The 57,478-nt window shown below is 45.7% G+C and overlaps 2 protein-coding genes across 4 annotated transcripts; both read right to left on the minus strand.

The window, feature by feature from the left end:
- Positions 1-15,904: 15,904 nt before the first annotated feature.
- LOC149869262 (epidermal retinol dehydrogenase 2-like) lies at positions 15,905-26,188 on the minus strand. Of its 2 annotated transcripts, none has more exons than XM_090040012.1 (6): positions 25,979-26,188; positions 24,680-24,835; positions 22,974-23,105; positions 18,392-18,540; positions 17,947-18,072; positions 15,905-17,197 (listed from the first exon to the last, which is right to left on the minus strand). In XM_090040012.1, the coding sequence occupies exons 3-6, from the start codon at positions 23,001-23,003 to the stop codon at positions 17,104-17,106; spliced, it is 399 nt and encodes a 132-aa protein (XP_089896138.1). In that variant the 5' UTR covers positions 23,004-23,105; positions 24,680-24,835; positions 25,979-26,188; the 3' UTR covers positions 15,905-17,103. The 2 variants fall into 2 exon arrangements, with proteins under 2 accessions (XP_089896138.1, XP_089896137.1); XM_090040011.1 differs by having other exon boundaries at positions 24,680-24,838.
- Positions 26,189-36,310: 10,122 nt separating this feature from the next.
- LOC149869263 (epidermal retinol dehydrogenase 2-like) lies at positions 36,311-51,266 on the minus strand. Of its 2 annotated transcripts, none has more exons than XM_090040009.1 (7): positions 51,146-51,266; positions 47,258-47,604; positions 44,577-44,708; positions 43,174-43,273; positions 40,474-40,618; positions 38,308-38,433; positions 36,311-36,921 (listed from the first exon to the last, which is right to left on the minus strand). In XM_090040009.1, exons 2-7 carry the CDS (start codon positions 47,576-47,578, stop codon positions 36,828-36,830), a joined length of 918 nt encoding a protein of 305 aa, XP_089896135.1. In that variant the 5' UTR covers positions 47,579-47,604; positions 51,146-51,266; the 3' UTR covers positions 36,311-36,827. The 2 variants fall into 2 exon arrangements, with proteins under 2 accessions (XP_089896135.1, XP_089896136.1); XM_090040010.1 differs by having other exon boundaries at positions 47,258-47,492; positions 51,146-51,251.
- Positions 51,267-57,478: the final 6,212 nt, after the last annotated feature.

Here is a 57,478-nt window from a genome sequence, read left to right on the forward strand (position 1 = left end):
ACATCCTGGAATTTGCTAGAGAAGCATCTATGGATGCAAGCCAGAGTTTTGCTCGCTTTACCAGCTGCAACATCGCATTGGTGGCTCATATTCATCTTCTGTTCAATCATGACCCCCAAGTCCCTTTCAGCCATGATACTAGCAAGCGTAGCACTGCCAAGCCTATACGCATGCTGCGGGGTGTTTTTCCCCAAGGTGGAGTACCTTGCATTTTTCAGTGTTGAACTCCATCAGGTTTTTGTCTGCCCATTTTCTAAGCTTATCTAGGTCGGCCTTGATGACCATCCTCTCCTCAGGTGTGGACGTTTTACCCCAAAGTTTGGTGTTATCAGCAAACTTGGCCAGTCCGCTTCTGATACCAATGTCCACATCATTGATAAAGAAGTTAAAGAGTATAGGCCCAAGGATGGAGCCTTGGGGGACCCCACTGGTCATGGCACACTATGATGATTTACGTCCTTCAACTACCAGTCTCTGGGTCTGACCTTGGAGCCAATTTTCCAGCCATCAGACTGTAATGTAGCCAAGGCCACAGTTGGCCAATTTTTCCATGAGATGATCATGGGACACCAGATTGAAGGCTTTTTAAAAATCAAGATATATGATGTCAATCTCTTCTCCCTTATCCAGGTGATATGTCACCTGGTCATCGAAGGAGATGAGATTGGTTAGGCAAGACCTGCCCACAACAAACCCATACTGGCTATCCCTCAGGATCATCCATCAGCCAGTTTGTCAAGGATGGTCTCTTTGATAATTTGTTCCAAGATCTTCCCCAGGATAGAGGTCAGGCTGATAGTCCTGTAGTTCCCCAGATCTACTTTCCTCCCTTTCTTGAAGATCAGCACCACATTGGCCTTCTTCCATCTTTGGGAATTTCATCTGAGTGCCACGAGTTCTCAAAGATCTGTGCCAGTGGCTGAGCTATGGTTTCTGCCAGCTCCTTAAGTACGCTAGGGTGTAAACTGTTTTGCCAGCTGACTTGTAGGCATCCAGCCTCTCAAGGTGCTCCTTCAGACGGTCTACATTGATGAACGGTAACAATTCTCCCTCACCCTGGCTGTCCTGTACCATATTAAGCAAGGCCGTCTCTTGGGACTGGTGAAAAACTGACGCAAAATACCCATTAAACAGGTTGGTTTTTTCCTGGGCATTGGTTGTCAGTTTTCCCATATGGTTTAGCAGGGGTCCAATGTTACCCTTGCTTTTCCTCTGGCTCCCCACATATCTAAAAAAGGACTTTTTATTGTCTTTGATAAGTGTAGCCAGTTAGAGTTCAGTTGCAGCCTTGGCTTTCCTGGTTCACTCCCTACAGGTCCAGACCAGTGCAGAATACTCTTCCTTTGAGGTGGATCCTGTCTTCCATCCTTTATAGGTCTTTCTTTTTAGACACAGGAGGTCCATAAGTTCCCTGCAGAGCCAAAGGGGCTGCTGTGCTCTTTTTCTGCCTTTCCTACGAGATGGGACAGACATTGCTTGTGCTTTCAGGATCGCTCCCTTGAGGAGGAACCACTGATTCTGAACTCCCCTCTCCTGTGGGTCGTGGTCCCTTAGGGCCTCACCAAAAAGCCTTCTGAGCTTGTCAAAAAAATCAGCTTTCCTGAAGTTGAGGACTTCTGCATTGCTGACTGTCTTGCCAGCTTTATGGTGGATAGTGAAGTTGATCACACTTTAGTTAAAGGAACCCAGCTGCCATTTTAAGGCACAGGACACTGAATACACATGACACTGCAAGCACTTTAATTAGAATGGCTCTCAGAGCCGCTCTAATTGTAGAACCCCCCACCTCAGACCACATATATAGATGCCCAAAATGAGCCAGTGCAGACTCCTAAGCACTATCAGAAAGTGGACCGCCACATTCTTTATTAGCTGCAGCTTCAGGATGGTCCTTAAGGGCAGACCTATGTAGAGTGCATTGCAGTAGTCTAGCTTTAAAGTTACAAAAACATGAATGATGGTGCTCAGATCCAAATCTGAAAGAAGGGGTTGCAGCCTTCTCACAACATAGAGTTGTGAACCTGAATGATAAGGGGAGGATGAACCCCATCAATGATAGGTGTTCCTATCCCCAAAACTGTATGGCCTGGGTCAAATGAAAGAGAGAGAGAGAAAGAGAGCAGGACATTATCTGTATGCTGATGTCATGTCATTCCAAATCTCCACACGATCTTGCCGAGTGGTCTCAGATACACATTGAATGACAAGAAGGAAGCTTGGGGGACCCTACAGGAATGGTTACCCCAAGGGGATGATGACCCCATGACCACCCTCTGGGAACTTCCAGCTAGGAAAGAGTAGAACCAATTACGAACAGTCCCATGAATACTCACCAGGTTACATAAAGATATTATCAACACCTCCCTGTCAGTTGTATGAAGAACTGCTAAAAGATCTACTGTGAACAAGGTAGAATTTCCCCTGTTGCTCACGAGGTGACAACTGTCAGCCATGATCACAAGCATTTTCTCTGTACTGTACCTAGGACAAAAGCCAGACGGCCAGGAGTTCAGAAGTCTGATGTCACCTGCACCTGCAGGTGAGCATCTAGTCAATGATCTTATGCAAAAAGGGGATGTTAGAAACAGGGCAATACCACAGAGTTGTTGTTTTTTTGAGTAGGGGGAGAAGATAGCAGACTTAAGAACATCTAGCATCTCAAATCTCTTTCGACCCACCGTCAGTAATGGCTCCACTCTCCCCGGTTGACTTTTACTACTAGGATTGGCACAAGTCCAGTTCACAGGTGATTGCCTACATCTCATCAAGCACACAGGACCAGAGGAAAGGAGGGCTGGAAGGGACCTCACAGGGACTTCTAAACTCAGCTTCCTGCTTAAAGAAGGCTCATCCTTGACTAAAGCAAGGTCTAGCTAACGTCCAAGTGTCTAACTAACCAGCTTTTGAAAGTTTCCAAGCATGGAGATTCTACAACTTCTCTAGTTAGCCTGTTTCAATGCTTGACTACCCTTATAGTCAGAAAGTTCTTCCTAACTTCCAGCTTAAATTTCCTCTGCTGCAGCTTGAGGCTGTTGCTCCTAGCCCTGTTCCCTATTGCCATGGAGAAAAGCCCATCTCCATTCTTTCTATAATCATCCTTCAGGTATTTGAAGACTATTACCAAATCCCCCCTCAATCTTTTCTTCTCTAGACTAAATAAATGTAGCTCTTTCAGCTTTTCCTTGTAAGTCTTGCTTTCTGGACCCCTAATCATTTTTGTTGGCTTGTGCTAGACTCTTTCTAATTTGTCCGTATTGTTCTTTAAGCGTGGGGCCCAAAACTGGACACAGTCCAGGTGAGGCCTCCGCAGTGCTGAATAGAACAGAAGACTCACTTTCCTTGATTTGCAGATGATCCTTCTGTTAATAAAACCCAAGATGCTGTTGGCTTTTTTTGCAACAAGAGCACACTGCTGGCTCATGTTCAATTTATGATCCGTATCCTTTGCATCAATGGGCAACAACTGAAACTGATCCATATACACTGACCAAGCTTCTTCAACTCTGAGATCCGACTCTACAACTAAACTGGTAGTCCCCAAGCTCTGCTAGATATAGCAATTTTGTCAGCAAAATAAGTGGTAAGCTCATCACAGCAGGCTGCAGATAACTTGGTTTCTGGGCAGAGACAACCCAGATTAACTAGGTCACTGACCACCCAGACCTGTTCCACCAGATAGTAGTTTGTAGATGTAAGGCAGTGGAGAAGCAAAACTTCTTTGCTGCACCATTGTATAGTCTTTGACAAAGGATTTTTGTCACAACCAGGCCTTAATACAGGTCAAGAGCCATTTGCTCTCGAACCACCTAACATCCTGCTTCAGCTGTCTTAGATCTCCTGAGGCAAACTGGTCTCCTGAATGCTTCATCTGATTGTATTTTCATTTATAAAGGTTAAAGCATGCCTTTTAATAGGAATATTTTTATTACAGCTGTAAAAGCTAGGTTTCCTCAGAAATGCGGATATGGACTGTGAACCCACAAGCATTAGTTTACCTTACTAACTTTACACAAGTAAGTAAGTCTCAAAAAATTCAATGCGAGCACTCATTCAGAAAAATACTTCGCTGTATTGCATCGGCACAAACACTGTAGAAGTGTCTGTGCTGATGCAAAGTTGTACGTCACTTAGGTAAAAATGTCAAGATTAATATCTGAATAAGAATTTTATGGTACAAGTTCCCCTTTTTCTATTCCAGTTTGTATTCTGTCAACTGCAGTTACATTCAAGTACAAAGCCCTAATATATAATGAGCCTTGAACATGCACTCAACTTGTAAAGAAGTTTTTCCGTTTGTCCAGTCTGAAGTGATCTTCAATCCATTTGTGTCCATTATTTCTTGTCCTCCCCTGGGGGACCTTACTGAACAGATGCTCCCCCAAGCCCTGAAGTATGCCCCTGATATAGGCTACCACCAATTCCTCTTGAGGCTTCTCTTCTGAACAGTCCCAAGTCCTTCAACCAATGTTCCCTCTAAGGAGCAGCAGTCCATGAGCGCACCACCTTGGTTCGGTGTGGGACACTTCCAGAAGAGAGCTGGGGGCTGGGGGCTGGAGCCGAGAGGCTGGGGGCCGGAGGCTGGGACCAGGGTCTGGAGCCAGGGGTTGGGGGGGTGGAGCCAGGGGCCAGGGGGTGGGGGCTGGAGCTGGGGCCAAGGGATGCAGCCCTGGGCCAGGGGCTGGAGCTGGGATGCGGGGCCCAGGGGCTGGAGCTGGGGGCTGGCGGAGGCTCTGGGGAGCTGCTCCACTCCCCTGCATCAGGGCCAGGGAGTGGAGCACTTTCCTGGAGCCGGCAGAGCCCGTGCCAGCCCCCAACCCCAGCCTCCATCTCTGCCTTGCCCTCACCTCAGGGAGGAGCTGCTGCCTGCCCCAGTGAGGCTCTGCCGGCTTCAGGACACTGCTCTGCTCCCCGGCCCTGATACCACGTGCCTCCTTGCTCTCCAAGGCGATGCAGGGGAGCAGAGCAGTGTCCCAGAGCCAGTGGAACCTCACTGTGGCAGGCAGTGGCTTCTCCCTGAGGTGAGGCAAGTCAGGGATGGAGGCTGGGGCAGGGGCAGGGGGCTGATGTGGGTTCTGCTGGCTCCAGGGAAGTGCTCCACTCCCTGGCCCTGATGCTCCCACCCACCTTGCCTCGGAGCTGAACTTCAGCCCCTCTCCTGGTATGTGGCCTTGAAAAGGCTGTGTGCAGCCATGTTTTAAGTTGTGTGCGGTTGCGCATGCGCGCACCTTAGAGGGAAACTTGCCTTCAACCTCTTTTCATAACACTTGGTCTCCAGGCCCCTAATTATGCGTATGGCCCTCCTTTGGACTTTCTCAAGCTTTTCACATCCTCCTTGAAATGTGGTGCCCAGAACTGGATGCAGTACTCCAGTTGGAATCTCACCAAGATGGAGTAGAGTGGGAGGATGACATGCTTTGCCTTGCTCAAGATGCCCTGGTGGGTGCATGCCAGTGTTTGATTAGCTCTGCCAGCTACTTCATTGTGTTGGTGACTTTGTATGCAGTGTTAAGGCAATATCAAGAATTTGCATTCTCTACACTATATGGAAAAAGTAGCAAGGAAAGCAAAAGGGCATTTTAAACATAGGCACCAACTTTGGTTTTTGCTGGTGGGTGCTTGCAGATGTAAAAAAAAATTAAACCAACCAGCACTTTAAACATTGCGTGTACCTGCGTTGAGCCCCGCACGTGCCCAAAAGAGGTAGCATATTACCTCAACCTAGCTCTGCAGTGTCTATAAAGCTCGGGCATCTTAGTGGGGCTTTTTGAGCACTTTTATCTAATAGCCAATTGAATCAGCTCTAGTTAAAAGTGCCAAAAAGCCCTGCTGAAGTGCCCAATCTTCACAGATGCTGCAGAGTCGGATTGAAGTAACATGCTGTTTTTTGTTTTATGTCTGCAAGCAGCCAGAGATCTAACATGTAAAACCAAAATGGCTATGGCTTGTGGGTGCTGAGCACCCACTAATTTTTTTTTGGTGGGTGCTTGAGCCCTAGAACATCCATGGAGTTGGCTCCTATGATTTTAAATCAAAGTTCGTATTAGATCATAGCATAATATCCCTCCTAAAAATATTTCCTATTCATGTTTCAAACTTCCAGCTAATTTCCAGTTTGCTGGACTGTTCCTGGATTGTGTTGGATTATTCCAGTTTGCTGGGTTAGAATCTAATGGTTGTATGCAATGAAATGTCATGGGTAGGGACCCACCCAATTCGTGGGGGCTGCCCCCTGATTTCATGGACAGAATGCAGGCCTGAGCAGCCATTTTGTAGACAAAGCATGGTGCCCCCACAAACCTCTGATTGGCCGAGGGGCCCCCTGGCTCTTCCCTTTGCCAGTGATTCATTGCAGGAGCTGCCTGCCATGTGGCCCTGTCCCTTGCCACTGATGGGCTATTAGGGCTGTTCATCATGAAGCCCTGCCCCTCACTGACAATTGGTGGAGAGGGGCAGGGCCATGTGACAGGCAGCCCTCACAGCCAATCAGTAGTGGGGGGAGGGGAAGAATGTCAATCTTGCCAGCAGCTGTTCAAGCAGGCAGCACCCCCACCCTAGCAAGCTCCCACAGGACTCAGTGGTTTTTTTTCTCCATGGATTCATGCATTTTCCAGGCATGGCCTGGATTTTGTGGGCAATGCTGGATGTCACAGAATTCATGAAATCACAAATTTGGTAGGTCCCTAGTCATGGGCCTTCCTCTTATGGAAATCACTGTGCCAGCCCACCTCTCCCTCGCTATTTTGAGGGTTTTCAACACAAGGCAAAAATCTAAAAGGATTTGAGTATGAAGAAATGGGACAGCAATACAAAAAGAGGTAAGTCTGGAAAAATAGAGTGAAGCAGGGAAGGGAGGGATGAGGGAGTAAAAGGGATGCTAGGGACAGGTGCAGGGCCAGGGCCAGGGCCAGGCTTCATGGAGCTTGTCCCAACTTTTCTACTCAAGGACAGAAGTTAGCCATAGAAACTTATCAGCATATGATGGACCTCACTGGTTTTAGGCTTATCACTTTGTTAGGTCGTTCATGTTAAGAAGAGTTCAACTCCCTCTGTGGAAGGAAGAGGTAGGCAGCAAGAGGAAGCCAAGGTTACAATGTGTTCAATGAACAATTATTGGCGAGACTGAATTTCCAAAAAAACTGGTTTTCTGTAGCTGGCAAGATTGATGTGTTTGCTAGATAAATGACTGAATTCTACAGCTGCCGAGTTCAGAAGGGTTTGCTAAAATCCCTGATCCATATGGAATACATAGATTTTTACATGTGTAGTAATGAAAAAAACACAATCCTTTCTTGAATCTTACATACTCAAATCTTCTAAGCCTTGCCCAAAATAGACAAACTAAACAGGATTTTGCTTACTACACGGAAGTCTAAATTTTACGTAACAAAAACAATTATTTATTGGGTCGTATAAATTGGAGAGGGTGTTAGTTTCCATTTTGCCCAGCAGCTCTCTACAAAACATCTCCACCTGTGCTAGAGCCCTTTGTCTCTGGCAGAAATAGCATTCTGAAATCTGTTTGTTCCATTTGTCCAGCTGAAGATAAGGGAGCCTGGAGAAAATGGGAGAACTCAGCCACATGTTGCATTATAGTGAGAACCTGACAAAGGATAAACATCTGGATGCTATGAAGAAAAACAAGGAAATCATATTTTGGGAGCTCTGCAGTCTACTCAAGATCAGAAAACTAACTTCTGTCTTTGCTAACTGATCTAAAAAAAGGTCTACTATTGACACAGATAATTTCTAATTGATGTGACTGAAGCTCTGATGCCTTAAACAGACCATCTTTTTCACTCTCCAAGTCTGCACAGAATCAGCAGATAAGTACCACCTATCCAGCTGTATATCTTCAGCAACAGTAACACCAACTATCCCAGCAACATTATGTAGAGTTGCTAAGAATTGCTCAGTTCAGGAAGACCTATCTGTGACAAAAGTACAAGACTTTTGAAGTTGGAAAAGGTATAGCTGGGTCTACCTATACTATAATTTATAAGACCTCAGTCCTTCAGGCTGCTAAACACTCTTGTCGTAATCCGGCAAAATACTTAAGATTGTTTCATGAAACATCCCTGCAATCCAGTGCTGCCACGCCTGCACACGGCTCTTCATGGGCCAACTGCACCACATGCCCCAACTTGCTATGTGATGGGCATCCCACTGTGCTGGTGCTTCCATGCTGCATGACGTTCCCAAGTCCCCTGGCTTTAGGTCCCTCAGCTGCACTGTGCTCTGTGGCTGCCTCCCACCCCCGGTGCAATCTAGAGTGGGGGATGGGGAAGCAGCCCAGCTAGGCTACCTCCCACCCTGGGCACAATCTAGCATGGGGGATGGGGAAGCAGCTCCCATCCCCAGCAAAACTTTGAAACAGCCTTTCTGTTTTGACGAAACAGAACAGCTATTTCAACTCAAAATGAAATTTGATATGAAACACTGTTCTGTTGAACCGTTGAAACTCAAGGCAAAACGGAATGGTGCCGTTTCGCACAGCCCTACTGTATAGGTGTGAGCAGGAAGCCAAAGGTGTGGAGAAAAGAGGGAGAGGCTGGAGAGTCCAGCAGCACCTGTAGCTAGAGAACTGGAGAGAGCCGAGGGGCTGTAGCATAACCCCTTGGAGATCATGTGCAGTCTGCACGCCACCAGTTGGATAGCCCTATTGATAAGGGCAACTAGCATCCAGGCTCTTTCTGCTTCTGTAGGTGCGCTCGATATTTAGTATTCCACTTCCATTCTGATCTTGACATTGTTCTCAACAAGTTATATGAATAGAAGTTTATGTAGTGGTTTATTGGTAGTCTCAGGCTTACATAAGTATCACTGACATCCCTCTAATTATAATTATATCTTTTCTTCCTTTCTACATCTAGACTTTATTTAGTTTAGAAAGCCCATCTATGGTTCCTTATTGATAGCTTCCAGCATTCTGTAAAAATCACTCATCACGATATCTTAGAGCTGTACTTATGTTGTTTTGTTTCCATCTGAGTGTCACTTTACAGATACTTTTTGTTAAAACAGTTGCCTCTGGTAGGTACAACCTCTTTTCCTTTATACATTGATTGAATGGGGGGGGAACTCACATTTTAAAAGCATTCTTAAAAAGTTATGAAAAGATAGAAGCCAATTCATGTCCTTTTCTCTATGCAAACACAAAATAGAGGCTTACTGATGTTCTACAACCGGGGATCCATTTAAAAATCAAAACTTAATGATCATGGGACAGCTATCGAATTTCCAGAAGGATAGAAAGGGGCCTGACCACAAAGGGATTGTTCAGTCTTGTGACTCAACTAGTCCGCTCTCCTGTGTCTGACAGTAGCTACTGCCAGATGCTTCAGAAAATACAAGAAACAGTGCATGAAGTACATGGTGGAAACTTGCTTCCATGCTCTTGAATTTACCCAAAGTTGCCCTATAGAGGTGGAAATGTGCTCTTATTGTGTAAAAGCTAACAGCATACTGGGCTGCATTAGTAGCAATATTTCCAGCAGATCGAGGGCAGTGATTGTTCCCCCTGGTCAGCACTGGTGAGGCCATATCTGTAATACTATGTCTAGTTTTGGGCCTCCCACTACAGAAGGAATGTAGACAAATTGGAGAGTCTGGCAGAGGGCAACAAAAATGTTTAGGGTGGTGGGGCATATGACTTCTCAAGAGAGACTGAGGGAACTTGGCTTATTTAGTCTGCAAAAGAGAAGAGTGAGGGGGGATTTAATAGCAGCCTTCAACTACATGAAAGAGGGTGGAGCTGAACTGTTCTCAGTGGTGGCAGATGACAGAGCAAAGAGCAATGGCCTGAAGTTGCAGCAAGAGAAGTTTAGGTTAGAAATTGGGAAAAAACTTTCTCAGGAAGGTAGTAAAATGCTGGAACAGGTCATCCAGAGAGGTTTGGGAATCTCCATTCTTGGAGGTTTTTAAGAGCCAGGTAGACAAAGTCTTGGCTGGGATGATCTAGTTGGGGATGGTCCTGCTTTGAGAAGGGGGTTGGACTAGATAATCTCTTGTGGGCTCTTCCAACCCCAATTTTCTATGATTCTAAGTAAGGGAAGCTGTCTTTGATCCTACAGAGCTAGGACCAGATCATCTCTTGGCCTTAGGAGCCACCATAATTTTATAGGAAACCAATCTTTCCAATACACTCTCTCCACATGATCTCACTGTTGTTCACAAGTCCTTTGAAGGTTTAGAACTTGGAAAACAAAACAAAACAACCCCCCACCTCCCGCACAATACTGCACCATACCCATTAAAACCAAGAAGTCCCAGCACTTGTCAAGGCTTTGCCTTCTACCAAGCTTCTCCACCTTCTATCATAAACAGGAGACAGTGTTTCCTCTTCTGTACTGATCCAGCCTTCTCATCCTAGTCGTCAGCTGGGAGGACAACTTGAAGAGACCATTAGGCTAGTTACATGGGAGGGAGGAAGATCTGTCCCTTACTCCAGTTCTTCTGCAGCCAGGTGTATGACCTGCCCATCAGGCCCCCCACATTCAGCACCCAGGCTTAGTGGCATCTAGGGACTTAGTGCAAAATTCCATACAGTTTCATACCTAGCACTGATTTCTGAGGAAAGTCCTCTGAAAAATCCTACCAACCATAAAGGATAGCTTTCTACGCACACATGTGCATGTATGACATGGAGAGCTTTTTATATCAGTTTCTTATTGTGACTCACAGGGCGTGTCTACAGCTCTGCGGTAAAATGTTACTGTCTACATGTGTGGTACTATTAGGATGGAGTAAATGAATTAACTGTGTCGTATGATAGTATTGCCAGACACAAACACTGTCCTATGGTGGAGTTATTTACTCTGCTGCAACAGATGTGTATAGACACTGACAGGACTGGCTGGGGCATGAGGATGCTTTAGTGCGGGGGCTGCCTGCTAGCTGGAATGATACGTGGAAAGACACTGAAATATTAAATTCTCAGTCTCCCCCTAGCAAGTGGAGTTCTTTGAAATGTGTAGTCTATATTTACAGCTCTCATCTTACAGTTTATTTCCACTGCCTTTGAGTGTTATACAGTTTGTAATCCATGGTCAAGAGGAACCTGGGTATGGTTGGCAGGCTCTGACATTTATTTTCTAGGTGCAAAGCAGAAACTCTCCCAAAGTACCAAGCATGCATGCACTGCATGGCTAGTGTCAGCCAATCCAAGGGGCATGTAACCGCACAAGTGGAATGTAGAAAAAAGATCACACATTGGAAAAAAAGATGTCCTGTTTCTATAAAGTCAGTCTTCCCTTGTTGCCCTATAAAGCTGACACTTGTTTAATGCAAACCATGGTTACTCTGGTTTACGATTTTTTGGGGATCATTTAGCAAAATGAAATGTAATACAAATGAGCAAGATTGGGACCTGCTTTTCTACCTGATAGAAGACTCAGCAAATGCTGGACAGCTATAGAAGTCTATCCCACTTTTTTCTTCTTCCTTTCAAAACTAGCTTCTGCAGCATACTCCAACTCATACATTTTATAAGGTTCACATTAAAATAGACTCTACTCAATACCAAAATATCAATATCAGACACCAAAGCTAACCTATTTAAGGAATTTTTGCCTCCATTTTCCTGAGCAGGGACCAGATCAGCCCCCCACTGGACAGCCCTCAGGCCCTAGGGGAGGTGCACCTAGGCCAAGGGTCAGGGAGGATCTAGTCAGGAAACTTCTGGAGGGACTGGATGTATTTAAATCAGCTGGTCCTGATGATCTCCACCCCAGAGTGCTGCGGGAATTAGCTGAGGTCATTGCAGGACCCCTGGCATGGCTTTACGAGCACTCGTGGTGCTCTGGTGCGGTGCCAGAGGACTAGAAGAGGGCCACTGTCATTCCCATCTTCAAAAAGGGGAGGAGGGAGGATGCAGGAAACTAGGCCAGTTAGTCTTACTTCGATCCTGGGTAAGCTTTTTGAGAGAATTATCCTGGTGCATGTCCACGAGGGGACAGCAGGGGAGATTATGCTTTGGGGCAACCAACACGGGTTCGTTAGTGGCAGGTCCTGTCAGACCAACCTGGTGGCCTTTTATGACGAGGTCACCAAATCCTTAGACGCAAGTGTAGCAGTGGACGTAGTTTTTCTGGACTTTAGGAAGGCCTTCAGCACTGTCTCTCACCCCATTCTTAATAAAAAACTAGGGGACTGTGGTGTTGACACCTATACAGTCAAATGAGTAGCTAAATGGCTGGAGGGTTGCACCCAGAGAGTGGTAGTAGATGGGTCATTTTTGACCTGGAGGGATGTGGGCAGTGGGGGTCCCTCCAGGGCTCAGTCCTCAGGTGCACACTATTCAACATCTTCATCAATGACTTGGATAAAGGGGTAAATAGCACCCTGTTCAAATTTGCTGATGACACTAAGATGTGGGGGGATGTAGGCATGCTGGAAGGGAGGAATAGGCTACAATCAGACGTAGACAGGTTACAGGGGTGGGCAGATGAGAACAGGATGGGATTCAACACTGACAAGTGCAAGGTGCTGCACTTGGGGAGGAAGAACCAGCAGCATACCTACAGGCTGGGGAACTCCCTTCTCGTCAGTGCAGAGGCAGAAAAAGAACTTGGAATCACTATCGATGCCAAGATGAACATAGGCCGGCAGTGTGGAGACACGATCAGGAAGGCCAACCATACCTTGTGATGCATCCACAGATGCATCATGAGCAGTCCAAGGAGGTGATACTCCCCCTCTATGTGACACTGGTCAGGCCGCAGCTGGAGTATTGCATCCACTTCTGGGCACTGCACTTCAGGGGGGATGTGGACAACGTGGAGAAGGTCCAGAAGAGGGCCACTTGCATGATCAGGGGACAGCATGACAGGCCGTACAAGGAGAGGCTATGGGACCTGAACCTGTTCAGCCTCCACAAGAGAAGACTGAGGGGGGATCTAGTGGCCTGTTACAAAGTAGTCGGAGAGGACCAGCAGGCATTAGGGGAGCCCCTGTTCCCCGGAGCACTACCAGGAGTGACTAGAAATAACGGTCACAAGCTGGCAGAGAGTCACAAGCTGGCAGATGACAGGCTGAGAGCCATGGGGCTCTTTAGCCTGGAAAAGCACAGGCTTAGGGGTGATCTGATGGCCACCTATAAGTTTATCAGGGGTAACAATCAGTATCTGGGGGAACGTTTATTCACCAGAGCGCCCCAAGGGATGACAAGGTTGAACAGTCATAAACTACTACAAGACCGTTTCAGGCTGGACATAAGGAAGAATTTCTTTACTGTCCGAGCCCCCGAGGTCTGGAACAGCCTGCCATCGGAGGTGGTTCAAGCACCTACACTGAACACCTCCAAGAGTAAATTGTATACTCATCTTGCTGGGATCATAGTTTCTAGGGTCGGAAGGGACCTGAGTAGATCATCTAGTCTGACCCCCCACCATGGCAGGAAAGATTACTGGGGTCAAACAACCCCAGCAAGGTGTTCATCTAACTTCCTCCTAAAGACCCCCAGGGTAGGAGCCAGCACCACTTCTCTTGGAAGTTGGTCCCAGACCCTAGCCGCCCTGACAGTGAAGTAGCACCTCCTGATATTTAGCCTAAATCTACCCTCTGCCAGCTTGTGACCGTGACAGCTGGCGGTGCTCGGGGAAACGGTGACTCCCCTAATGCCTGCTGATCCCCCCTGACTAGTTTGTAACAGGCCACTAGATCCCCCCTCAGCCTTCTCTTGTGGAGGCTGAACAGGTTCAGGTCCTGTAGCCTCTCCTCATAGGGCCTGCCCTGTTGTCCCCGATCATATGAGTGGCCCTCCTCTGGACCCTCTCCATGCTGTTGACATCCCTCTTGAAGTGCAGTGCCCAGATGCAGTACTCCAGCTGTGGCCTGACCAGTGCTGTGTAGAGGGGGAGGATCACCTCCCTGGACCTGCTCGAGATGCATCTCTGGATGCATGACAAGCTGTGGTTAGCCTTCCTTACTGCCTCCCCACACTGCCGGCCCATGTTCATCTTGGAGTCAATGATGGCTCCAAGTTCCTTTTTTGCCTCTGTACTAACAAGAAGGGAGTTCCCCAACCTGTAGGTATGGTGCCAGTTGTTCCTCTCCAGGTGCATCACTTGTCAGTGTTGAATCCCATCCTATTCTTATCCACCCACCCCTGTAACCTGTCTAGGTCCGATTGTAGCCTATAGCTCCCTTCTAGTGTGTCCACATTCCCCCACATCTTAGTGTCATCAACAAATTTGAACAGGGTGCTTTTTACCCCCTTGTCCAAGTAACTGAGGAAGATGTTGAACAGCGCAGGCCCGAGGACAGAGCCCTGCGGAACCCCACTGCCCACATCCCTCCAGGTTGAAAATGACCTGTCCAACACCACCCTCTGGGTGAGGCCCTCCAGCCAGTTGGCGACCCAATTGACTGTGTGGGTGTCGACACCACAGTCTCCCAGTTGCTTAATGAGAACAGGGTGAGAGACAGTGTTGAAGGCCTTCCGAAAGTCCAGGAAAACTATGTCTACTGCTACCCCTGCATCTAATGATTTGGTGATCTGATCATAGAAGGCCACCAGGTTGGTCTGACAGGACCTGCCACTAATGGACCCGTGTTGGTTGCCCCTAAGCAACCAACTGCTGGCCCCTTGTAGATGTGTGCCAGAATAATTTTCTCGAACAGCTTGCCTAGGATCCAAGTAAGACTAACTGGCCTATAGTTTCCTGGGTCCTCCTTCTTACCTTTTTTGAAGATGGGAACCACGCTGGCCCTCTTCCAATCCTCTGGCACCACACCAGAGCACCATGAGTGTTTGTAAAGCTGTGCCAGGGGTCCTGGCAATTGACCTCAGCCAATTCCTTTAGTGCTCCAAGGTGGGGATCGTCTGGACCGGCTGACTTGAATACATCCAATCGCTCCAGAAACTCCCTAACTAGTTCCTCACTAACCCTTGGCCTAGGTGCGCCTCCCCTGGGGCATGAAGGGGGCCCAGTGGGGGCACGGCTGTTCTGGTCTCTGCTTAGGAAGATGGAGGCAAAGAAATCGTTAAACATGTTGGCTTTGTCTTGTGTGACGACCAAAATTTACTAACGTGTTCTGCAGCGGCCCCACATTACCTGGAACCTTCTTTTTACCCCCTACGTATTTAAAGAAGGACTTCTTATTGTCCTTAATCCAGGAAGCTAGTCCCAGTTCCATCTCTGCTTGGCCTTCCTGACTGCCCCCCTACACCCCCTAGCAACTGCAGTATAGTCATCCCTGGTGATGTCCCCTCCTTTCCATTGGGTATATGCCTCTCTTTTAGCTAGGAGACATTCCTGGATGCTTTTGGTGAGCCATGGGGGCTTGCGTGCCCTCCTGCTCCCTTTGATCATCATTGGGATTACCTCCCTTTGGGCTTGGAGGATTGTCTCTTTAAGGAGCGACCACTCTCCTTGGACACCAGGCTCCCCTCCCCTCTGGGACCTCAGTGCTTCCCTGACTATTCTCCTTAGCCCATTGAAGTCCGCCCTCCTGAAATCTAGGGCTGCTCCTATGACCCCAAGTGACTTCCTGCCCTTTGGGCAGGGGGCTGGACTCGATGATCTTCTGAGGTCCCTTCCAGCCCTAATGTCTATGAAAGATTAAGACTAGACATTAGGAGGCGCTACTTCATGGTCAGGGTGGCTAGGATCTGGAACCAACTTCCAAGCAAAGTGGTGCTGGCTCCTACCCTGAGGGTCTTTAAGACAAGGCTAGATGAACACCTTGCTGGGGTCGTTTGACCCCAGTACTTTTTCCTGCCATGGCAGGAGGTCGGACTTGATGATCTGCTCAGGTCCCTTCTGACCCTACCTACTAGGAAACTATAAAAGAGGTCTGATACTTTTGTTTCCTTTCTCCTCATTCTTCCATAATCAATGTTGCTAAAAGGTTGCATAGAGCTGTGTTAACTCCTACTAACCATATAAAGTCAAAGTACAGAATCTGATTTTACACAGCAAAATTATATTGTGTTTATTCATAGTCCCCATATGTTATAGCTTCCAACCAAGCACAGTAACATGCAATGAGATTACTAAAACATGTTATAAATAGCACATGTTAAAGCTGTAATATTCTTTTTTTATTTATCTAATGGGTCAATCATTTTTGGAACAAAGTTTTCAATTCTTTCTCTAGAAGGGCACTGCTACACATTTTAAAGGAGGCCATCCTTCATTTTGATACTTTTATATAATTAAAGAAAAATGGTAAAGACTCCTTATAATGTAATTAGTATAAAAAGAAGTAAGTCAGAAGAGCAAGAGAGTCTGGTTGACCATAATGAATTAAGATTCCCACATACTGGAAGATTTATCAATTAATTCCACCATAATTAAATTCTCTATTACCACCCCTTTTTGAGTTATATTTTTAAAAGAAAAGCTCAAGACTGGAGGTAACTCCATACTGTCACTCTTATTCAGTATGAGTCTATACACAACTTATTTTAAGAGCAATAAGAAATACAGCCTTTTACATGCAACTAAAACTTTAAATTATGTTCATAATGCTTCAGTCCTAGTAAAACGGTGGAACTTTTACATAAAAATTAAAACATTTATAAATCACACAAGGAAGTGTACACACATTTGTTCTCAGTGTACTTCTGTAAAAGTTACCACATTCAGAGTACATTACCATCATTCATATTCATAAATACTTTGATGCTTAGAGTGTAAAAAGATGCCAGCCAGTCCAGGAAACTAACCACCTTAGTTACTCACTGATCAGGCAAAGCAATGATGAAGCAAGTTTCCTCACATGGCACCTCTACAAGATAGATCTATACAGAAGAGGGTCTGTTCAGCTCCCAGCTCCATTATACCACAGGTTTCCCAGTTAGGTCTACCCACAAGATTCTAGGTATGATTTGTTCATGATGAACAATTAAATTTCTTAATGTATAGCTTTTAAGACAGATATTGAAAGAACACCTGATTGGGTTAAAGAAAACCTTTACAGGCATTGTGCCGTTCTTAGTGGAGAACCAGCTTAGGCTGAAAGCTGTCAATCAGAATGGATACAAACAGGAAGCACAAGGCACCTTAAGTTCTTGGCTGCTGAAGCAGCCAACCATTTGTCTCTCTAAAACTGGTCCACATTAGCTTATTGCTGCTCGTGTCTGACATCGTCATTTGGTCCTCAGTCCTTTTTCAGCCGACCGTGGAAGTAATCCATGGACTGATAGGCTCCAAAGTAGTCTTGCAAGAGAAATACTGTTTTTTTAGGCAGAATCCTGAGGGAAATTAAAGGAAAAAGCAAACAGCAAGGTATTTGTATAAAGTCTTACAACTCACAAGGACCACTCACCTGACTAACCCCATGAGAAGTAAAAGTGCCTCATGGTTTTAAGAATTCTGGAAAAATAAGAGTCTGAACAGTATCTGCATGAGGTAACACGTATTTCCAATTTACCAAAGTACTGGAGACAGAGAAGGTGGTCTCTGGTACTATAAAAGCTAGTCTGTCAGACCCAGGTTTGCACTTTGGGAACCCCAGTCTCCAGTGGGTCACATTCCTTGACATACTCAGACTCTACCTGGTAACTTACTACCCATTAAAGCTTATGTTGCTTCACCTGACATATCCTGTCATAGTTCTCTCAGCTCTTCGAAAGCCTTGCCTGAAAATCTGAGACAGAATCCTGAATTTCATGCTCCAAATCCATGCTTGTGCACCCAACCCATTCACCAGTTCCCAAAGACCTGCCTGAGTACACAGTAGTATTACTAAGGCAGTCTTCTGTAAAATCAAAATAGAAGGTCCTATACAATTTGCTCAGCTTAAAGAGTTTCTCCTTAAAAGGATTTAGATACCCAGGGAATACCTTTCTATTACTGAGTGCTTTGTACAAGTTACCCAGGATTATCCTGTTCAATAACCTTTCTGTAGTAACAGTTTGCCAAGGAAAGAAGTGGCCTAAAACCTCCAGGAATTAGTACATAGCTTGATTTAGAAAGAGACATGGGAAATTCTAACCCTTACTTTGTCAGAGCTGTTATAACATACAGACTTCGGGGAATCACTAAATATAGTTGTTCCTGTAGAATAGTTTGGACAATAGTTTCTGCAGTATACTCTGGGTCTAGGATAGGAAGTATACGTGGAGACCTGCAGGGGGGGGAGGGGGCAGAGGGAGAAAAAAAAGAACCCCAACATATGACAACCACCACAAAAAACCAAAACAGGTTAAGAGACAAAAAACACTTTCCCTCTGTACCTTGTTCTAAATTCCAAGATACTCAATTGTAGCAACTTCTTTTTATGTTGCTTCAAGTTCAAAGTTTTTTTCCTTGCTTTTTACTATTTTTTCTTCATTTTCAAGTTAAAGAAGAAATATACGGATAAAAATACAAATAAGACAGAGACCAGTTTGTGTGCACATGCAAATAGAAATTATACCAGAAAAGTCCCCCTAAACTTTACTCACTTGGTTTTAATGCCATCAAACATGCCTGTATTGATGAAATATGGACACACAATGGTTGTTTTAATGCCAGGTTTCTTCAGGCCACGCATCTCTACATCAATGGATTCTGCAAAGCCCACTGCCCACAGGAAATTTACTTGCAGCATAATCTGGGAAGCAAATGAAGAGAGACACCACAATTATTGTTTAGACATTTTCTTTGGAAAAGGAATATTTGGTACCAACATAATTAGGTGGTACTATCCTTTCCCACTATCTTACTACTGAACATACAAAACAAAAACTTGTCAGACTTCCTTCCTTTTGACAGAGAATCTGATGCTCTAATAGGAGTGATTCACATACAGAAAGCCTTAAATGTAGCCTGCAGCAGCAGCAAGAGGATAAGAAATTCAGATAATTCCAAGATACCTACTTCCAGCAGTAACAAACAGTTCACCACAGCACAGGAACTATTAGACAGCCCAGGTAAAGCCATCTTTGGCACCCTTCATTTCTCCCTCCCATTTGGAATTTCCCAGTTACACCCTCCATTTTCCTATCAACTTCACTGAGTGTATCACTGCCTCCACCTCAATTGGTAGATCTTCATCTTCAACTCTCTGGTGCCCCCTCTTCTTCCCTCTGCATTCCAAGACTTCATTACAGTCACTGGTAGTCAAAATGCATTTCTGACCCCTTTGTTCATGCTCACACATATAGCTGTGCCTCCCAGGACTTGCTTCTTCTCTGATACAGCACTCCCAGATTTGGGAGAGAATTCCTCCCAATTCATCTCCTCCCATTCCTTTCTCCAGCACTGGCAATCCACTACCTTTCCATAACCATTGCCAGCTTCTCTCCTCTCCTACTGCTTCCTGTCACCAACATCAATCCTCTGTCTGCTAGCCTCAATGCCTTCTTGATCTCATCACTTCTACACCTCTTCGCTATGCCTGTAGTAGCTTTAAATACTTTCTTTTCAGCTCCACACTGCTCTTCCTTTGACTCAATCCACTTACTGCTTTCTAATTTTCCTGCAAACTTCAATGTCTATTCAATTTTAAGACTGCATATAGTATGGTTTCACACTGTTAATTTTCCTACTTACACCTCTCCTACATCTGCCAGTCTTTACAATTTGTAGGCAATTTATGTAGTCTAGTTTCACTGTTTAGCTTCCTGTGAAAAATCCCTCAATCTGCTTGGTTAGCATCAGGTATTTCTAGAAATCTCCATACCATTCTTATGCCCTCATATCTCAAGCTACTGTGCACTCCTGAAATACAAGACCAGAACCAAGCAATAAGTGTTATTCTGAAACATTTTTGATACTACAAAAATCTCTGTATAACAGAAAAGCCAGTAGCTTGTTGAAGATTTTGTTCTTTGATTCCATGAAGTATTTACTAGACATGGTTGTGGCACTGAGTGTGTTCACCAAGTCTCAATCCCTGGGAAATTTCTGCAGTCAAGTTTGCCCTAGCTATCAGAACTTTCAGTATAAAAGACGCCACATTAAATTTCAATTCCTTTAGGCATTTATACGAATGACCTAATTTTCAGCAATACCAGAGACAAAGGATGAGGGTTATGAGGCATTCATGGGTTTTTGGAGTCAGACACTTATTTTAGACACCTAAAATAAACAATTTTGGAGCCACCACATAGGTCAGTTGGCAAGAAAACTGGAAGGTATAGACTGGAAGGACCTGGGATCAATCCTAGGATAGAGGGGTGGGTTTTCACTTCCAGCACAGCCTCAAGGCTTATCCACTGAGTACCAGGAGCTACATGGGGGCTAAATGTGGCCAGAGGTATGGCCATCTAACTTTGGCACAAGGAGGTGAAATTGGACACTGGAGACCCACCTCTGCTGCCCCAATGAACCTCAATAACTTAATTTTAAAAAGGGCTAAATACTCTTTTTTTTGAAAATCTTGGCCTAAGAGCTATAGGATGAAGATTGTTTTTGGTTAAACAGTTACCTTTATTTCCATGAAACACTTCTTTAAAAACATACTAACCTGCTAGCCCACTGGTGCCATGTAGTCCTGTTGAATTTGCAATACTAACCAAGTGACCATGGTTAGAAGCAATCATAGCTGGAAGGAAGGCTTTGTAAGTCTACGAAACATGGGGAAACCCTCCCCCCCATGATTAGTCACTGACCATCTCCTAAAAATATTCCACAGTGCCATTTATTAGTTTAAATGAGAGCGTGTGTGCCATGTTGGAAGGAATCCTGCCAGGAATATTCTGCTTACAACAGACCACAGTCATGCACTTGGCCTCATTCCAGAGAAAAGTATTCCTGCTTTGTTGAGCAACTGCAGGTTCCAAAGGGGAGGTCATCAGTATTCTTGCTTCTTTATGTTATCAGTTACTGGGAAGGTAGGAACTAGTTTGCTGCCAGCCAGGCAGCAGTTTATGAAGCAAGAATATTCTGTGAAGCTGCAGGTTCTCTGTGCTTAAATGCTCAGCACAGCAACATTTTTCCAAGTGGGTTGCCAACGTGAAATGAAACCATCGCCATTTTCTGATCTTAAAATAGCAGTCAGGAATAGGAAACCTGAACTTCTAACCCTTCCCTCCACTGCTTGTGGACTGTGCCACTTCCATGCTTTTCCAGCAAACTGAAAAAGAGCAGCATATTTTAATAAGCCCTCTTCAGCCCATTGTATACAATACTGAGTCATGAGACCAAATGTTGCATACTTTGTCACAGTTGAGCATGCCAACATACACTGGTTGGACATTTAGGACATGAGATAACATTCTATTACCTGGGTCCACATGCACTGAGGGGTTTAGGTGGTAACACCCTATGTAGTTATCTAACATCCCATTTATTTTAATGGGAATGTATGAAAAGCTACCTCTCGTTTCTGACTGGAGCTTCTTCAGTTAATCCGAGCAGGACTACTTCTCTCTTTCACAGCAGCCAACAGCACTTTTCTGATAAATTAATCCACCAGTTTTTGTCCTACCCATCTTCCCCTCCAAGACTTGGGAAACAAAGCTGGTAAGAGCTATTCCAGCAGTGTTTCTGAATACCAAGACACCTACCCTGGAAGACTGCATATATTCCTTCTTTAAGCAAAGCTTCATGTATGTGCTAGGGGCTGGTGCCATTCTTTTAGTCTCCATACAGAATCATAGAAAATGAAGTTTGGAAGGGACCTCAGGAGGTCATCTAGTTCAGCCCCCTGCTCAGATCAAGACAATCCCCAACTAGATCACCCTAACCAAAGTTTTGTCTAGCTGGGTCTTAAAAACCTCCGAGGATGGAGATTCCACAACCTCTCTGGGTAACCTTTTCCTTCTAGTGAGAAAATTCTTCCTAATGTCTAACCTAAACTTCCCTTGCTTCAACTTGAGATCATTGCTCCTTGTGCTGTCATCAGCCACTGAATACAGTCTAGCTCCATCCTCTTTGGATACCCCCTTTAGTTAAATGCTTCTATTAAATCCACTCTTAGTCTTCTCTTCTCCAGACTAAATAAGCCCAGGTACCTCAGCCTCTCCTCATAAGATTCACATGCCCCAGCCCTTAAACCATTTTTGTTGCCTTCTGATGGACTCTATCCAATATATGCCATTTTCCCCACCCTCTTCTACATCAGTGGCTCACAGGTTTGCCACCAATATGAGTATATGTGGCCTGAGAACTGCAGCAAATCATTATCAAAATCCCATAAGTTTCAGTAAAGAGAAGTGCAAAATCCTGTACATAGCACAGAACAATCCCATGCACCGCTACAGGCTGGAGACTGATTGGCTAAGCAGCAGCTTTGCAGAAAAAGACCTGGAGGTTACAGTGGACAGTAAGCTGAACAGAAGCCAACAGTGTGTCTTTGTTGCAAAGAAGGCTAATGGCACACACTGGGCTGCATTAGTAGGAGCATTGCCAGCTGACTGAGAGAAGTGATTCTTCCCTTCTATTTTGCACTGGTGACACCACATCTGGAGTATTGTATCCAGTTTTGGACGTCCCACTACAGAAAGGATGTGGACAAATTGAAGAGAGTCCAGCAGAAGGCAATGAAAATGGTTAGAGGGCTGGGGCTCATATCTTCTGAGGAGAGGCTGAGGGAACTGGGCTCATTTGGTCTGGAGAAGAGAAAACTAAGGCAGGATTAAATAGCAGCCTTCAACTACCTGAAGGGAGGTTCCAAAGTGGATGGAGTGAGACTGTTCTCAGTGGTGACAGATCAAGGAGTAACGATCTGAAGTTGCAGATAGGGAAGTTTAGGTTAGATATTAGGAAAACCTCGCATGAGGAGGGTAGTAAAGCACTGGAACAGGTTACCAAGAGATGTTGTGGATTTTTCATCCTTGGAGGTTAAGACCCAGCTAGACAAAACCTTGACTGGGATTATCTAATTGGGAATGGTCCGGTTTTAAAGCAGGGGGCACTAGATGACCTCCTGAGGTCCTTTCCAGCCCCAATTTTCTATGATTCTATACCATTCCTGAATGAGAAATTATAGCCCAAATCAACAACACAAAAATGACCCTTACTCCCCCCACACACAAATCACTGCAGACACTAGTACCCAAGGGAGTATGTCAGATGATCCATAAAAGAAAAAAAAATTACCCAGAAGTGTGCCATAGTGTTCACCTCCATGCTTTTCTCCACAAGGGAATCTGGACAATCAAGAAACTTATTTCCAGTTACAATACCAGCATTATTGATTAGGATGCTAACATCTCCTACTTCTTTTTTCACCTGGAAGATGACAAAAAAGGTCAAGCTGATGCACAGTAGTCAAAATAATAAAAAGTACATTTGGACACTCATTTTAGTTTTCAGCACTGATTTTCTTTTTCTGGGAACCCATTAGCAGCCATGCAGTCAGATATTCTGCTGCAGTGCAGGGCAACCTTTCTAAAATAACACCACTTTAGTGCCCTTAGGTTCAAGTGGAAAAAAACACAAAGCTTACACGCATTGGCAGGATTATTTGCTCTTTACTCCAATAACCTAGCACTGTGGCTTTTAACAGTTGCCTTTTTTAAGAGTCAAGGCACCCCTCAGAAAATGCCAGTTCTTAGTTTTCTACTGCCCTTTAGGCATTTAAATGGCAATTTTTTAGCTTCATGCCCAGGTGATTTTGGTCCTGCCTCTCTGCTATGCATGCACTAGTGTGCACATAGATTGAGCATGCACAGTAGGGCTACACACTGGCCAGGTATATGCATAGCTCAACATATGACCAGGAAAAACAGGAAGAGTTGAAAAGAACAAAAATCCTGTTAAGTTTTAGCTTCAATTGCCAAGTTGTTAAGGAACGCTCAGGAAGCTTGAGACCCAGAATCTGGGCCCGCTGCACTCACAGTGACAAACTACATCTCTGACTTCCTGCCATCGTTCTCTAACCACCACATTACAATCAAGAATTACCCAAATCTTCCCCAAATGCTTCTTTGGGAAGCTGAAATCACTGGTCCTTATATTTAATAGTCAATGGAGAAAAAGGAGTGATGGTAACTTTGTTTCACTGGGAGCAAGGTTCCAATCTAATGACTAAATGTTGGCTCTTGTCTAAGGAAAAAGGCATCTCACTGGGTTACATACACTCTGGGTGCGTCTACATGTCACCCTACAGCAACGTACTGTATGGCATGCTACAGCAACATTGCAATCACGCAAGTCTATACGTAATCGCCAGCTACGCTGCCATAGTAGCAAAGTCTAACTGCGCGTTGTGCACATGGCGCAGTAACTGCCCATACTTTGCCATGTTTTAGTACTTCCAAAATAAAGTACTAAAGCATGGTGCCATAGTAATGTAGTCATACGGTGACATATAGATGTGCCCTCTATGTTGTTCTCCGTCTCTTGACCTCACATCTTTCAATCTTTTGGCTGCTTAGGGGCAGCCAAAACAGGAGCATTGTAGAAGGGCTGAATACTATTCATCTGTGGCATGGTGCTTAGATCACTGTGCTGTGCAGTCAGAAGCTGGAAACAGCTGTTGTCTCTAAGCTGCCATAAAAGTCTTTATGGTGGCACAAAGTCCAAGCAGACTTCCATGTCCCTTGTCATGCCATAAATGCCCCAAATTTGTGGCCACAATATACATATACATTTATAGTTGATGTCTGTTTGCTTTATGGTAGGAAAGTGCAGGTAGCCCAGAGTTGCCAGTGCTCCTGGGGCTGATTCTGCATGCTCTGGGAATTCCTATTCCTGGGGCACGCATGGCAGGGGTCCCTATGCTTTAGAAGCACCTGCCTGGGTTCCCCAGGGAATTCTTTGGGCGTGCATACTGCACTGCCATGCCCCAATTCAGAACTTACTTCAACAGAGAGGAAAACCCAGGGTTTCCCCTGGGTTCCAGAGACATATCCCAAGTCAGATTCTTGAGGCACAGGTCTCTGAAAACAGTTCTCTTCCTTGCAGAGGCACAATGAGGAAATCCAAGTTGCAGTACATTTCTACAAGTAGGGGAACTGCTGCTAATGGAGGGTAAACAAGGGTTAGAGCAAAACAGAAATTTTAACAGTTTACAACTGGAAAAAGTCAACTTCCATGGCAAATAAACAGACAAGTAGACCACAACTTTTTGTATCTGCATTAGTACTGCGATTGCTCCCCACACATATGAATATACAGAGCACTATCTGCTACCAGGAAGTAACAAGAACAAACATGCAGGCACTCACAACTGTCCTGTTTGCTCAATCCCTCCCAAGCGTACTTTTGTATGGATCACCATGCTATTTTGCTTATGGAAGACATCTGAGAGGATATTTATCTATAGTTACATTTGTGCTATCATATGGGAGGGGGGGTTTCCTCTCCTTTCTTAAAAGGACAGAAGATCAGCATTCTTGGGATTTAGAGCAATTCTAAATTGCAACTCTGCAGCTCATAGATCAGAACATCTTCTCTTTCCTCTACCCCCCCTCAAAAATGAAATTAAGTTGACACAAAACAGTTCCTTGAAGGTGAGACTTCTGTATTGAATAGGTTTCTCCTTTTTAAATCAAGAAGCGCATCCAGGTTAAAAAGTGTGAATTTGCTTTGGTCTTTGTGAACACTGTTGTGAAGATATAACTGCGCTTAAACCACCAAAACTGCAGATGCAGGGAAATACTGATCATCTCTTTACCTGCCGAGAGGTAGCACACAGTCATGAGAAGCATGCACCTTTACACTTTATCCCCAAGCCATTTCCTTACAGTGACCTAAATCCCTTTCTTCATTAGGATACTAGCACTAGCTTCTGACTTGGGGTCCAGTTTCACAGAGGTTGACCACGGCACGGTGGTCACTGCAGCCAGCATGCAGTGAGGCACATCTCTGCCTCTTCAGACCTGCGGTCCTGTTTCTCCCAGACCTGACTTGACACAGCTGAAGTTTGAAGCCTTCTCTGTAACGTAACACTATTTCCTCTTCAGCTGAGGATCAGGGCTCAACTTCTTCAAACTTTGAGACTCAAAGTTTTTGAGCTGGACATACCCATGGGCACATCCCGGCTTTCCCCAAGGGGGTGGGAAACACCCCCTCCCACTGCGGGGGGCCACGGGGTGAGCCCTCAGGCCGGTCGGCAGGCGCGCGGGTCCCGCCAGGGCAAGCCGCGTCCCGGCACTCACCTCCTCGCTCGGCTCCCGCGGCGGCTCCGGCCCGAACAGGCTTGCGAGCACGTCCCACAGCACCCTCGCTGCAGGCGGCGGCTCCCGGAGGCTAAAAGCGAGGGGAGGCGGCGCCCGCAGCGGGACCAGCGCCAGGGTCGGGGGCGTTGCCCCGCTCTGCTGCTGCCCCAGTTCCGCTTCCCGCGCAGCTCCCGGGCTCAGCCCCGGGGCCTGCTCCCGTCCCCGCTAGTCCCGCCCGCCCTGGTGCTGCCAGCGCCTCTCGTCTCCCGGCGCCCCCAAAACACCTTGTGGTCGGCTTGAGTCCAGGTGCAGAAATGACGGGCAGGGAAGCACGGGGGGCCCGGCCAGGACACGCAAGGGGCTCGGTTTTGTTTGATGAGGTGTGCCCATGCTCCTGCTGGGAGCAAAGCTAGAGGTCCCTGGCATGGGGGGGTCTTGCCCCTCCACTCTGTGGCAGACTGACTGCCAAATTTGGGGTCAGGAAGGAATTTTTTTTATCCTACCATGGTCAGATTGGTATGGACTGCTTATTCTGCCTGCTCCAGGGCCAACTGAGGGGAGTCAGCAGCGGCATCCTTCCCAAAGCTACTCCACAGCTCAGGCAGAGCGAGCCTTGCCCTGCCGCCTCTCCTCAACATTTATCTCTGCCCTGCCCCATCGTGGGCCTGACCTGATGATGAGTAGGACTAGGGGGAAGTCGGGTGGCTGATGGACACATCCGGGATTCTGAATACACAAGAAATTAAGTTCTTTTGTTTTTAATTGTCATGGAGGTTTGTAATTGTTAAAAGTTCTTTTATTGTTGGGAAAATGTCACCTTTGCTGTGGGTCCAAAAGAACAATTCCCCCCCACCCCCAAGCATTGTGGACAATGACAGTATATCAGAGTTTATTAATTGGGAGAACACTACAAAATACCTCAACTATTCAACATCTCCAAAATACCGAATGACACTACAAGCCACAGAAGAAAATCCCCAAGTAAGAAAGTATTTTAAACAGTAGACTCTCAGTCTTTGGATAGCTAGCCTCTCCTTGAGAACTTTCCTCACCCAGGAGTTTGCCATCCAGGCCAGGAAGAAGTGGGGAAGGAGAGTCTATGCTCAGTACCATGGGTAAGACATCGACCTGTTGACCTCTGCTTGGGATTGTTGCCAGAACATGCTGTAGCAGGCTCAGGGTGCCCCTCCTCATGCTGCCCCTTGGCTCACTGCCTCTCTTGCATCTCTGGGGACTGCCACAGCACACTGCCTGCCACAGCTTTACTACTTCTCGCTGTCAGGTTCAGCCTGCTGCTCTGGCAGCACTGCTGGGGTCAGCTTAGATGTGCTGCTTGCTGCAGGGGGTCACTGCTGAGGCCGCCCCTCCATTTGGAGGTTTTGCTAATGAGACTACTTGCCTTGGCTCTCACCAGTGAGGGCCCCATGGCCACTGCAGGAATGCCCTCAAAGAGGGACTCCACTCTGGGGTCCCTTGGACTCTCCATTCACAGCCCTGAAGCTTTTCTTCCTTGGCCACTCAGGGGATCCTCACTCCTCCCAACTGGCATGGGACCATCTCCCCATAAGGACGGGCATCTCTGCAGTGGAACACAGCTCTAGTACCAGACCATGTGATCACAGTCTTTTCTATAAAAGTAGGGTTATGTGTGACTGAAGTGCAAGTATGAGAGATGAGTGTGAGGAGAAGAGGACTGAATGTGGAAGAGCCTCTGGACTGATGTTTTCACTCAGCTGACTCGACTCAACTCAACTTATACTTGCAAGGGCAGCCATTAGCAGCATTCAGGGTACAGGGCAAGATTGAAGGTATACTAACAGAGGCTGATCTTGCAGACATAGCAAAAGGTATTTTTCATGGTCTTTCATTCCCTTAACTTAGCTTGATTTGTTCTGGAGCAACTTGCTCATTTTCTGACTGCTTATATTTAGGATGATGATGATCCTGGATTCTCAAGAATGGTGAATATTCACCACTTCCTGTTTAGCTTTGTTAAAAGTCAGTCTTGAGTATCTCACTCAGACACCTAGACACTTAGCCATTAAACTTTCAATATGTCTGTGCTTACTCCCAACTGTAGAAATGGTACTGATCCTATTTCTCACCTTGGTGGGGTATTATGAAAATAAATGTATTAAATGTCAAAGAAGCAATGATGAATGAGGCAATAATGCTTAGAACGTACTGAGAGAACTCAGCATCTATGCCAAATGGTTTTGTGATGAACATAAAGGACTTGAATACTGTTTCTGGCTCTACCAAAGATTTCACTCAGGAAACGAGGTTAAATGACTCTCAGTTTCCTAAAACTGGGCTAAATGCCTCACTATTTGCCTCACTGTACAAATGTCAGGTGAAAGTTATTCCATAAGAATAAATGCTGTAGTTACAATAGATGGTTCATTTTAAGCCAGATAAAAAGCAGGTGTTATTTTAGTTTCAATTACAAGCCTTGTCATACATGCATTAATACCTTGTCTCTCAAATCACATGCATATTAGAGCCATGCCTTGTAGATAATAAACCTGGCCGAGCCTTCTCACTGAACCAGGTCTGTGATTGCTCTTTCAGACAAGATTGGTGATGGAATTTCTTTGCTTCAGCTTTTTGCTGGCACTGCAGTCCCCAAGACTTCAACACTGACAACACATCAATAACACCCAATGAGTACAGTGATGCCAAAGATAAAGGCAAAAACTCAGTGACCAGGGTAAGAGCTCCAGCAGGGCATGCAAGGTCTCTACACCTGTTAACCCAAGGATGGGCAAAATACATCCCATGGGATGGATCTAGCTTGCCAAGTGATTTTATCTGGCCCATGGCAGGTCCCTCAGGCCCACCCAGCACAGTTGTGGGGGGCATCCCTGGCTGTGGTGCACACAGCCAGTCCTGCTACCGTTACATGTTGAGGTACCACCTGGCACAGAGCACAGTTCTCTCTCCCTGTGTACAGCTCTTGGCCATGCCAGATGCTGTAGTTTGTAGGGCAGGGGTGGGGTGGCATTCAGGACTGGGGAAGCAGTCAGGAAGGCCAACTGTACCTTGTCATGTATCTACAGATGCATCTCGAGCAGGTCCAAGGAGGTGATCCTCCCCCTCTATGCGGCACTGGTCAGGCCGCAGCTGGAGTACTGTGTCCAGTTCTGGGTGCTGCACTTCAAGAGGGCAACATGGAGAGGGTCCAGGCCACTTGTATGATCAGAGGGCAGCAGGGCAGGCCTTATGAGGAGAGGCTACAGGACCTGAACCTGTTCAGCCTCCACAAGAGAAGGCTGAGGGGGGATCTAGTGGCCTGTTACAAACTAGTCAGGGGGGATCAGCAGGCATTAGGGGAGTCACTGTTCCCCCGAGCACTGCCAGGAATAATGGTCACAGGTAGATTTAGGTTAGATATCAGGAGGCTAGGGTCTGGAACCAACTTTCAAGAGAAGAGGTGCTGGCCCCTACCCTGGGGGTCTTTAAGAGGAGGTTAGATGAACATCTTGCTGGGGTCGTTTGACCCCAGTACTCTTTCCTGCCATGGCAGGGGGTCGGACTAGATGATCTACTCAGGTCCCTTCCAACCCTAGAAACTATGAAACAGCCCCTTTGGCTGTGGTTCCTTCTGGCTGCTGCTGCCAGCATCTCTGCTGCTGCTGAATCTGGCACCCATGCCCATCCACCATGCACCCATTGCCAGGGTTGCCAGATAGAGCGGGCAGGGCTTCCACAGAAACTAGCCAGGCAGTGCCATGCCAGGCCTGGGCCACAGCTGCAATCTGTTTTCTGCACATCCCTACAACAGGCACTGGTTGTGCTGCCATCAGCAGCAATCCTAGCCTTAAATCTGTCTTAAAACCTGAGTAAAAGGTTTGCATGCGTAGAGAAGTGGGGAGCTTGACTTGCAATCAATCGTGCTTAGCTGTAAAGTGAAGATATAGTCCAAGTAACAAAATGGGAGGAAAAGGGCCAGTGGTGCCACTGAATGCCAGAGGAAATTAAACACCTCACTGTCTTTGGAGCCTTTGAAAGTATCTTCCCTTTAATAAACAGCAATAAAAAAAATTCTGCCCAACTGCCAGAAAAGTTAGAAATGCAGCAGGGAAGTTGGGGATAGGAGCAGAGCAGTGGAGCCTAGAGAAAAAAACTGGAAAAGGGGCCAGTTAAACAAGAAAAAAGTTAGCTAGGTTTCAGTTAATTGAATACATATATCCAACATGCCTGCTGACCCACTGGTTTTGTGTGTGTGTGTGTGTGTGTGTGTGTGTGTGTAAAACTAGTGGGTCAGCAGGCATGTAGGAACAAGGATGAGGGAGGATGAAATACAGTTCAGAAGGAAACATGAGATGGAAACAGCAGGGAAAACAAAACAAAGAATTAAGTAAGAGGTACCTGAGATCCAGAGTAAAAAAACCCCTCCAAAACCCCAAAAACCCAGAAAATCACTGCTAAAAAAGTGACGTGGCACGCATGGCAGCAGTGTGTGCCACCAGGCTCCGAGCAGCTGGCTCAGCACCATTGCTGCCCAAGGAGTCCCCGAGAACCCCAGGTAAGGCTGCTTATTTTACCCAGGTCCCTTTGCTGTGCACCAGAGTGCATGTGCAAGGGTATGCCTGGGGACTAGTAGCAGCGGCACAAATGTGCCACTGCTATTTTGTCCTGCTGGAAATGTGCACCTCTGCATGCATGCACTTGTGGGGACATGTCTTCCTTCACTATTTTCCTAAATGATCAGAAGAAATCCTTCCTGTCTTAGGTCCACACATGCACCTGCATATCCATACATAAAAGCATGATCTCCACAAGCAGTGCACTTTTGCTGAGGATTCTGCTTTTTCCAGCTGGTTAGAATTCTGTTATAAAAGCCAGTTTCTTTATTGACATGTGGCTAAGTTAACAAGTTTAACTGAGAAAGGTCCACAATGGAATGCAGATACCCACATGCCAAAATAGCCAATATTCTCATTATTAGGGCACTCACCTGGGAAACAGGAGACCTGAGTTCAAATCATACATGTTTTACCCAATGTGGAGCACAGACTTGAATTTCACTCTCCCATTGCAGATGAGTGTCTATAGAGTCAAATTCCTTCAACCCCACAAGCAATTATGCTACTTATGCAACATTTGAATAGCAGATCCTGAGAACAAGGCAGAGGTATGTTCACAGCAACATGCACTGTTTCTATAGCCTGGTGGTTCTGGCACATACTTGGGATGTAGTTGCAAGGCCCTGATCTAAACCAGGCAGAATGGAGATGAGCTAAACTCCTATATCACAGGGGAGTGCCCTAACCATCAACTGCCTGTTGGCTATCCTGCCTTGTGTGCACACATTTTAGATATTTCACTGAAAAACTGAGAAAGGTCTCAGGTTCATCCTGATGCAAAATAGGAAAACATCTGAAATCTTGGGGTTCTGAGAGACGGAAAACTATTCTGAATCAGTTCAACTTTGCTCGGATCCTATTCTCTACCAAACAGCGAGTAGTCCTGCAGGGAGCAAACCAGGAAAGCCAAGGCTGTAACTGAACTCCAACTAGCTTCAAGCATCAAGGACAACATAAAGTCCTTTTTCAGATATGTGGGGAGCCGGGGGAAAAGCAAGGGCAGCGTTGGACCCCTGCTAAACCAGATGGGGCAACTGACAACTGACGCCCAGGAAAAAGCCAACCTATTAAATAGGTACTTTGCGTCAGTCTTTCATCAGTCCCATGGGACGCCCATGCCTGCTATGGGACAGGGAGATCCGGGTGATGGGGATCCCCTACCATCCATAAATGCTGACCTCGTGAAGGAACACCTTGAGAAGCTGGATACCTTCAAGTCAGCTGGCCCTGACAATCTGCACCCCAGGGTACTCAAGGAGCTGATGAGCGTCATAGCCCAGCCCCTGGCACGGATCTTTGAAAACTCCTGGCGCTTTGGTGTAGTGCCCGAAGACTGGAAGAAGGCCAATGTGGTGCTGATCTTCAAGAAAGGGAGGAGAGTGGATCCGGCTAACTACAGGCCATTAGCCTGACTTCTATCCTGGGGAAGATCTTAGAAAAGTTTATTAAGGAGGCCATCCTTGATGGACTGGCCCAGGCTAACATCCTAAGGGACAGCCAGCACGGGTTTGTTGCGGGTAGGTCTTGTTTGACTAATCTCATTTCCTTCTATGACCAGGTGACCTATCACCTGGACCAGGGAGAAGAGATTGATGTCATATATCTTGACTTCAAAAAAAGCTTTTGATCTGCTATCCCATGATCACCTCTTGGCCATACTGGCCAGTTGTGGCCTTGGCTCCACCACAATCTGCTGGCTGGGAAATTGGCTCCGTGGTTGGACCCAGAGGGTTGTAATTGATGGCAGTCACTCATCGTGGTGCCCTGTGACCAGTGGGGTCCCTCAAGGCTCTGTCCTGGGACCCATACTGTTCAACATCTTCATTAACGATGTGGACGTTGGAGTCAGGAGTGGACTGGCCAAGTTCACTGATGACACCAAACTTTGGGGCAAAGCATCCATGCCAGAAGACAGGCGGGTGATCCAGGCTGACCTGGACATGCTCAGCAAATGGGCAGATGAGAACCTGATGGTGTTTAACACTGAAAAATGCAAGGTTCTCCACCTTGGGAGGAAAAATCTGCAGCATCCTTATAGGCTCGGCAGTGCTATGTTGGATAGCACTACAGAAGAAAGAGACTTAGGGGTCATCATTGACCACAAGATGAACATGAGCCTGCAATGCGATGCTGCGGCTAATAAAGCGACCAAAACACTGGCTTGCATCCATAGATGCTTCTTGAGCAAATCCCGGGACGTCATTCTCCCCTTGTACTCGGCCTTGGTGAGGCCACAGCTGGAGTACTGTGTTCAGTTTTGGGCTCCACAATTCAAAAAGGATGTGGAGAAGCTTGAGAGAGTCCAGAGGAGAGCCACGCGCATGATCAGAGGTCAGGAAAACAGATCTTACGATGACAGGCTGAGAGCCATGGGACTCTTTAGCCTGGAAAAGCGCAGGCTCAGGGGCGATCTGATGGCCACCTATAAGTTTATCAGGGGTGACCACCAGGATCTGGGGGAACGTTCGTTCATCAGAGCGCCCCAAGGGATGACTAGGTCAAACGGTCACAAACTCCTGCAAGACCATTTCAGGCTGGACACAAGGAAGAATTTCTTTACTGTCCGAGCCCCCAAGGTCTAGAACAGTCTGCCAGCGGAGGTGGTTCAAGCACCTACATTGAACACCTTCAAGAGTAAATTGGATGCTTATCTTGCTGGGATCCTATGACCCCAGCTGACTTCCTGCCCTTTGGGCAGGGGGCTGGACTCGATCTCTCGAGGTCCCTTCCAGCCCTAATGTCTATGAAATCTATGAAATCTAGTACCACAATCTCACATAGATTAAATGCAATGGTGATGACATTTTGATCTGAAGTCAAAAATCATTAAGTTGGTGCAACAGCTGTGCAAACTGTTTTAGCTCATAAATGTGTTCTGGTCTTACATTACATCACCTGGGAACATGTTGTTAGCAGATATAAAGGTCTTCCCCATGATGCCTTGTAAGCACAGAGGTGGCTGTCTGAATTACTATCTACCTTTAGGATCAGCATGAGTTAACTATGGCAGACAGAACTCTTACCCCATTGTAACTGCTGTCTAAACCACAAGTTATATGTGCAACTGATTGCAGATGGATTAAATGTGCCACAATTTTGCAGGTACACTTTTGAAATATCAGGGATTATTTTGAACTAGTCCCCCTTGAACCAACCCAATGCTATGTGTGGAGACCAGGATTTCTGTGACTAATGTCTTGTCAGTCCTCCAGGCACCCCACCATACACTATTCCTCTTCTCCTATGGCATGGCAAGTACCTACGTTGTTAGGCAGCCACAGTTCTATTGCCCCAACCTGTATTGTCTGCACTTGACCCAGGTCCACTTTGCCCCACTGTAACAGGAAGCCAAACATCCTGTTACTTTAAGGAGAGAGCAGCAGTAGGCAGCCCAGGAATAGAAGCTGCAAGCAGCAGGGTTAAGCCACTACAAAGAGAAGGGCAGGCTGGTCAGAAAAACAGAATGGGAACCCCTTGTCGCAGGGCTCTCAGGTGCTCTGCGACTGAGGGTGCAATTGGCTCAGAAGAGACCTCTGGTGGCGGGAAGGGGGAAGCGTAACTGCCTGTCCCCAAGACTGTGCAGGTGCGGGTCGCCTTAGTAACCAGAGAAGCCTAGAGCCAGGAAGGTGCGGGGCTTGGTCCTTCTTAAGCCCAGGCGGAAGGCCAGGAGGGCAGTCCTCTCCTGGCAGCCGCAGGAGCAGGAGCTCTGTGGGAGAGCTGAGCAGACCGGGTCGAGGGCTGCAGCCTGAGTGCTCTGACTGACTGCAATGATGCGGGGAAGAGAGAATCCTATGGGAGGTAGGAACTAAGAGCCAGCATGGCACGCAGTTTCTGTTATGAGCCAGGAGGCTCCTTGTTGTTTTGCCACAGCCATTTGTCTCATGATTTAGTTATCAGCCGTTTGACTTATGATTTGGTTATTGTTATACCGGAGGACCGGGTGAGGCTGTAGGGGTGTGAGGAGGCCTCACGGGAGTGCCCCAACAGTGTGGGGGTTCCTGTTGCCCAGCGGGCACAGTGAGTGGTGCCAGAGAAGGCACAGTTCTTTCTTTTGATGTTCGCTGAGGGGGGGCCTTGGCCCACCCTGGAACTGAGGGGGTGGTGAAGAGCCCCGGAGCTAGGGGGCAGTGAAGAGCCCCGGTGAGGGGGTGGTGAAGAGCCCAACAGTGGGGGTAGGAAGGAACCAACAGTGTGGGGGGCAGTAAGGGGCCCCGAGAGTGAGAAGGCGCTGAGGATCCCAAAAAGGCAAGCCAAGGGCCGGGACCCAATACCATGTTCCGGAGGAAGATTACGTCAGCAACAACTGCGAGGCTTGGGCTGCAGTACAGGGGAGGAAAGGAGCCGCAGATAGTGCCCCCTGTCATCGGGGCATATAAAAATGGACAGCTTCCCACTAGGTTACATCATTTCTTAATTATGAACGAGATCAAGACGTGGCAGGCGAGAATAGGCGGGAGGTGGGCCCATTGCAGGAGGTCGGCGCCTGAGGGTTTGGGAGAGGCTACAGCTGCTGTGAGAGATCCAGGGTCCTGGAAAGCAGAAGGCTAGGGCCAGAGCAGGCTTAAGCTGAGAGGGCCAAAACCTGTGGTCAGGGAGGTGGGGGTGGCAAGGCCAGGGGCCAGGAGAACTTGGGAGAGCCTTGTCAGGCTTGACATGAGCGAGCTTTCAGCAGAAACTTGAAGTACCATCTGTGAGGCATAGGTCTGGCTGCAGGGGTGAAAGGAGGCCACAAACAGCCCTTAAGGGAAGTAGTGCCCAGAAGCACTGATGGGGCCGGGAGTAGGGAGGCACTTAGGGCATGAGAGTCAGGATTGGGGTCATGGTATAAGACAGACATGCTGCCCCCAAAATGGGAACCTATGGGCAGCCTCCCTTTTCGCAATAAAATAATATTATAAAAGGCCTGGTAGGCAAGAGTAAAAGGGAGGGAACCCCAATGGGCTGAAGTGGAGGAGGAGCTGTGTGGTCACTAGTGTGTACCACAGCTACTCCTGGGGCTTGGTCCTGCTACACTCACGCTGCCTTGGACATGTGGGGGGCATGGTTACGTGGATACAAGTGCTTCTATGTTCCTGACGTGCTAGCTGCTCTGAGGGGCTGCCCAATATATCCCTGTAGGTTTTCAACAGCAGTTCCCCCAAGGTGTCACCAATGGAAGCTGACCAAGTTTCAGGGCACCTCAAGCTGATCTGGGGTACCTTGGGAAGGGAAATGTCTATAAGGGGAAACTTCTCCTTCTGTGTTCCAGAGGGGTTGCTCAATATCCTGGCAGCTTTCAAACAGCATTTGTCCTCAAGCCCCTGCTCAGTTTCATTCAGCTCCCAACAGTGGAAAAGGAAACACTAAGCAGCCACTGCAAGAGCACTCCAGCCTCCTGGGAAACCGGATGAGGAGGTACCCCTTTATCTGTCCAGCCACTCTACTCCCCCACCCCTCCCATCTCCAAATCAGCTTATCTGTGCCCTGCCATCACAAATGACATGACACAGATAAGCATCTTGGGGAAAACACTGTTTAAGAGTTGTGGAGGCTTTGGGCTGCCTGCAGAATACCAAGCTCCTCAGAAGCAAGGGCCCAGGCACCCATTACCTCCACATATACCTGCCCTCCTGTTCCAAGGGAAAGTCTTTTTAAGGTAGTAGGCTGAGGCAGAGACCGTGGGCACCTTTTCCCATGCCTCCCCACTGCAGAGTAATTAAAGCACATTTATTATTAGAGAAAGAAGTGTACGTACACACACACACACCATTAACATGTGTAATATTTATCATATTTTCACAGCCATTAGTCATATTCATAAGAAAGTGATTTTCAGAGAGTGTAAAAAGATGCCAGACAGTTCAGGGAATTACCTCCCTTAGCCAATCACTAACAATGAAAGCTTCCTAATATTGCTCCTCTACAAGCCAGATCCATACAGAACAAGGCCAATTCAGCTTCCAATTCCGTTACGCTGCCAAGTTCTTAACTGAGGTCACCCAGAAGGTTCCACTTATGATCACTTTGTCATGTACATAAATTAAGACAGATACTACTGACAGAACTCCTGATTGGGTTAAACAAACTTTCTACAAACACTGCACTGTTCTTCTCACTGGAGGACAAGCCAGCACAGGATGCAAGCTGTTTATTAGAACTGATACAAACATGAAGTGTGAGGCACCTTAAGCTCTTGGCTGCTGAAGCAGCTGACTTTTTGTCTCTCTAAACTGGTTCATGTTAGCGTAAAGCTGCTGGTGTCTGACATTGTCATTCTGTTTTCAGTCCTTTTTCACCAGACCACGGAAGTGGTCCATGGAATGAGAAACTCCAAAGTAATCTTCCCAGAGATGTGTTACTTTCACAGGCAGTAAACTGAAGGAGAGAAAAGGAAAAAGAACGCACAAAGTATTTATATGGAGTTTTACAATTCACAAGAGCCACATACCTGACTAGCCCCATTAAAAGAAAATGTATGGCTTCTAGAATTCTGGACAAGCGGTCCACACGGCATCCCCACAGGGATGACAAATCTCTAATTTACAGCCAAAGAAACTGAGGCAGAGGGGGTGACCCTTGGTACCACAAAAGCTAGTCTGTCAGAGCCAGGATTACACCTCGGGAACCCTAGTCCCCAGACAGGACACATTCTTTGATGTATTACTTCAGTCTCTACATGGCAATTTACTATATTGCCAAGATCTTAAGGAAGTGGGAGACATCCCAAAGCTAATAGGCCTCCTACTCCAGCAATAGATAATTGACTTTGGAAGTCAGAAGTTTTAGAAACTATCATTTTCTGGACTCAAGTCCATTGTTGCCTAGTTTCAGTGTAGTATGTTCTCATGCCCTAGTCCAGTGCAGGGTTTGCAGAAGAGGTGGCAACAGCAATGAAAACCTAAAAATATTAACATGTTTGTAGATAAAATTATACAGGAGAATGTTTTGAACAGTCCTTTTATCCCTACGAGTAGTTTCTCACTTAAATACATGCAACTGTTGAGCAACATTCTATCATTTTAAACAGAAAAGGAGTTAAAGTAAGTGTTGGACCCCCAACTGCTTCTAGGGGAGTGTCCAGCCTTCAGAAACTCAAAAGAAAGAGTTAAAGGGAACCACCTGACTGCATAAGGAGAAACTGGTCTTTAAAGTCTTTTCCATTATCTTAAAGTGCGATTAAGCAGTGGGTGAATATCTCCAGCATTGGAGATTATGTGCTGCAGCCTCATTGGACAGACCTCCAAAGTCAGGCAGATGTATTTTGTGAAGGGGGTTTGCTCTGCGAACCCATTAAAGCCTATGCTGTGTTATCTAATTTAATGTCTGGTCATTGTTCTCTCAGCTCTTTGCCTTGGATTTTCAGTCAATGTTTAAAAACAGAAGCCTAAACTTTGGCTCCAAATCCATGTTTGTGCATCTAACCCACCTCAACTCTACCAATTCTCACTCACCTGACTCACTACAGCAGTCCTCCATGCAATCAACATATTAGTCCAGCTGCAATTTTTCCTAGCTTACATTTTTTTAAAAAGAGCTTCTCCTTATAAAAGGATTTGGATACATTCAACAATAGAAGGTATTCCATTGTATAAAATGTGTTCAGGATTATGCCATGTAATACCCACTCTGTGGTAAGAGTTTATCAACATAAAAAGTGAACCGAAACACTCAGGAATCAGAGCATAAATAGCGGAAACACCACATTTGACCAAGGAAAGGAAAACAACAAACACAAGAAACAAGGAAGATACCAATCCTTACTTTTTTACAGCAAATAAAATACACACTAGTGCTGGGATTATCAAATACACTTGTTCCCGTAGAATAGCATTGACGGTTGCCTCAGCTGCATACTCAGGATCCAGGATAGGAAGTAGACATGGAAACCTGTACAAGAGACATATGACTATGATGATTACTGCGGTAACTGTCAAGTAGGAGTATGCAAAGCTGGCCCCATTTGATTTGGATTCAGATTCAGCCCAAGCTGGGGACACTGATTCGATTAGTTGATTCAGATCACTGTTCCTGATTTGATTCAGCTGAATCCAAATCCGAAGATTCGATGCTGATTTGGAGAATCAGTAATCCGGCCACAAACACAGCTTTAAATGTTTTTTCTACATACCTTGAGGTAGCAGCATGGCTTGTGAATGCTGCGATGCTGGGGCGGAAGGATCATCCCTCAGGAATGCAGGGAGGGGGCCCCCCCACATGCTCAGCAGTGAACCTGGAAATGGACCAGAAGTAGTTCTGGTCTACTTCTGGGTCTGCCAGGTGTCGCAGCAAAATTTTAGGTATGTGCTGCCAGCAGAGAGTTAAAACTGACATGCGCGGTTTGACTCTGTGAGTGGAAAGTTCCAAGGCTCACCCAGCCCTTGCCCCCTGGGTGACCTGCAGACCTCTCAATCATTACTGACCTACTTTCCCCACAGAGGCATGCTCAGACTGTGTCAGCTTTTGACTGAGAGCATGCTCAGTGAGAACCTGACATGAGGTAATCTGGCTAGAAATTTCTCTACAGAGAGCGTTCTGATTGGCCACTAAATTCATATAAAAGTTCAGTGCGCCCCTCCCTCGGGGGGAGATCGCGGTAGCTGGAGACAGAGACTGGTGCTCCAGGGACTGTCGTCCAGTCAGGCTTTAGGGCCTATCGATCTCTTCCCTTGAGCGATTGGCACTTCGTGTCCCCTGATTTCTGGTGATTGCAGTTCTGATTTATTGGCTTTCGACCGATTTATTTAACCTTTTGGCCATGATTCAGGTCATCCTAACTGCATTGATTTCCCGGTTACTGGACTGTTTTCGGCTTTGACTTTGACCTCGCTTTTGGATCACCCTTGGTACCTTGACGTGACTCTACTTACTTCGGAGGCTTTGGACCTCGGCTTTCATCATTGACTATCTGGTTGTCCATCTTGGACTGGTGTCACGACCCCGGTTATCGACCTACGTGTTACAGTTTTGTCTGTTTGATTACTCCCATTTATGAGCTGTTGACCAGCCCTGGGACTAACAACGGGCGGCCGCTCCTTGTGAACCTCGTGGGCCAACAGACTCCTCTGTTGTTTATTGTTTACATCTGTTACTGTAACTGAAGATCCTACCTACCATCAAAGTGTAAGTGCCACTCAGACTCAACCGCCGCTAATCCCAACCTGTCCGTTTCCAATTTGCCACCACTTGACCAACCAACCATGACCGAGACTGTGAGCTTGGCTTGCCAGCCATGGCTCCGGATCCTCGCACACCAGGGAGCACGCAGGAGGGCCCCTCTGTGTTCCCCCAACTGGGCAATCGGCTGCAGAGGGATCCCAGGTGCCCCTACCACGGACCCAGTCACCAAGCTGGGGGGACGCTTCAGCATGTTCCCTGGTGGACCTGGAAGTGGACCCATAGTGCTTCTGGTCCACTTCTGGGTCTGCTGCCAAGCGTGCTGGGGAGTCCCCCCCGCACTTGTGGGATACTCCATCCACTCCAGCATCGCAGCATTGATTAGCTGCCTGCTACCTTGAGGTATGTAGAAAAAGCATTTAAAGGTGTGTCTGTGTCTGAATTTCTGAATTTCTCTGAATTGATTTGAAGGGTTCTGATTTAATTTGGAGAGATTAAAGGGTCCTCTCATTCGATTCAGATTTGGAGATATGGCTACTGAATTGGGCCAAATCTCTGCTGAATCGAATTAAGGACCAAAGCTTCACACAGCCCTACTGTCAAGGCTTTCACTTTGTATCTTGTTCTCAATTCGAAGATACTCAATTGTAGCAACTTCGTTCTCTACCCTGCTTCAAATTCAAAGCCACCATTTCTTGCATTTCACTATTTTTCTCTTCACTTCCAAGTTACAGGAGAATCATTTGTAAAAACAAATGCATTTGCACATGAAAAGAGAAGTAACACCAGAAAAATCTCCTCCGTTTCAATCACCTGGTTGTAACGCCATCAAACATGCCTGTATTGATGAAGTATGGACATACAATGGTTGTTTTAATGCCAGTTTTCTTCAGAGCGTGCATCTCTACATCAATGGTTTCTGCAAAGCCCACTGCTGCAAACTTACTTGCACAATAATCTGGGAAGCAAATAAAAGACACCAGAGTTATTGTTTCGACATTTTTTTTTGTGAAGGAAGCTTTGTTACCAACATGATGAGGTACTATTGCTTCTCCATATCCTATCTGTGAACAAACTAGGCAAAAACTCAGACCTCCTTTCTTTTGACAGAAAGTGAGATGCTTTAATAGGAGCAATTTGCATACCTATAACCTTCATGTAGCCTATAGAATCAGGGTAAGAAATTCAATCAATTTCAAGACACACACATCTGGTAATAACAAACAGCTCACCACAGCACAGGAACAATTAGTCAAGCCAGGCCGGGTAAAGCTGTTGTTGGCACCCTTCATTTCTCCCTCCTATTTGAAATTCCCCAATTACACACTCCATTTTCCCCTCAACTCCACCTCATTTGCTAGCTCATGTTAAACTCTCTGGTGCTCCTTCATCTTCCCTCTGCACTCTCAGTCAAAATGCATTCCCATCCCCTGATTCATGCTCACAGCTCTAGCTGCACCTCCCATGTCTTGTTGCACCTCTGATACAGCCTGCCCAGAATAGGGAGAATTCCTCCCAGTTTTTTCTCCCAATCATCGAATCATAGAAAATGACGGTTTGAAGGGACCTCAGGAGGTCATGCAGTCCAACCCCTTGCTGAAAGCAGGACCATCACCAACTAGATCATCCCAGACAGGGCTTTGTCAAGCCAGGCCTTAAGAACTTCCAAGGCTGGAGCTCTAGGTAACCTGTTCCAGTGCTTTACCACCCTCTCTCAATGAGAACGTTTTTCCTAATATCCAACCTCAACCTCCCTTGCTGCAACTTGAGATCATTCCTCCTTTTTCTATCATTGTCACCAATGAAAACAGTCTAGCTCCATCCTCTGTGGACCCACCCTTCAGGTAGTTAAAGGCTGTTATCAGATCCATCTCCTTCACCTCATTTCTCCAGCATTAAGCCACAACCTTTCCATCATTACTGTCAGCTTCTCCTCTTCTCTCCTACTGTCTTATATCACCAACATCAAGGGTTTGTCTGCTAGCCTTAGCCCAGGAGCAGGCAAAGTCCAGCCCAGGTCAGATCTGGCTGGCAATGGATTCCAAGCCTGAGTGGTGAATTATAGTATTATTTAAATTCTCTTTTATATTTAGCCTTATTTTATCATTGCTTAAGTTTTGTATAGCCTCATTATTATATGAATTTTTCATTTTGCTTGTGCCTGTAATGTCAGATGATCTTGAGTTATTCTTGAAGGCAGCTTATAGCCTCTTGCAGGCATCTTATGGCCTTGAATTTTGCTTGCATGATGTTGCTTTTCTTTTCTATCACTGTGAGAAGTTTGTCTAACATAACATAGAAATAAGTCTTGTTACCAGCTCAAATCAACTGAATTTGGCACTAACTAGCTGAATCAGAGGGATGGAATGATTAGCTATGTTAATGAAAGGTGATAAGAGAAGACCAATGAATATTGTCCAGACTGGGACACCAGAAAAGGCCAGATTAAGAGGTATGTGTGTGATGGGTCTGTTGAACAAAGGAATATGCTGACAAGATAAAATATGGACAGTATACTGACTCATGGAAAACCAATCCAGAAGCAAAGAGTCATCAAAGGAGTGAAGTTGAGGAAAAGCATAAAAGGGGGAAGCAAAACAGTTCAGTGTGTGTCAACATAAATCTAGCCTTCAACACCTGTCTGGACCATCCCAGCCAATGATGCACCCTCTGCTTTCAGGAACCATTTGGCCACCTTTTCTGTTGAGCAGAGTAACATCTAGGATTGGGTGAGATCATTGTACTGTTTGTGTCTCTGTATACAGAAACTGCTAAAATAACATTTTTTGTATCACTAAAGTCAGAATTGATATGTGTTTTCATATTTCACATCCATTTAAGGGTTAATTGTGCTTTAATGATCCCTTAGCACCATCTAGTGGACAGTGGTGCTAACATCAGCATCCTTTACCTTGTATTCAGCCGGGGGTTGTTTTTGTTTTTTCTTTGTTAGTATAGCCCTCCATACCTCCTTCCATGCCTTCATTTCCTGAACTACTGTACATTGTCTTGAAATATGGGCCCAGAAACAATGGATAAGTGAAATGTTGCTCTGAAACACCACATATTTTTGCACTACAAAATGACTGTACAACAACAGGAAAGTTAGGCACCTGTGAAGGATCATGTTCTTATTGCTCTTTGAATTAATTAAGCATTACTAAACATGCTTGTTGCATTCACCAAGCCCAATGTGTGTGTTCATCAAGTCTGATTTCTCTGGCAAGAATTTCTGTAGGCGAGTTTGCACCAGTTACTTATCAGAGCTTCATCTATGTGACTGGCCTAATGTTCAGCTATACCAAGCAAATAGGATGGAGGATATGGGTGTGTGTGGGGGGGGGCAGTGTTACAAGGTATTCATAGGATTTGAAAGTCAAACTTCGTATTTAGGCACCAAAACTAACCATTCAGCCTTTATTATTGAAAATCCTCACCTATAGGAAGAAGAGTATTTTTGGTAAAACATTTACCTTTATTTCCATGAAGACAGTCCTTTAAAAATATACTAACCTGCAAGCTCATTGGTGCCAAAGAGTCCTGCTGCGCTTGCAATACTAACCAAATGTCCATGGTTAGAGGCAATCATAGCTGGAAGGAAGGCTTTGTATGTCTATGAAACATGGGGGAAAGCCACAATTAACCACTGAACATTTCCTACTAATATTTCACATTTATCAGTTCAAAAGAGAGTACTATGTTAGAAAGAATCCTGCCAGGAAACTTCTGCTTACAACAAGCCATAACGCACACAGTTAGCTGCACTCTAGACTGCACAGGACAGGGCAGGAAGTTCATCATCTGCACATGGAAGCCAGACTCATCAATATATTTTTGTTCCCTCATGTTATCAGTTACTGGAAATAAGGTAGAAACTAGTTTGTTGCCAGTCAGAGAGCACTTTATGAAACAAAGATGTTCTCTAAGATGCAGGTTTCCTATGCATATGAGCTCAGCACATCAACTTTTTTCCATGTTGGCTGCCAGTGTGAAATAAAACCACCACTCCTTAAAACTTTAAACAACAGTCAGGAATGGGAAACCTGAACTTCTAATCTTCCCCTCGCCATCACTTGTGGATTGTACCAGTTTTTCCATTTGAGGGAAAAACATGGAAGAACAGTATGTTTTTATAAGCCCTCCACAGTTCTTTGTATACAATATCACTCTCATGCATGCAGAAACACAACTCAAATTACTTTCCTTTGTCACAAAGTAGTCATGTGTGCCAAAGTATATGAGATTGACATTTAGGACATCTAGCAATGCTCTCTATTACCTGGGCCCACATGCATGTAGGGTGTTTAAGTGGTAACATCTTACTTAGTTGCCTAACTTCCCATTGATTTTACAAGGAATTTGTGTGTCTGAATAAATCTGGGAGTCCAGGTTCCATTTCTAACTGGAAGCTTGCATTATTATCTGTAGTTTGTCCAAATAGTCAGAACAGGTCCTACTTCTCTCTTCATGATAGCAGCCAATAGATCTTTTCTAGTAATGAAGCAACCAGCATTTTGGCTTAGCTATACAAGCTCAATGTCCTCTTTCAAACTGGCAGACAGTAAGGCTGATAAGAGTTATTCCAGCAGTGCTTCTGAATACAACAAGCCTACCCTGGGAGGTTGCACATGCTCTCTCTCTAAGCTAAGTCAAGCTTCATGCAAATAATAGGGGCTGCTGCCATTCCTCCAATCTCTGGGTTGCCTCCTCTTCTACACAGGAGGCTTACGGATATGCCACAATTTGAGAGTGTGGCCTCAAAACTGCACACAAGTGTCCAATTCCCAACTGGGGGAAAAAAAAAATCTTGGTTCCCACTCAAACAAGACAAATACAACCCTTGTCTCAACGCTACCACCCATACCCTTCTTTTGGTGTTAGTAAGCTTATCTTTAAAAAAGTAAAAAAAAAGTTACCCAGAAATGTGCTATTGCGTTCACTTCCATGGTTTTCTGCATAAGGGAATCTGAAGATTCAATAAATTTCCTTCCAGTTACAATACCAGCATTATTGATTAGGATGTTAACATCTCCAACTTCTTTTTTCACCTGGACATAAAAAGACAAGCTGTCATACAATAGCCTTAACTATTTTAAAAAACACGTTTCATATTTACATCAAAATTGGCAACCTTTCCACATCAGGCTTTTCCCTTTGTCTCTCTCTAGTACTGTATCCCTCTGGGGCAGGTCAGACACTTTTTTTTTGGGTAGGGAATGGTGTTGAATTTCAGCACCTTTTCTTTTTAGCAACCCCTGTTGGGGACTTACCTGTTAGCAGCCATACAGCTAGCAGATATTTTGCTGCAATGCAGGACAACCTTTCTAAAATATACCACCCTTGTTAGTTAAGTTAAACATAGGGTTTTAGTGTCCTTAGGTTCTAGTGGAAAAAAACGTATCTGTATTGGCAAGATTTCTCACCTGGACACCCCAACAATGTAGGATTGTGTCACTCACTGCACAGGCAGAAGCTCACTTAAGCCAGTACTTTGACACCTCTGTTCTTTCTTTTGAATTACAATAATCCTTTCTTCAGAGGTTGCACTCTGATACTACACAGCCTGAGCGACAGTATACCTTCCTGACAGCTCAGGGGTTATCAAAGACCAACCAGTGCTGGCAGGGAAAGGGCTCAGGGGGTACAAGCTGGGGTGGGCCAGAGTCTGGTCCCCTCCTGCTCCCAAACTGCAGAAGTCCCAACCCTGCCAGGATCTGAAAAAAACCACTACCGCTCCCCAAGCCGACAAAGCCCCGATGCCATGCCCTGTTCCTGGAGATACCACCCCCTCTGCCATTCCAGGCCTGCCTCCTCCCCCCACCATTCCCAGAGACCTCCACTCTCCCCCACTCCACATTCCCAGCCTCCCACTAACTCCATCCTACATTCCCAAAGACCCCTACACATTTCCCATTCCCAGAGACCCTCCTCAACCCATTCCCATTCACGGCTCTGCCCTGCCCCGGCCCTCCATCCCATTCCCTACCCCCTCATGCCACCTCAAAGAGCCCTACTTGGATCACTGGCCCATGTATGGGGCAGGTGGGTGAAAGGGTCTCAGATTCCAGTGGGGCCAGATCTCTGCAGTTTTTGGAAGACTTTCATGAAACTTGGCTGTAGGCATTATTACCAATACCAGTTACTAAATCTATATAGCTAAGAATTGGGTAAAAAGGATTAACCACTTATAAGAACAAGGTACAACTACTTTCAGTGCTCATTCTTGATAGAAGGTTGACCTATTAATATATCGGTTTAATACGCCTAGAACAGAATTCTACCTATTGTTGTGCATCAAAAGGGCAGTGTTCCAGTTGCATGCCCATGTGGATTTTGCCTTGCCTTTCCACTGTGTATGCATGTGTGTGCCCATAGACTGAGAATGCACAGTAGGGCTAGGCATTGGCCAGGTATATGTCACATAAGTCCAGGGAAAAAGCAGGGAGAGAGAGAGAAGAGAAAAATGAGTAGACTTTGGTTTAGTTCTGATCACTCAGTGGTTCAAGCACTCACTCAGAAAGCCAGAGACCCAAGTCCTCTGTGCATTCCCCTTACAGTTTGGGAATCACCAAACCCACCACATCACAGGCCAGGCATTATCTAGATCTTTCTCCAGAGCTCCTCTGGAAGCTGAACCACCACCCCTTGCATTTCACAGTCACTGGAGAAAGAGGATAAAGAGCAGTGGGGAAGTTTCTATCTAATTGGGAGCAAGCCACTAGGTTGATCCCTAAAGCTGGCTCCTTTCCAGAACAGCAGTCATCTTACTTGGTTGTTCTTTTTCTCCTGGCCCTGCGTCTCCCAGTCTCTTGGCTCCCCAGACCAGCAGGCCAAAAGTAGCACTTCAGAGAGGACTGGATATTTCCTTACTACCATGCCACAGGTTAAATGACTATGCTTTGAACCAAGACGTGGGTTCAAACTCCCTTAGAACCCAGGTTTGTGGCTTTTTGGGTAGTATCCTAACCACACACATGCTGGGACTAAAAACCAAGAATATGCTCTTCCTTCTAACACACATTGGCAATGGGTTTCTGGCAAGTTATATTTTCATGACTGGGGCACAGTTATGTGCACCTGCCAGATCAGCCTGAAGCCAGCTGTGCATACTAAGTCAACACTCTCAAACTTATGTCCTTATTGCACGGGCTGGGGGAAGGGAAAGGAAGAGTTGAATATCTGTCTGCATGCAAGTCAAACACTCCATGTACATGGCTAGAAAGCTGCCATTTAGATGCGCAAAGGGAAGTAGAATTTCACTCCTAGTAACTACTCAGCAACTGAAACTACTTAGTGAAGGACCAATTTATATCCCAGCATCCCCTTTGCAGTAACCTAGGTTCAAATTAAGTCAGAAGGATTTTTCTCCTTTTTAGCAGGAAGAGGAATGCAAATAGTTTGCAGGGGAGGGTAAGGAGGAAACACGAAGTAGTAGTGTATGATTAAATCAACACTAGACACTGCCAGTGTTGAAGACAGGTAGTATATGTTCCATGAACTCTGGACCTACTAAGTTTGGAGACTTCAAGGCAGGAGGTCAATACATGATAATCAGATGTGTAACACAAAATACCTTAACAGGCATGAACTATTTTACCTGATCTGCAACTTTGTAGACCTCTTCCCTTTTGCTGCAGTCACAGGCATAGGTGTGCACTCTCACTGCTCCAGCTTCCTTGGCTAGTCTACCAGTCTCCTTGTTACCTTCTGGATTGATGTCCCAAAGAACAAGGACAGCTCCAAGACGGGCAAACTTTAAGGCCATCAGTCTTCCAATTCCACTCCCTGCTCCTGTGATCAGCACTATTTCACCAGTAACATTCTTCTTTCGCCTGGGAATAACACACCGAACTAGAGCCTCCAGCAGGTAGTATATGGAGAGCACCAGGACTTCGAGCGTTTCCAGGAAGAGGTTCATTTTCCAGATGTTTTTTCAAACAGATACTAATGGAGGGTTAGAACAAATCACAAACTTTTTTCCACAGTTCTCAAATATCAAAGTCTACTACTTTGATGTGAAACTGACAAGTTGATCACAACTGTATTAGTACTGCTAACTACTCGCTCACCTCCCTCCAAATGAATATGTGGGGCAGTATAAGCCAGCAAAAAAAAGTAACATGAACAAACATTCAGGCACTCACAAATGCCCTATTTGCCCAGTTTCCACTGACTTGCTTTTTTACAGATCAGCACACCATTTAGTTTATGCAAGATACCTGACTAGACATTTGATTATGTATTCTGTAATTATATTTGTGCTAATATATGGGAAGGGGGTGCCTTATTAAAAAAAAAAGTATGTCTGGGATGTAGAGTAATTTCATAACTGAGTCTGTAGTGGATTCAATCTACAGTTTGTATCCCAGTATATCTTCTTCTCACTTTCTCCCTCCCCTCACCAAATTACGTTGATACAAAAAAATTCCTTGAAGATGAGGCTTACATTGGATATGTTTTTCTTTTTTATCAAGGAGCTGGGAATATGTTAAGCCATGGCTTTGCTCTACTAGAACACTTTTGTCAAAATACAATCAATTTCCATAATGCCAACAAAACACTTCTGAAAAAGCATCTATCATCTCTACTAGCTTTCTTAAGGTAATGACAGTGGTGAGAAGTATGTACCTTTATAAACTGTCCCCAAACAAGCACTTGTGACTAAGCAAGCACACACTATAAAATATACTAGCTACTGACCTAAACTTTAATCTTACATTCAACTATGCTTGTAATTTCATGCTCACTGAAGAGACCACTGTATGTTAAATTAAGCACACCCCTTAAGTCTTCCCTGGATTACAACCTTACTTCTAACTCCATAACTATATATATTCTAACTTTACATAACTGGAGGTTGACATCTTTTCTGTAACTTAAATTTAAGAGCCTTATTACAGGTTACATTTTGAGCTGCTCAAATGTTGATTAGTGTTAGTGTTAGCTCCAGTTTGGAGCAATCACACCTTAAGCATGTGCACAGCTATGACTTGCCACTAGAGGGCTGGTGAGCAGGGGCCTGATTAGGAGCTACAACTATGAGTTGCTATTACAGGAGAGCCAGGACGTTTCTATCCTTTGCTCTAAGTGGGTATGTATGACAGACGTGCGGTGGTGGGGGGACAACGGCAGGAATGTGAAGCTATGAGACAGAATTAATAGGAAGGGTTGGGTGATGAAATGGGAGGTAGGAGACTGGGATTGGGGTAGGGGAAAGGTGGGTGGTGAAATGAAAGAAGTCATAGAAGTGGGAAAAAAAGAATTAAAAATAGATAAAGTAAATTGAAGAAGACTTAATGCTTAATATTGGGATTTGGAATTGGAGTTTGGGGGAGTGCTGGCTGTGCTTCCCAGGGTAGCTGGGAGGTAGAAGTGGTGAGGGAAGGAGCTTTTGGGGGAGTTACTGCCTCTGGGCCAGGAAGGAAGCCCCAGCTCATGGGAACCTGATCCAGCTTCCTAAATTGGTTTTCCTTCCCCCACCTTTCCTAAACCACACTCCTGCACCCATCTGTGTCCTGCAACTAGGTTAGTGGGCATATGTTCTGCAGGCTGTTTGCATGGGGCTGCAGCTCTGGAGGTGGCAAGCTCATGTTTCAGGGGGCTAGAGGAGGAGTTGACTTGGCTGCCAGAACTACTACCTGGATAGTAGAGTTGGGTGGGGGGAGGGGCAGGGAGGGGAGGTGGGAAGTTTGTTCACCCAGGAAAGGAGGAGACACTGCGTTCCGGGATGCTGGAGGACAACTTGGGTAACACAGATCAGAGAAAAACCTGCCCAGGCATGGCATACCTTAAACCTAGTTTCAGGTGTTGATGTGTGGACAATCCAGGGGTTAAGAGCTCTACATGCTACTTAAAATCATAGGCGACTGGTGCCTCCTGAGACTGGTGGCATGGGGGGGGGGGTCCTCCAGCAGCCAGCCAGCAGCTGCAGAGGCAATTTGGGGGGGGCACTAGTGTTCTCCAGGCCCCCCTACCAGCCACAGCACTCCCAGTCAGGGCAGGCACCAGCGCTCTCGGGGGGGTGGGGGGCACGGGCCCCCCTGTGCCCTCCCTATGTGTCACCTACGCTTAAAATTAAAGCGTAACAAGGCCCTAAGAATCGATATTTCCTTGTCAGCTGAGGGCCAGGTGGCTGCAGATCAAAACTTCAACCTTTGAATCTGAGACCAAGTTTTTGACCTGGTTACCTTCTGCTGCTATGCACACAGACAATAGTGCTAGACATAGAGATCTTTGTCAAGATGGTCAAAACTTAGTGAAAATAGCATGTTAGTGCTCTCAAATTATTGCTGGGCATGTCATGTTTTAGTAGAGGCAGAAGCAGTTGCAATTGCAGGAAGGCAGCTACTCAAATGTGAAGGGGTCATTTCAGAAAGGCTTTGGATAAACAGTAGGACATCCTTCCCAAGGCTATTCTGAGGCCCTGCAGAAAAATCTCTTTGAGAAACAACATGGCAGAAGGAACACGGTTAAAAGGAAAGGTTTATATTTCTGAACGAGAGTTATAGAAGAAAGACTCTTCCTTTTCTTTAAAGAAAAAAAAAAAGACTGATTCGTACATGGAATTACTGAAATCAATGAGGAAACTTCTTGTCTGATCACCAAAAGAAGTCCTGCCAATTAAGTCTCACTTGTTCTTTGCCATTTTACTAGGCCTTGATATTTAATAGTAATCAACTCTCCCAGATATTTTTGGGACAATCCTAGATTGCAGAGTTGTACACTTGTTTCCCTAAACCTGGGCTTTCATCCAGCTATTGGCAAGTCAGACAGCGTCCTGATCTGGGACACGGCAAAGGTCTCAGCTGCAATCCCTGCTGCATTAACAGGTTAAAACAACCAACATGCTATAAGTTTCAGTGGCTAGTTATCTAAGCAAGAGGAGGGGGATCCCATACCGAATTTTACACAGGGTCCAAGAGGAACCTGCTGAAAGGCCACAGCACAATACTACAGGATGCCGCAATACAACACAGCTGTAACGTCTATGCCAGGAATGGGTGCGCCAAATGGAAATGGACACAACTGGGACCAAGCAACACTGCTGTGAAGGGGGTAACTAATACCTCTCTGCACCGCCAACACAGCAGCCAGGCCCTGCAGTGCCGGGGGGCAGAGGTGGAGAAGTCGCCCGCAGCACGTGCAGGACCCGGCTTCCTACTCCGCTCGCGGCAAGCTGCTCAAGTGAGGCCAAGCTGCATTTCTGCTCCCGACACAAGCTTGCGTTTTGGAGGGCGGGAAGCCGCAGGGGTGCAGGCGGTCTCAGTTGGCGGAAAGAAAGGGAGAAGAGCAGCTGGGGCGGCTCCGCTGTGCGGCCGCGAGGAGAAGCCCCCAGGCCGCCCTGCTGCAAAGAGCGGCTCTGCCACCTCGCAGCCCAGCCCCGCGCCACGGCTGCCCCCACAGACTGCGGGAAGGGCTCGTGCGGCAGCGCCCGACCCCGACCCCGACCCCGGCCCCGGCCCCGGCCCCGGCCCCCCACGCTCACCGGGCAGCTCTGCGAGCGCTTCCTGCCGCGCCCCGCGCCGGAAACAGCGGGGCAGCAGAGTCCGGCCTCCAGGGGAGGCCTTAGTCCCTGCCTTAGTCCCGCCCCGAGCCTGCAGCCCCACGGCATCGCGTCACTGAGGCGCAGCCCGGGGGAGGGGATAGGCCGGGAGGGGAAGAGCGCGACAAGCCGCACGCTTGCCCTGAGCCTCTCAGGTGAAGCCTCCTCTGCTGAGGGCTGAAGAGGAAAGAAGAGGCCAAGGCCTGATAGTCACCCAGCCCCCGGCGGCTAAGAAGCACTTCTGGCTGCCTTGAGGGAGACAGCTCGGGGAGTGTTTGGGGAGCGGTGCAGGGGCTTTTCAATAGTGGTCTTACATGTGCAGCTCAGGGTGTCCAGGCCGTGGAATAAGCTGCTTCCAGACGTGGTGCAATCGCGGACCCTGGAAACCTTCGAAAGGAGACTGGAGAGTCACCTTGCTGGCGTCTCCTGACCACCACTTAAATTTCTTGCTTGGTGCAGGGGGCTGGATGCGATGATCTTCCGCGGTCCCTTCTAGTTTACGACTGTATGCAGTCCCTCTGCAATACAGAGCTTGCCGTTTAGGGCTGCAGCCTCTGAAACTCGGCAGGTAGATCGGGTCAGCAGCGTTTTTGCTGAAAACACTCACAGCCGACTGTAAGATGCTGGCGTGCCGGGGTGGATGGCGGGGGAGCTGCGAGGGGCCTGATCTTTATTGTGGTAGCGCAGCCTTGGCCCCTTCCCTGCTGTCCACCCTGAGCGCCACACTTTGGCATGCATGCTAGGGTTGCCTACCCCCAAGTTAGATTGATAATAATGTTTAATAATTAGCTGCAGCTAGGACAGAGTAAGCCTAAACCGAAGGTTGATGCAGAAGTTCAAAGTTTCTAGTCTTAAGGGAACCCAGAAATAGAAACCTGCTTAAATAAGGAAATTAACTTTTACGTCGGAAACCCCCCTTCCCCCCACAAAACCCACACATTTAAAACAAAATTTATAAAAACACAAACAAAAAAACCCACAAATGCTTAAAAATAAAAACAAAACACCACTTAAAACCCTTTAAAACAACGAATTCAAACCATGCAGGTAGGAATCCAGCCAAAAAAGTGGGGAGGGGTACTACCTAAAAACAGGGCATTGGAAGGCCAACTGTCCTTACTTAGGGGCAGATTTAGGATTTTGAAAAGAGGTGCAGTTGTTATTGTGTATCATCACATATAAACAACACATTTTTGTTCAGTTCAAAATAAACTAGAAGTTTACTAGTATGCTAGGGGACCTAAGTCTATATTGTTTAATATTGAAGCTAACACAACCTTATTGGAATGTACATTATTTTGTTGTAATATTATTTAGAAAACCATAGAGAACTGGGCAAAAATAAAGCAAAAGCAGTTGTTTCAGTCCTATAGTAATTAGAATTAAATGTACATCTTTTCAGATCCAAAGGAAAACCTAGCCTTGAGCGTCTTGAAAACTTACCCAGTACTTCACTGAAAGTTATTTCCGCACCCAAGTTGGTGTTTTTAGGTGGAGTTAAAAAACAGCCTGCAGGGCTGTGAAATATGAGCTATGACACCAGGAGCAGATAACAGCAGAACTACAGAAGAAAGGATAGCTTGATTAATGGACGACGATCAAGATCTTTAAAAAAGAAGAATAAATGGTCATTAACACCTGTGGAAGAGTTCAGAAGGGATCAGGGGGATTACAATGAGGTCTTAAGTGAGTCTCTCACTGCTGCCTGACTAGAAAAGCTACTGCCATTGCCAGACTGTTAGTTTTAAGCTTTGGGTGAACCAGGAATCAAAGCTGGGGGGGAGGTGGTGGAAACCTCAACATTGCACCTTTTCCCTGGATCCACCCTGGCCTTTGTATCTGTGAAGCATTGTACAGCTGTCAGGTGAAAGGTCTTCTATGAGTAAGGTGCTAGTGCTATCTTGGATGACATATTTAAAACCAGATAAACCGGAAGCGTTACTTAAGTTTCCACAGAAACCAAAGTCATTTCAGGCCCATCACAAGTTAGTTGAGCTCCTGCTGGAAGCATTAGGGAGTGCTGTAGACTGAAGCAAATCTTAAATCTAAGAGGCTCCTGACATTTTGCACCTTTTTTGGCTGTTTTTAGTTGTTAAAGCTCTTTATGTCCTTACATACATTATATTTGGGACTGCTACAGATCTTTGTCTATGGCTGGGGAAAGCTCTCACTCCCCTCCATTAGCAGGGGCCATAAAACCCTTACAAAGATCAAGGTGCCCCTTGGCTTCTGAGAGGTAGGCCTCAGAAGTAAGATCTTAGGGAAAGATAGAGGACTTGGCTTCTCTGATGCAGGGCATGGCTACAGAGAGATTAAACGTTAGCAAAATCATGGTGGATAAGACTCAGGAATTTTTAATGGATGTTTAGGCTTTGCTGGAGACAGAGGGCCCACCAGGTTTCCTCCAGTAAAACCTGGTCTGGGAAAAAAACCTAGTGCCTTCATAGTCAAGTCCCTGTGATTTATTATCAAAGAGAGAGCGCTCAAAGCTGCCAGAGAACTAGGAGAGCTGACATGCGGTGAGCCTGGCATTTGTAGAATGCTGTTTCCTGATCATCTCAATGGAGGTGGTTGAAAAAGCAGTCTCTGTTTATAACAGCAAAACTTCTGGCCAGATGCAAGCAGATGAGATACTTCATGAGGTAGCCTGCTGCCCTGAATCTAATTCACCAAGGGAAGACCTACACTTCCTCTGGCCCTACAGAAGCAGACATCTTTATTACATTGATACAATCTGGGAAGAGTGAGATTATAGAATAATCTGATTTGGAGATGGGCAAGGTTTAAATTGTTAAAAACTCAATAGTGCGTGCCGTTCATATGATGTTTGTTAATATTTATCCTTATTGTCACAGAGTGGTAGGGAGCTTTGGGTTACATATCTCCTCATATTTTCCTGGTGGACATACTAACAGTAGATTTAATAACAATAATAATGTTGTTATTATTTAAGAAAGGGCTTAAATTGCTATGCATCAAGAAACTCATCCATCAGTAGAGGAAGATCTAATTTTTTAGATGGTTTGGTGGGGTTACCAATATGTAGCATATATATAAGTCATGTAGAATTTCTAGTTTTAGTGTACAGAAATTGTGTCCCCGTTTAACTGACAAAATGGGTGAGTCAGAGAGTAGATTTGCTCTTGCAAATGTTAAAATAATGTATTACATTTTTACTTTGGGACGTGTCTGTGGTCCCAAGGCAGGCTACCCAATATTTTATCATTCTTGTTCGGTAAAGCTCTCTGAATTTGGGAAACACCCTTATATTTGGGCTTGGGGGGGAAGGGGAGAAGGCTGGAATGAATGCTCGAATCCTGTCATTGATCAGTCTTGTGCCTCTCATCCATGAACGCTGTTTCATGAGTGAAGTTATTAGAAACTGTGATCAAATCTGGGTTTTGTAGATATTTGGCAAACAGCAACTAACAATAAGGGACTTCCCCCCGCCCCTCAATGCCTTGTTCAGCATATTCTAGAAGTTGACTACTTAAAGTTTTCTTTAAAGCATAATGGACTGTGCTCAATGCTTCTATTAGTTCTGTAGCCATTTCAGATAACGCAGAAGTGAAGCTTCAGCTCTTCCTCACAGCTAGACTAGCTGTAAATAATAATTGGTGACTCAATACTACCCTGTTGAAGAATTATAGAATTTGAAGCTTTCATTCTAGAGGAATTCAAACTTGAAGTAGTTTTATGGAACTTGATCAACCTACTGCTTTTGTTATGGGAAACTACTCACGGCTTCTTGTGAAGGTGTATAATATGCTTTTGCAAAAAAGAATACATGCAAATAGATATTTTAATAAGAAGAAAACAAGTTTTTAGAATAAGGACTCAGCCATGAATTCTTTGCCAAATAAACTACACATTCTTACTAACAGGAGATCTGAATTGAATAAATTACTGTCCCAGAAAGCAGAATATGCATTATATAGGCATGTTAGTCTGCAGTTAGGCAGACAGCAGAGTACATATGCATCCAGGGGTGGACCAGGCAGGGATAGAGTCTTCAATAATACAGCTGTACCCTGTTTCCATTCCCATTCCTGCTCTACCTAAATTTTAACACCAACTGCTTGGCACTGGCAGCAGCATTTCTAGTTAGCGGTGCTAAGGGAGTCAACTGCTTTCATGGCTCATTAAAATCTACCTGATCCCTTTTAAATTCTTCATTCCGCAGGTGTTAGTGACCTCTCCTTTTTAATGGGCTTTGTTACAGTAAATTTTAACTGGGTGAGAGGAGATCTACTGATCAATGAGATCAGCCCAGTCAATTCAAAAAGCTTTATTAGAACACACAATAGCAAAATCTTATGTAGATCAATAAAGGCCATGCTTACATAGCCTCAGATTCAGAGAGAAAACAGGTCCGGTGGCCAGGCTTCTGCATTTCCCTGGGGACTTGAGTTGGTCTGCTGAGCTTCAGAGAAGTCCACAAAGAAGTCCAAAACATAGAAGTCCAAATTTGCCTCATATTTGAAGGTGGCTGATCCCAATATTCTAATGAATGGTCTCCAGTTGGTGTTATTTAAAATGTCTTTGTCTCACTAGAACTTTTAAAACTGAATTTAACTAGTTTTCTTACAGATGTGGAAGGTGTCAATTAGCTGAGATTTACATCCTTGGGAAACAGGGAGGATTCCTTATCTCCTTTTCCTTCCCATTGTGGAATGCTGTTAAGACTGGTGGGTTCTCTCTCCACCTTAGTTTATGGTCTGCTTTGTTTTTACAACTTATCTAAGCATTCTAACACAAATACATCTGCTACAGCAAAATAACATTTAATACCTTGACATCTAATTATTTTAAAATGAAGCTATTATAAGAGTATTTGGATTATTTGATGTATGGTTCTTCCTTACAGTGTATTTTTTAGGCCTTGTGCTCTGATTGTGCCCATTAAACTCATAAGAATGGCTTCTTTTTCGCTTTGCTGACCTAGCTAGCTGTTGTATCTGTGAATTTTCATGCTACAATCACTCAGGCAGCAGCTTCTGGGGCCTCTGTCCCTTGGACACATTTTTGCAACTTAGGCCTAAGCCTCTTGATAATGGCCTGGCCAGCCTGGCCACAGCATGTAGCATTACCTTACAGCTTGATGTTCTACCAACCAACTTATCCTTTGTTCTGCAGTTCCGCTGTTTGTTAGCTATATCTAGCTCCTATTTCACAGCCTTTCAGACTGTTTAACTCATTCCAATAAGGTTATATTTGTTTTTGCATCAATCTTACATTGAATAAGACAGCATTAGCCCCCTAGCATATTAATAAAGCTTCTAGTCCCTGCTTACCCCCCAGTAAAAAGGGTGTGTTGTTTTATTTGATGATGCATCTCACCATGTGCACCCCACCCCCCTTTTCAAAATCCTAGATCTGCCCACATATGCACCTTACAGGCTAACTGAATAAAACTTTATATAAGATAGCGTCTTGTGCTTGCACTCTCTGAATCTGATGAAGTGAACTCGAATTCATGAAAGCTTATGCTCTATACACGCACCTTATTTTGTTAAAGGTGCATACACATTATACCACAAGTATAGGGAAAACAGAAGAACATGCAAGAAGATTACTAGTATATAGATTAAAAAGCAAATCCAACCCTAATAAAGTATCAGCTACAAGAGACTCTGGGGCATACATATGAGACAGAACTCAACCAACAGTTCAATTATAGAATCATAGAAAATTAGGGTTGGAAGGGACCTGAAGAGGTCATCTAGTCCAACCCTCTGCTCAAACCAGGGCCATCCCTAACTAGATCATTCCAGCCAGGGCTCTGTTGAGCTGGGTCTTAAAAGCCTCCAAGCATGCAGAGTCCACCATCTTTCTATGTAACCCGTTCCAGTACTTCACCACCTTCCTAGTGAGAAAGTTTTTCCTAATATCCAACCTAAGCCTCACTTGCTGCAACTTGGACCATTGCTCTTTGTTGTGTTATCTGCCACCACTGGCTGGGTCTACACGTGTGGCAAACTGCACAGTTGTTACTGCATGTTCCTCCCCCACCCCCCATGCTATGGCTGAACTTTTGGCGTGAACCCAGCTTGTGGTTGTTCTTTAAGACAAGATTGGTGTTGGAATCTCCTGGATGTGACTCTTGCCTGCACCACAGTCCCCAAGACTTCAACACTGACAACACAATGACAAATGCAAAAGGAAAGTATACAGGCCATGGAAGAATGGGCATGTCACCAAGGACTTCTACAAGGAAATAGCAAGAACCTGCAGGGACAAAAAAAGAAGTCAAAGATAAAGAAAGAGCTGTACTTG

The sequence above is a fragment of the Crocodylus siamensis genome, chromosome 3 (assembly GCF_052110815.1).
Source record: "Crocodylus siamensis isolate JL-2025a chromosome 3, ASM5211081v1, whole genome shotgun sequence".
Lineage (NCBI taxonomy): Eukaryota > Metazoa > Chordata > Crocodylia > Crocodylidae > Crocodylus > Crocodylus siamensis.

Excerpts from the sequence above, each read along its gene's own strand:
- LOC149869262 (XM_090040012.1), bottom strand. The coding sequence starts at position 23,003 with ATGGAGGTGAACACTATGGCACACTTCTGG. Across the intron at positions 18,541-22,973 it reads ACACTATGGCACACTTCTGG|ATTATGCTGCAAGTAAATTT; the intron begins GTAATTTTTTTT and ends TTTGCTTCCCAG. Across the intron at positions 18,073-18,391 it reads TTTGATGGCATTAAAACCAA|GTCTCCACGTATACTTCCTA; the intron begins GTGAGTAAAGTT and ends CCCCCCCTGCAG.
- LOC149869263 (XM_090040009.1), bottom strand. The coding sequence starts at position 47,578 with ATGAACCTCTTCCTGGAAACGCTCGAAGTCCTGGTGCTCTCCATATAC. Across the intron at positions 44,709-47,257 it reads TCTACAAAGTTGCAGATCAG|GTGAAAAAAGAAGTTGGAGA; the intron begins GTAAAATAGTTC and ends TTTTATGTCCAG. Across the intron at positions 36,922-38,307 it reads ATTTTATTTGCTGTAAAAAA|TTTACTGCCTGTGAAAGTAA; the intron begins GTAAGGATTGGT and ends TCTCTCCTTCAG.